Genomic DNA, 72,089 nt, shown 5'->3' with positions numbered 1-72,089 from the left:
ACCACTCTAACTAACATTCAGAGAGTTCCTGCCATTTGTGCTAATACCACAGCTTCAGTAGATACATATCTTGTGTGCATCTCAAAGTAGAGCAGGTTATGTATTTTCTCCCTGTTTTCTCTTCACATGTTCGTATGTTCACATGATGGCTGTATTTGGGATCTTGGCATCAGTCTGCATTCAAGACTAGAATAAGTTGGGAAGGGGCTAGTCACAGAAACAGCTGTTCGTTTAATCAGGAAAGCAAATATTTTTTGGCATCTGTATAAGAGATTACTTATGTGTCACTAGTGAGAATTGTGTGCACTTGGACACCCTGAGAAGCAAGGAAGATGAGAAAAGGTAGCATGATGCATTTCCAGTCTCTGAAGTCAACATGAGCAAGCAAAAGAAAAACTGGAAATGAGTGTTAGGGAAGTAAAATAAGGAAGTATATCACAGATGAATGCTAAATTATTTAATTTATTCTTTATTCTTTTAATAATGAGGATCAAAAGCCATTAATTTGCTCTAAATGTGGCATTGACTGTCCACTAGCTTTAGTATAAAGTGTGGCCATTTAAAAACTTTTCTGTATAATATTTATTTCTTTTTTGAGTTCATTTCAATGATCTGGGGATTGATAATTATTATGTCTGTTAATTTTTAAGGCATTCACATCATCTTTTGATTATTATATTGTAAATAACATGGTATTCAGAAATTTTGCCTTTTAAGATTTTCATGTGGTTGTTATGCTACTGGTGGTGGTGGTGTGCAATATTTTTACAAAAGTAGACACATGAAAAATATATATGTTATATTGGGTAATATACAGTTTTGCTTATATTTACTTACTAAATCAAATGTATTCATTTTATCACTCAATTCCTTTGTGCTCTTACTTTTGTCAACTATACCTGTTAAATTTTTCCTTAATTTCCAATATACCTTGATTTCTATGTTTAAAGACTATACTGTTTGGTATGCATGGGTATATAACCTTTACATTTCTTTGACATTTGCCACTTATTTCATTATATCATCTCTCTTTTTATCTCACTTGATGGTGTTCTTAACCTCCAACAATCTTAACGTGAATATGGCCATTTCTGTTTTCTTTTTATTTGCATTTGCCTATTGTCTCTTTGTGTACTCCTTCATTTAGAAATTCTTGTTTATTTTTAAGAGGCTTATTACTTCTTTATTTTTTTCAATAGCATATAGCAGCATCAGAATTTTTAACTCTGACAAACTTGGTATTTAATGAATGGAAGAATACAATATACATATTCCACTCTAGCAGAATAAATGACATGTTATTATATATCTTGAATCTTACTATGTTTACTTTTCCATATTATTTTTTCTTCTTGTCCTTTTATCTTTGGATCAATACAGTTATATTTATTCATTTTGTTAGTGGAATATACTATGCTTGCACTGTTAGTTAGTTATTTTTTAAAAATTTGAGTATTTTCTATGTACCAGGTCCTATTCTAGAAGAATGGAATAGACAAAACAGAAAAAAAAAATCTTCTCGGAGATTTCATTCTAATCAGACACATTTTATTATCATTATATAGAACCAAGGAACTATATTTTCTGCCAAGATCCCTATTTCCTACTGGTTTCAAATCCTGTAAAGTGAGCCATTTAGATAAAATTCTTACCCCTCTTCTCTTCCTTTTCTTACTCCCATCATGAATAAAAACTTTTGAACATTTTCTTCCCTGTTGTCAACATTTATCTTCAAGTTTAGTATTTAACCAATAAAATTTTCCTTGCAGTAGGATTCTGTTTCAAGATCCCTTATGTCTTTATTTGAAAATTTTAAATTATGCAATACAGACAATCCATTTGTATCCTTGTATGATCATTACACACAACTGTTTCCAGATCTGTAGGCATTTGGTGAGAAGTGCAGGTGACCTGAGGACTATCCACTGATGGCTGGCATCTAAAATAAGGGCAGTCTCATAAAGTACCAAACCCTTAATCTGTGGGATATGTGCTAAATTTGGGGGGTGGGGGTGGTTAGAATCTTCTATGTTTTGAATGTGATCCTTCCAAAACATAGGTGTTGAAACTTGATGACCAATGTGATAATATTAAGAGGTGTTGCCTTTAAGAAATTATTAGGTCAGAGGGTTCTTCCTTCATGAATTAGATTAAGATCCTTATACTAAAGGCTTCATGCAGCCTTCATCCTTCCACACTTCTTCTGTCCCTTCCACACTTCTTCTGTCCTTTCCACCAACACAGTGTTCCTCCACTCTGGAGGATACAGCAACAAAGTGCCATTTCAGAAGCAGAGACTGGACTTTCACCAAACACTTAACCTGCCCATGCTTAGATCTTGGACTCACAGCCTTTGGTACTATGAGAAATAAATTTCTGTTCTTTATAAATTGCCCAGCTTCAGGTATTTTCTTATAGCAGCAGGAACATACTAAGACAGCACAAGAATTGAATTGCAGTACACCATTTCGTGTTAGATGAAACCCCAACACCTTGAACAAGACCAGAAACATAGTATTTATTTATTCAAAGTGTGGATAATTGAATAAAGGAAGGTTGGAATAAGCCAACAAGAAGCTTCTTAGCTCATGGATTTATTTTCACTGTATATCCCTGAATGTCACAGCCCCACTGCAGCCAATAAAGCAATCTAAATGCTTTTTATTTTCTGTGCATAAGTTTCTTCATGCCCTTACGTCAAGAAAGCAATTTTCTGATAACCAGTTATATCTTTTGTTTATCAAGATGCTAGTTCATTGTCTGTTTTTTTACCTGCTTTCTGCTTTCATCACTACGAGTGTCAAACATCTATACTACAGCTTGGATCCTTCTGCTCTCCCCTTCGTAACAATACGAAGCAGTAGTCTCTTGCTCTTTAATTACCAAATTACATATACAGTAGTCCCCTCTTAGTCATGATTTCATTTTTTGCAGTTCTATTTACCAGCAGTCAACAGCAATCTAAAAGTGTATTTTGAGAAAGAGAGGGAGCATGCTTACTTGTTATAATCATTCACCTTTATCATCCATTATTGTTGATAATATTTTGCTGTGCCAAATTTACAAATTAAACTTTATCATAGATATGTATGTGTAGAAAAAAAATAACAGTATATATAGGATTTGATACTGACTGTGTGCGTCTACGCATCCACTGGGGATTTTAGAACCTATCCCCTGCTAATGACTGAGGGTTACTGTACTACTCACAATATAACCTATATTTCCTTGAATCCTAAATGCTTCGAGCATGAGTTAAAACAGCTTAAAGTTGTAATTTGAGGAACTCTTAACACACCCTCTCTCTCTTATTTCTTTCTTTCTCGGGTACCTTCAACAAAAGATAATTTGTTTGAAAAGTACAATTGTCATTCATACTGCACATTCAAAATATCATCATTTGTTGTTTTACAAAAATCTAACAATTGCCAGATAATTTCAAGCTACACAGTAGAAAATACTGAGCTCACCTTTTCCTGTTTGTATAATTACTTAAAACTAAGGAATGTGATAGAAAACACTAATTCTTACAGAGTATTACATGTATTGCTTCTGCAGTGAGGGAACGAAGGAACTCATTTTACTGTGTAAGAATTATAATGTTAGCCTAAATTATATACAAAATATGATACAAAAATGTAGGTGCTTAGAAAAGTAGTGAGTACTGTTCTCTCAAATTGTATCTAAATGGGCCTTTGGGTATGTCTAGCAAAAAATTAATTTCAAAAAACATACATACTATTTTAATGTAAACAACTTTTATTATGCTAGAAATTAAGATCTAAACTAGAACATATTTCTTTCTTGATTGGTGTAATATTCAACCTTTAGGTTCCAACAAAATGTATTGTCAGTTTTCAAGATAACTACAGTTGTTTTGTTGCTCAAAGGTATTTTTATATTTAAAACTACTGAGTAGCTACTTCAGTGACCTAAATAATCTCCCACTGGGACTCAAATAACTCTATTTACATAATAAGCATATAATAGCACATTATCTTTTACTTCATCTAAACAACAACAGTGCCATATGTTTTACCATCTGAAGAGCCTGGAAAAAAAAGTTGGTCTAATTTCAAAATTAATTATAAAGGTCGAAGTAATAAAAAAGGCCAATTTTGTTAAAGCAATCAAGCCTATTTTGACTATCAAAAAGAAAATAATGGTACATATGAATAACTGGGACTCTAAAGAGATCCCAGAATCTCCAAATATATATTCCTGTTTTATTTATAATAATTATTGAAATTTTAGTATTAAACCAGTGTATTAGTTAGGGTTCTCAAGACAGACAGTGATATGGTTTGCCTTTGTGTCCCCATTCAAATCCTATCTCAAATTGTAATTCCCATGTGTTGAAGGAGGGACCTGGTGGGAGGTAATTGTATCTTGGGATGGTTCCCCCATGCTGTTCTCTAATAGTGAGTGAGTTCTCACAAGAGCTGATAGTTCTAAAATGTGGTACTTCCCGTCTCGATCTCTCCTTTTCTACTGCTGCCATGTAAGACATACCTTGTTTTCCTTTCACCCTCTGCCGTGATTTTAAGTTTACTGACGCCTCCCCAGCTGTACGTAATTGAGTCAAGTAAACCTCTTTCCTTTATAAATTACAAAGGCTCAGGTCATTCTTTTTTTTTTTTTTTTTTTTTTTTTTTTTTGAGACGGAGTCTCCCTCTGTGACCCAGGCTGGAGTGCAGTGGCGCGATCTCGGCTCACTGCAAGCTCCGCCTCCCGGGTTCACGCCATTCTCCTGCCTCAGCCTCTCCGAGTAGCTGGGACTACAGGCGCCCACCACCACGCCCGGCTAATTTTTTGTATTTTTAGTAGAGACGGGGTTTCACCGTGGTCTCGATCTCCTGACCTCAGGATCCGCCCGCCTCGGCCTCCCAAAGTGCTGGGATTACAAGCGTGAGCCACCGCGCCTGGCCTAGGTCATTCTTTGTAGCAGTGTGAAAACAGAATAATACAGACATAAAGAACTGATAGGATACATAATAGATAATAAGTAGACAGATAGATAGATGATAGATATAGATAGATAATAAATAGATTAGATGGATAGATAGATAAACAGATAGGATTGATTAGGGGAATTGAGTCAGATGATTATGGGATACTGAGAAGCCTCATGACAGAACTGCAACTTGAAAACCCTGGGATGCCAATAACATACCAGGGTGAAAGTCCAAAAGCCTCAGAACCAGGAAAGCCAATGCTGTATTTCTCAGCCCCAGGCTGAAGACTTGGAAATCCAGGGGGGCTGTTGGTGTAAGTTCCAGAGTCTTAAGGCCAAAGAGTCCGGAGTTCTGATGCCCATCAGCAGGGGAAGAAAGGTGTCCCAGTTACAGGAGGGAGACAGAGAAAATTTACCTTTTTGTTCTCTCTGGGCCCCCATTCAACTGGATGGTGCCCACCTACATTGAAGGCAGATCCCTGGCACTTGGTCCACTGAGTTACATACCAATCTTTTCTTGAAATGCCATCACGGTCACACATAGAAACGATACTTTACCAGTTCTTTGGGTATTCCTTAATCCAGTCAAGTTGTCACTTAAAATTAACTTTCACAACCAGTTTGCCTCAAATTACTCTTTTGTGTCCTTTGAATAATAATAATAGTAAAAAAATTTTTTAATTAGCTTTATTTTTAATAATGTAAATTAAAATGCCTATATTAATCTTAAGTGTTTTAGACATTTTAAATAATTAAAAAGAAGTATTTCCCAGGATCTGATTAGAATGTCATACAGTTTTCTAATATGAATTAAACCTCATAACTAATTTGACTGTGAAGAGATTGGGAAGCACACATGGATTAATCACTTTTGGGGCTGAACTCTGAAGGGTTGAGGTATTTTCTGTAGAATTCTGTATTTTTGGGGAGGAGGAGAGTGAGAAAAGGGAAAGATGGAGAGAATAAAACAAAACAGAGATAATAATGAGACCTGAAATTATCTACCCCTACATACAGCCTGGACAAAGAACCCAAACCACAAGTTGTTGTCTATATTAGCATGAGTTTGTTCTGTTCCTCTCTCTTTATTGGCATGACTTCGCCATTTCTCTGTTTTCATTGGCATGATTTTATTTTTCTAGGAATCTTCTGCTCAGGCAAATGGTTTGATTCTTAATTATAAGAACTTGCAGAAAGTCTTATGAATCCTTCAATGAAAAATGCAAACAAACAGTTTATTTTGTCCTAAAATTTGTTGAATTCCTCATCTCACAATCTCACTCTGCTGTTACTGCCAACCCTGGACTATGGTATCATGATTCTTACCCAATCTTTATCAAACCCCCTCACTTATTTAAAACACCTATGTTAAACCAAACATTCAATTCTAAAAGAATTCTGTCTTTGCCTTCTTTTCCAGACACTGAAATCTTTTTGAGGTGTTTTCTCCCCGTTAAAAGAAAAAGCATAGACAAAATACATGTAACATAATTTATCTGAGCAAAGAATTATTCATAATTGGGAAGCACTCAAAATCAAAAGATTCAGAGAGCTCCATACTGCAGTGTAGGCAGTGAGCTTTTAGGCTGAACGTAGAAATAAAATACAGAAATAGCTTGACTGGTTACAGCTAGGTGTTTGCCTTACTTGGATATGGTCTGATCAATTGGCTGTCTATGACTAGCTGAAGCATGGCTGCTTGTGATTGGCTGAGACCTAGCTATCTGTTACAAAAAATATACATACTCCTGAGTTAGGCTTTGGTTTGTTTATGTGCTAAGTTAGATTGTAGTTAATTACATAGAAACTCAAACTATGGAGACAGTCTTAAACCAATGGCCTCCTGCTTATTTAATGTGTCTGACCATAGTAATCTGTATACTCAGTTTTTTCATATCAATGGGATGTGTTTGGTAATATTTGGGAAGCCAGAATTTAACAATCATTATGAATTTATCCACATTGGTGGAACAGAAAAGTTGTCTATAAACAACAAAAACAAAAAAGAAAGCTGAAGAGAAGAAATAGGAGAAAAACCTATCAGATTAAGCTTAAAATGAAAAGAAGGGGGGGGAAGTAATTATGGAACTGATAGAAAAGGAGGAATGAATGGAAATGTAGCTGTTACCTCAGATAAATGATCAGGGTAGTGAAACAAGAAGATAGAACATTTAGACATTTTCCTTGTACATTGGGAAAAGTCAGCAACTGGATGCATATAACTATAACGATGGTAGTTTCTATCCATTTCATCTAAAATGAAAATATGACCATGTCGGTTTCATTCTTAACCTTTCTGTAGCTTTTAATTGTGCTTATGATAAAACAAATAGAAACTCTTAATGTAAACTGTGTGATCTTATGTATCTTTAAAAAATCTTATCTTTAGCCATTATTTATCTCAATCACTTGTTATTCATCCTCACTACTTTTTTCTCAGTTACTCAGATTTTCTGAGTACCTATCATGGGAAGTAATTTTGTATTAATCTACTATGATATTTAATACAATTATCTTGGTAGAAAGCAAGTTGTACAAAGGCAAATTATAAGCTTTGTTCATAATTGAATAATTGTTTCCAACATGCGGCAGATACTTGATTCTTAAGCAAAACAATGTATATCCAGAAGAGTATTATATAAGGATTGCTTTTAATACTTTCAAGAACTGGCAAAACTAATCAATGATGGTAGACATTAGAAAGCAGTTGCCTTTTTCTGGTGAAGCAATTGAATGGGCATGAGGAAACATTCTGAGTTCATAGAAATATGAGGCTATTGGTTACTTGAAAGTATTCTTTTGCAAAAACATCAAATTTTGTATTTATGGTGTGAATTTCACTGTATAAAAATTGTAGTTAAATATAAGGCAGATATAACCAATATTTTTTGAGCTATATACTTTGGAACCATAGTATTACTTAAGACTATTTTAATCCTTCATATATTTACACATGTATTCGACATATATCTATTGGTTAAGTACCTCACGTGCTCGTCTATGAAGAAGATATAGATAGTCTGTGCCTTTGTCGATAATAGAGATGAAAGGAGCCATTTTATGGGGTCTCATGGAATGTTTCATGGTGATTAACAAGGAAAGCCTATAAAGATAAAGCCCTTAGCCCTTCAAATACAATTCAACTTGATGACACAATTCAGTTAATTATAAATTATATGCTATGTAGTTTTAATATTATGAGTTATATTATAAATTGCATGCTGTCTAACTATAGAAAATATAATTTTGGTTTAAAACATTAGAATCAAAGACTATTATTGAAAAGTGTTAAATGTCTGCTTAAATTTGTTATAATACACTGGTTCCTTTTCCTGTTATTATTAATATATTGTTTCATATCAACTCATTTCATTCCACTCCCTCAAATGTTTGAACACTAAACATAATAGAAGATACAGTATAGGAAAAGGAAGAATGAGTAAAATATTAAACTTAATGTTAGGTGGTATATTGTTTAATAATTTTGTAGGTCCCCCAAAAGACATGTTGTGAAACCAGGCTGAATGAAAGTTAATTGAAAGAAGTTCCCAAATTAAGTTATGTCTCCACAATTCTAAAACATGCATTCTTACATAATTTTTAAACTTATAACATTGGTATAGACTCATGTTAGTAAACATTAGAGAAATTAGCTTGGGATTAAATATATGTTTCTAGGACAAAAAGGGTAGATTAAAAGATAAAAAATGAGAAAAAACATAAGGAAATTTGCAATATTATTTCATTTTTCTAATTTGCAATGTGCTAAACATTTTCACATGTAATTCATGTAGAATTTTGAACAAGGGCTAACATAGCAGACGTGTCAACATAAATTAACTCACACATCTAAATTACTAAACTAGTAAATGAGAAAGTTCATAATCTGAACTATATCTCAACACTGTTTCAAATTCACTGTACTGTTGAGGTAATCAAAAGGTATAAAGGTTTCTTCTATAGTCAAGTAAAAATATTTACCAACAAATGTACTCAAAAAAATCTAGTTTCTACATTTGTCTAAATTGATCTTGAATTATTCAGAAACCACTTAACCTCCAGGTAGGAGTAACTTTAGACTGCTGCAATAATATAAACTGTTCCTCTCTGTAGTACTCAAGTTTTTGGGTAAAAAGGCTTGAGTTTTTAAATTTATCTTTCTTTTCAAAATACACAGTCAGTGGTAAACAAAAGGGGAAAAAAAGAAATAATAGTTTGCTATGGTATTGGAAATAATGAGTTCTCAGATTGCCTAGACATTCTCTAGTTGGCTCTTATGTTTTAATAGAGCCAACTAGAGAATGTCTAGGGAATCTGAGAACTCATATGTCCATCTTATGTTTTAATAGATGTCGATCTCAGCCCTACCAGCCTACATTTGGGATAAAGACAGTGGTTTGTGTCACCTGGGTTATTTCTCTTTCTACTTGTCAGTACCCAGCAGATCTACTTGGCTGCTTTGTCTTTTTCCCCAACTCCTCTTGGCATATATGTAGGGTATTCTCCACACATAGAGTCCAGCTTTTATTTTATTTTATTTATTTTTTAAATATAGCAAGGAGCAGAAAATATGTATTTTGAGAAAATATGTATTTTGAGACATGGTCTTGCTCTGTTGGCCAGGCTGGAGTGCAGTGGCATGATCATATCTCACGGCAACCTTGAACTCCTGGGCTCAAGCGATCATCCTGCCTCTACTTCCCTAGTAGCTAGGATCCCAGGTGTGCACCACCAAGTCCAGCTTTTTTTTTTTTTTTTTTTTGGTTGAGAAGGGGCTCTCACTATGTTGCTCAGGACAGCCCATGTTTTGTTCTGATTTCCATTTGTTCTTGAACTTAACAAGTAGGACCCCGTCTGGCTTCTGAGGAGCCACTGTGGCAAATGTCTCCTGCAAACTCCCTCAGCTGGTCTTTCAGATGCTTGTAAGTCTATTCATGTTAGAATAGCATCAAGAGCCGGTCAGGAAAAATAAACATCATCTTCTTTCTGCCTAATCATAGATAGCATTAAGTTTATTTTGCTGTATTTGGAATCAAAGTATAGAGTGTGGTAAAATGTCCCTATGTTTAAGGCCTCACAAATTGTATTGTTTCTCGAAAGCCATCCCCTTTCTAGGCTCAACCTCAAGGCAGGGGAGTGGGAGGGAGGCTTGTTACTGTTTCCTCTGTCATCTACCACAATCTCTCATGTACTCAAGTTTAGAGAAAGTAAATGTTTCCTCTTCTTACCTGGTTATCCTTTAAGTAGTACTCTGTAATCTAATCCATGATACCTGCTTCTTGATAAGTTAAATGAGATGATAAAAGAAGCCTTTTTAAAACCCACCTTTCTCCCTGTGCTTGCCTTCAGAACTTATAAAAATTCTATTTTGAATTTTCAGAAGCTGAACACTAATTTAGTATTTCTATTTTTACTAATACTGCAAAAGTCATTATCACTACATGTTTCCTCCAAGTTTCTCTTTCTTCTACTCAAAATTATATAGAATCCTTGTGTTAAAGATCATTCCAACAGAAATATAAAGAAGGAATAATATGGCTATCCTTGTCTTGTAGACTTGGATGATTATACAGGTTACATCTGCAGATAACTGTGAATTTCAAGTGGACGGGAAAATACACTAGAGCATATGGTGTATTATAGTGGAGCACAGTAGAGTAAGAAATTTGCAATATATGTATGAAAATATTTAGGGAATAAAGTATGCTTTCTTGAATATTGCTACTTCTTAGTTCTTGTGACAATAATATCTACCTTTTTTCTGTAATTCCTGCTCGATTAAAAGTGTGGTGACTTCCATGAAGGTCAAATTTTCTTTTTGCTAGTGCCATAGCTTTATCAATGTGAGGAAACTTTCACTTAGGTGAATTCTCTCCAATTTAGAATTAATAAATGAGCTTATGGATGAAGTAAAGAATAGAAACAGGAAAAATAGTAAATAATAGAAAGAGGAGAAGATGGAAGAATTAAAGTTCAGCTAATTAATTCTAGTAATAAAATCTAACTTATCTGAAGCCATTCCTTGCAGAACTTGGATGAATGGTTCCACATAAATTTGTATGCTGAATGTAGTGCATGCATTTTCTTCATATTTAATTTCTATTCCAGCTGCTAATTTCGAGAGAAGAAATTCAATGATGAGGGATTCTTTTAAAGTTATTTGCAATTAAAAAATGTATATTTGATAATATGCTGATAAATATCAAAAATTATATTGCAGTTGAATTGAGATAATTTTTCTGCTTATTACTTTGGGACAAAAATGGTTGTACAAACAATTATCATCAGGTGGCACTATTTGAAAAGTCCTGATTTTGGTATTGTATTTTGACCTGCAGTTAAAAAGCATTATTTTCTTAGAGCTTTATATCAATGTAGTATTTTATATCACTACAATATAAACATATAAAATCATAAACTTGAAATTATGTAAGTATGTAAAATGAAGGGTGTCAATTCAACAAATCATAATTAGATACCTAATATATGTCAGGTAGAGTATTGGAAATGAGGAACATAAAAGGATGGATCAAACCTAATCCCTTTGCGCTTCAAAAGCTTAAATATACTGAGGAAAAGAGATATTGGTAATGAATAATATGATAACTGTAATGCGTAGCAGAACAGGGATGCTATAATAGGGATAGAAGAAAATGATACAGGAAGAGAAGGAAGAGATTGATTCACATATTTTGTCCCTGTTTATTTTATGTACCATACATTGGGTGGTAGGAAACATGCAAAAATGTTTGTTTTCATGTGAGATATTAGTATGATATACTAGTTTATAGAGGCAGACTCTAATATATTACAACTGATTACTAGCACAAAACCAGGTTTTGACACTCCAAAAATGAAACTGGAGGAAAAAAAAGAATGTGCGTGGTTCAAATCAAAGTTATTTCCATACAAAGGTCACTGAAGAACTCTAAGATCAATGTATTCTCCTTAAAACTCTGCCCAAGATTTTGAGAGTCGTTTGCTAGCACAACAAAGAAAAAAAAATGAAGGTGTTAGTGGAGAGTAAATAATTTAAATTGATTATTTTACATGGAAAATAAATATGTCCTATCTTCTACTACTTTCTCTTTCAAGTTCAACTCCAATTGCAAACCTTTCACCTTAGGAAATCATAGGTTAAATAGAATCTATTTTGCATATTTTCTATGCATTCAACTGGGGAGTTTTCTCTTGGAATCTCTTTTCTTATCTGAAATACTCTAATAAAATTTTAAAGACCACCTGTGAGACAGTGGTAGTTGGTGCTGGGATGTAAATGGAGGGAAATTTTTTAAAACATAAATATTTATCAGTATAAATCCCATGTTATGAAATAATTTGAGCAAGGAGCAACCAGAGTAATTCTACTTCAAATAGTAGTATCGTCTTGAGGAAATGAAAATGTGGATCTCTTTTACAGAATCAACTAATTCTAGCCTTCCAGAGAGACCTCCTGAGATTGAGAGGTGAAGCCAGCTGGGCTTCTGGGTGGGGTGGGGACTTGGAGAACTTTCGTGTCTAGCTAAAGGATTGCAAATGCACGAATCAGTGCTCTGTGTCTAGCTAAAGGATTGTAAACGCACCAATCAGCACTCTGTAAAATGGACCAATCAGCACTCTGTAAAGTGGACCAATCAGTAGGATGTGGGTGGGGCCAAAAAGAGAATAAAAGCTGGCCACCCAAGCCAGCAGCGGCAAGGCACTTGGGTCCCCTTCTACGTTGTGGAAGCTTTGTTCTTTCACTCTTCACAATAAATGTTGCTGCTGCTCACTCTTTGCACCACCTTTAAGAGCTGTACCACTCACCATGAAGGTCCGTGGCTTCATTCTTGAAGTCAGCAAGACCATGAACCCAGTGGAAGGAAGAAAAACTGGACACATCTGAACACTGGAAGGAACAAACTCTGGACAGACCATCTGTAAGAGCTGTAACACTCACCGTGAGGGTCCATGGCTTCATTCTTGAAGTCAGCGAGACCAATTACCCACAAGAAGGAATAAATTCTGGACACACTTTGACAACCACAAAGGGACTATTGCCAAGTGATGAGTACCATTGGACCCCTTTTGCTTGCTATTCTGTGCTATTTTTCCTTAGAATTTGGGGGCTAAATACTGGGCACCTGTTGGCCAGTTAAAATCAACTAGCATGGCCACTGGACTAAAGACACGGATGCCTGCCTTTCTGGGAAAGGGCTAACAACCCCCGACTCTTCGGAGTTGGGAGGGTTGGTTTGCCTGGAACCAGCTTCCACTTTTCCTGTACTTCCGGGCTGAGCTGAGGGTCAACAGAGAGGAAAGCCATTCAGCTCTGGGGTCCTGACAACAAGTTGGTTGACCTTGCAGCCATGAGCAGAACTCTCAAAGTCACATCACCCAAGCGAGACTTACATATCAATCCTATTTATCCTGACCCATGCCCCCTGGGTCCTAACGCCTGTCAGACAAACTTGCTCTCACCTTTCTCCAAGGCTAGTCCCACTTCTAAAAAACACTCCCTGTCTCTGCTGCTTTTCTAGTTTCTCCTATAAGAATGATTTCTAGCAGCTGGGTGGGGTGGCTCACACCTGTAGTCCCAGCACTTTGGGAGGCCGAGGTGGGTGGATTGCGAGGTCAGGAGATCGAGACCATCATGTCTAACATGGTGAAACCCCATCCCTACTAAAAATACAAAAAATTAGCCAGGCATGGTGGCAGGTGCCTGTGGTCCCAGCTGCTCAGGGGGCTGAGGCAGGAGAATGGTGTCAACCTGGGAAGTGGAGCTTGCAGTGGGTCGAGATCGTGCTACTGTGCTCCAGCCTGGGTGACAGAGCAAGACTCTGTCTCAAAAATAAAAAAAGAAAAACAAAAAAAGAATGATTTCTAGTATAAACTCCAGGACTCTATTCCCTTCTTTAGGCACCCAGGCTCACCAATCAGAAAGACATAATTTTTGCCCAAAGCCCTGTCGAGATGGAGACTACCTGGAATTTTAGGATCCCTCCTCAGACTAGCAGGCCTAACAAAAGCTATTCCTGAAGCTAGGGTATGGGGAGCTTCAGAAATGATATCCTTCATATTCAAGTGAGGACAAAAGGTGTCACTCTTCCAACCCTGGAGATCCCTTCCCTCCCTCAGGGTATAGTGCTGCACTCCATTTTGAGACATAACATCTTTACAGGATGGGAAAGGTCCCAATACTAACAGGAGAACACTTAGGACTCTAATAGGTTTTTGAGAATGCGTCGGTAAGGGCTACTAAATCCAATTTTTCTCAATCCTCTTTGTGGTGTAGGAGGACAGGCAATGGTGCAAGTTTTTGAGAATGCATCAGTAAGGGCCACTAAATCCAACCTTCCTCCGTCCTCTTTGTGGTCTAGGAGGAAAACTAGTGTTTCTGCTGCTGCATTGGTGAGCACAACTATTCCTATCAGCAGGTTCCAGGGACTGTTGCGGGTTCTTGGGCAAGAGGTGTTTTTGCTGCTGCATTGGTGAGCACAACTATTCCAATCATCAAGGTCCAGAGACTGTTGTGGGTTCTTGGGTGAGGGAGAAACAAACAAACCAAAACTGCAGGTGTGTTTGTCTTTCAGATAGGAAACACTCAGGCATCAACAGGCTCACCCTTGAAATGCATTCAGCCTTTGGGAGCAATTTGTGAAAAAAAGGCAGCTCATTTTTTTCTGCACTACAGGTTGGCCCCAATATTCTCTCTCTGATGGGGAAACATGGCCACCTGAGGCAAGTATAAATTACAATACTATCCTGCAGCTTGACCTTTTCTGTAAGAGGGAAGGCAAATGGAGTGAAATACCTTAAGTCCAAGCCTTTTCATTGAAGGGGAATACATAACAATGCAAAGCTTGCAATTTACATTCCACAGGAGGACCTCTCAGCTTACCCCCATATCCTAGCCTCCCTATATCTCCCCTTCCTGTTAATGATAAGACTCCTCTAATCTCTCCTGCCCAGAAGGAAACAAGCAAAGAAATCTCCAAAGGACCACAAAAACCCCTGGGCTATTGGTTATGTCCCCTTCAAGCTATAGGGGGAGGGGAATTTGGCCCAACCCAGGTACATGTCCCCTTCTCCCTCTCTGATTTAAGGCAGATCAAGGCAGACCTGGGGAAGCTTTCAGATGATCCTAACAGGTACAGATGTCCTACAGGGTCTAGGACAAACCTTCAGTCTCACTTGGAAAGATGTCATGTTACTGTTAGATCAAACTCTGGCCTTTAATGAAAAGAATGTGGCTTTAGCTGTAGCCTGAGAGTTTGGAAATACTTGGTATGTTAGTCAAGTAAATGATACAATGATAGCCAAAGAAAGGGACAAATTCCCTATCGGTTAGCAAGCAGTCCCCAGTATGGATCCCCACTGGGACCTTGACTCAGATCTTGGGGACTGGAATCACAAACATCTGTTGACCCATGTTCTGGAAGGACTAAGGAGAATTAGGAAAAACCCCATGAATTATTCAATGATGTCCACCATAACTCAGGGAAAGGAAGAAAATCCTTCTGCCTTCCTTGAGTGGCTATGGGAGGCCTTAAGAAAATATACTCCCCTGTCAGCTGACTCACTAGAGGGTCAATTGATTCTAAAAGATAAGTTTATTACCCAATCAGCTGCAGGTATCAGGAGAAAGCTCCAAAAGCGAGCCCTGGGCCCTGAACAAAATCTAGAGGCATTATTAAACCTGGCAACCTTGGTGTTCTATAATAGGGACCAAGAGGAACAAGTCCAAAAGGAAAAGCAAGATCAGAGAAAGTCCACAGCCTTAGTCATGGCCCTCAGGCAAATAAACCCTGGTGGTTCAGAGAGGACAGAAAATGGAGCAAGCCAATCACCCGGTGGGGCTTGTTATCAGTGTCATTTGCAAGGACACTTTAAAAAAGATTGTCCAATGAGAAACAAGCCACTCCGTCACCCATGTCCAATATGCTGAGGCAATCACTGGAAGGCGCACTACCCCAGAGTGAAAAGATTCTCTGGGCCAGAAGTCCCCAGCAAGATGATCCAACAACAGGACTGAAGGTGCCCAGGGCAAGCACTGGCTCATGTCATCACCTTCACTGAGCCCCGGGTATGTATAACCATTGAGGGCCAGGAAATTGACTTCCTCCTGGACACTGGTGCAGCTTTCTTAGAGTTAACCTCCTGTCCCGGACGGCTGTCCTCAAGGTCTGTTACCATCTGAGGAATACTGGGACTGCCTGTAAGCAGGTATTTTTCCCACCTCCTCAGTTGTAATTGGAAGACTTTGCTACAGATAGTAAGTATGCTTATCTAATCCTATATGCCCACACTGCAATATGAAAAGAAAGGGAGTTTCTAACCTCTGGGGGAACCCCCATTAAATACCACAAGGAAATCATGGAGTTATTGTATGCAGTGCAAAAACCCAAGGAGCTGGCAGTCTTACCCTGCCAAAGCCATCAAAAATGGGAAGGAGAGGGGAGAACAGCAGCATAAGCAGCTGGCAGAGGCAGGGAGACACCAGTGAAAAGGAAAGAGAGAAAGAAACAGAAAGAGAGAGAGACAGAGGAAGAGACAGAGAGACAGAAAGTCAAAGACAAAAGGAAAGAAAGAGAGGAAGAGACAAAGAAAAATTCGAAGAGAAAAAAGGAGAGATAGAAGTAGTAAAGAAAAAACAGTGTACCCTATTCCTTTAAAAGTCAGAATAAATTTAAAACCTATAATTGATAATTGAAGGTCTTCTTCATGACCCTATAACACTCCAATACTGCCTTCTTGTCAGTGTAAACAAGGGTGTAGCCCGAAAGCACTGAGGCCACTGACAACCAGTAGCCTTCCTATCAAAAATCCTTAACCCAGCAGGTTTCCTAACAGGAAATCTTAATTAATTACCATACAAAGGTCTGACCAGCTCTAGGAGGAACTCCCTTCAGGACAGGATGATAGATGGTTGCTCCTGGGCGATTAAGGGAAAAAGACACAATAGGTATTCAGTAAGTTATCAGGAAACTCTCATAGAAGCAAAATTAGGAAAATTGCCCAATAATTGGTCTGCTCAAACTTGCGAGTGTTTGCACTCAGCCAAACCTTGAAGTACTTACAGAATCAGGAAGGAGCCATCTATACCAATTCTAAGTTAATATGGACTGAACAAAGTCTTACTAACAGCAAAGAATAATTGAAATCCCAAACTTACAAGGTTTTCAACAAAAGTAGAATTTGCTAAAAGTTAACAGTATCACATGGATTATCCTAACTTCTGATCTTATGGAAACCAGACCCTATCAGTGCCCTCAAAGCTCAAGTCCATCAGCACAGAGCCACACAACTGATACCCCTACTTATAGGATTAGGAATGGTCACTGCTACAGGACCTGGAATAGCAGATTTTTCTACTTCATTATCCTACTACCACACACTCTCAAAGGATTTCTCAGACAGTTTGCAAGAAATAACAAAATCTATCCTTACTCTAAAATTCCCAAATAGACTCTTTGGCAGCAGTGACTCTCCAAAACCGCCGAGGCCTTGACCTCCTCAATGCTGAGAAAGGAGGACTCTGCACCTTCTTAGGGGAAGAGTGTTGTTGTTACACTAACAGGTCACGGATAGCACAAGATGCTGCTCAACATTTACAGGAAAAGGCTTCTGAAATCAGACAATGCCTTTCAAACTCTTATACCAATCTCTGGAGTTGGGCAACATGGCTTCTCCCCTTTCTAGGTCCCATGACAGCCATGTTACTATTACTCATCTTCAGGCCCTGTATTTTTAACCTCCTCGTCAAACTTGATTCCTCTAGAATCAAGGCCATCAAGCTACAGATGGTCTTACAAATGGAACCCCAAATGAGCTGAACTAACAACTTCTACAGAGGACCCCTGGACTGACCTCCTGCCCCTTTCACTGTCCTAAAGAGTTCCCCTCTGGAGGGCACTACAACTGTAGGGCCCCTTCTTCTCCCCTATCCAGCAGGAAGTATCTAGAGCGGTCATTGCCCAATTCCCAGTGGCAGTTGAGGTGTCCTGTTTAGAGAGGGGATTGAGAGATGAAGCCAGCTGGGCTTCTGGGTGAGGTGGGGACTTGGAGAACTTTTATGTCTAGCTAAAGGATGGTAAATGCACCAATCAGCATTCTGGGTCTAGCTAAAGGATTATAAACACACCAATCAGCACTCTGTAAAAATGCACCAATCAGCACTCTGTAAAATGGACCAATCAGTGCTCTGTAAAATGGACCAATCAGCACTCTGTAAAATGGACCAATCAGGGCTCTGTAAAATGGACTAATCAGAAGGATGTGGGCGGGGCCAAATAAGGGAATAAAAGCTGGCCACCTGAGCCAGCAGTGGCAATGTGCTGGGGTCCCCTTCCATGCTGTGGAAACTTTGTTCTTTTGCTCTTCACAATAAATGTTGCTGCTGCTCACTCTTTGGCTTCTCACCACCTTTAAGAGCTGTAACACTCACCATGAAGGTCTGTGGCTTCATTCTTGAAGTCAGCAAGACAACGAACCCAGCAGAAGGAAGAAACTCCAGACACATCTGAACATCAGAAGGAACAAACTCTGGACACACCATCTTTAAGAGCTATAACACTCACTGCAAGGATCCATGGCTTCATTCATGAAGTCAGTGAGACCAAGAACCCACAAGAAAGAATAAATGTTGGACACAGGATCATGGAGGATAGAAGGTAGAACTAGATTATAGCTCTGGACGGAGCAGCATGTGGAGGCTTGCATTGTGAATTTTAGCTCCAAATCAACTGCAAGAACAAACCAGCAATCCAGAGAGGATTACCCTCCACAGACCCTCCAAAGGAACCAGACTGCTCCTGTAGGACCTGGGAGCCCCCCAAATACTGTGAGTGCCCCAACTGTGGAAGAGGGAAAGGGAGACCGTCCTCTTCCAAACACACACTCCCAGTGGAGAAGCTGAAGCTCTATTCGCGGGAGCAGTTTCTGACTTTACCTGAAGCTGAGTCAGGTTAGAGAGCTGTGTGAAATACAGGGGTAGAGAGAGAAGCAGAAAGGCCCTGGGAGCTCGCTGGGCCCCCGAGCAGCCCATTCCTGCCTGGCACCACAGGGACCCATCAGGAGGGTGGCCAGAGGAGCAGGGGGTAAAACTCCACAGGGTGAAGGAATTCTCTAGCCAAAGTTTGTAGCAATTTGAACAGGGGAAGCAGCCTCTTGGCGAGAATTCAGGTGAGGGCATGAAACCAGCATGCAGGCTTCACAGATTGGGGAAGAATAAAGTCCTTTTCTTTTGCAGCTGGGAGGTGGATAGCCTTGGGCAAGTTTTCAAGCCCATCTCACCTTCCACCTGGAAACAGACTTGGGCTGTTGGGGGAACACAGTGGCGAGTGAGACTGGCCCTTTGGTTTGCATGGGAGCTGGGTGAGACCTGTGACTGCCCTCTTTCCCTATTCCCTGAAAACCAGCATGACTCAGCAGAGGCTGCCATAATCCTCCTAGGTACACAACTCCAGTGACATGGGAATCTCACCCTCATCTTCCACAGCAGTGGCAGCAAGACCCACCCAAATAGAGTCTGAGCTCAGACACACCTAGCCCTGCCCCCACCTGATGGTCCTTCCCTACCCACCCTGGTAGCAGAAAACAAAGGGCATATAATCTTGGGAGTTCTAAGGCCCCACCCACTGCCAGTTCCTCTCCATACTACCACAGCTGATGCACTCTGGAAAGTGTCACCTCCCAGCAGGAGACCAACCAGCACAAAAATAAAGCATTAAACCACCAAAGCTAAGAACCCTCATGGAGTCCATTGCACCCTCCTACCACCTCCATGGGAACAGGCACTGTTATCCATGGCTGAGAGACCCATAGATGGTTCACCTCACACGACTGTGCAGAGAACCCCCACTACCAGCCCCGAGCGGGGCAGACTTGCTGGGTGGCTAGACTCAGAAGAGAGACAACAATCACTGCAGTTTGGCTCACAGGAAGCCACATCCATAGGAAAAGGAGGAGAGTACAACATCAAGGAAATGGCCCCTGAGACAAAATAATTTGAACAACAACTTTCAGCCCTAGACATTCCCTCTGACAGAGCTTACCCAAATGAGAGAAATCAGAAATCCAACTCAGGTAATATGACAGAACAAGGCTCTTTAACACCCCCAAAATCACCGTTGTTCACCAGCAATAGATCCAAACGAAGAGGAAATTCCTGATTTACCTGAAAAAGAATTTAGGAGGTTAGTTATTAACCTAATTAGGGAGGGACCAGAGAAAGGTAAAGCCCAGTGCAAGGAAATAAAAAAAAAATGCAAGGAAATAAAAAAAAAATTATAGAAAGAAGTGAAGGGAGAAATATTCAAGGAATAGATAGCTTAAAGAAAAAACAATCAAATAGTCACAAAACTTTGGACACACTTTTAGAAATGCAAAATGCTCTGGAAAGTCTCAGCAATAGAATTGAAAGAGTAGAAGAAAGAAATTCAGAGCTCAAAGTTAAGGTCTTAGAATCAACCCAATCCAACAAAGACAATGAAAAAAAAAAAAGAAAATATGAACAAAGCCTCAAAGAAGTCTGGTATTATGTTAAACAACCAATGGTCTACTCTCAACCCCAGCCTTTGGTTGTTTAACCATAGTATACTGTGTATAAACAAAAAATAATATATATATATATGTATATATATAATCGGCAGCTCATTTAAGGTGTACGTCACATCCAGTAATACAGAATTTCACAATTGCAAGATATTGATCCCAGCTGATGCTTTAACTGAGCCCTCAGCAAAGGCAATTCACTATTCTTTTAAGCCACCACAGTGAATTCTATGGGTATGAGCGTATTCTGTGTGTGTGTGTGTGTGTGTGTGTGTGCCGTGTCTTAAATGTTTGTGTCCCTCTAAAATTCATGGTGAAATGTAATCCTCTATGCAATAGTATTAACAGGAGAGGCCCTTAGGAGATGATTAAGTCAGAAGGGTTCCATCCTCGTAAATGAGATTAATCCCCTTAATAAGGAGGCTTCATGCAGCATTTGCCCAATTTCACCTTCCTGCCTTTTCCATCTTTTACACCATGTGACGACTTAGCATTCATCCCCTTCAGAGGATGCAGCATTTAAGGTGGCACTTGGACACAGGAACTAGGACTTCACCAGACGCTGAAACTGCCAGTGTCTTGATCTTAGACTTCCCAGCTTGCATAACTTCCAAATAAATGTCTATTCATTATAATTTACCCAGTTTGTAATATTCTGTTGTAGCAGCACAAACAGGCTAAGACAATTTTCTTTAGCATAAAATGTAGTTTGTGGTCGGACCTGAGGTTTTTTAGGAAGACAGAAAATAGAAAAGGAATTTATAAAGTCTTTGAATGAGAGGATAGCAGAAGATTTTTACAGAAAAGGGAAATATTTATGTGGAACATGCATCTATTCACATAGGATAAGCAATGGTCTTCTCCATGATAAAAAGTTTCCCTAATATAATTAACTTGTCAGGGGCTGGCTGGACATTGGCCTCTAATGCTGACAGTCATAATAATTGGTCAGATCAGCTTTAATTAAGTGAAATTCGTGTTATTGAGCCAATATACAGTTTTTATCCCTGCTACCATGGAGAGCTTGTAAATAAAGCTATCAAGCAAACAGCAAGATGGCTAGATAATTAGATTTATCAAGATCCACAGGACAAGTGATCTTTTTCACCTTATTATTGAACATCTGCTCCTTTTGAATTGCCCTGCTACAGACATTTACACGGCATACAAATATCTTATATTTTTTGACGATTCTGAAAAATACACATAAATAGTTTTCCCACAGCCAATTCCTCAGACTATCTCTTCTTCCAAGTTAAGTAGGAAGCTAGAGGTAAGGACCAAAATCCTGTCCTTTATAGCTACTGTCTTTCATAGTTATTCCTGAACTGGGCTACAATGCAGTAGCCATCTACTTTAAACTGGTACCAGCATGTCATGCAGACCCAATTATAAACCACACCCATGTTTTTCTTCCTGTATCAAGTGGTCAAAAGGAATCCTTCATGAGATCTGTTGGTTTAAAAGTGGACAGCAAAGAAATGGGAGCAGATATAATAGATATCTGAGTCAACTGTATTTTATATTTACTTTTGCCTCTGGATCTACTCAAATACCATCTCAGATATACAATTTACATTTACGCTGGGCTGTTGCTGTGTAAGTGTGATTTTGATTCACTGGATCCATTTATGCTGCATAGTTCTGGTCACATGGTTCCCCACAGCCAGGAATTCAGCAACTACCATGGCCCATTAGCACGCCAGAGACCATTTTCAAATGGACAGTAGTTATCAGCAAACGAGGTCGTGGCTTTACTAAATAACTTAGAAGTCTGCACTGTGATTGTCCTACTGGGGTTTGTTGGACACCTTATAGATAATTCCTATCTGCCACAGGCATTTCCAATACCATTTTGTCTGCAAGATTATAAAGTTTGTGATGGTTTTGCATAGTGTCAACATAGCCATGCTAAAACTGTTTTCCAAAAGTTCTTTTCTTATATGGTTTTCACTTATAATTGGCCCCGAGAGAAATGTTCATGAGATTTGGTATATAGAATTTAAGCAGCAGCAAAATTCTCTGAATGAGGATATAGTAGTGTGCCAGGCAGCACTGTAGCTCATGTACGTTGTCACTAATCTGCTGGTTCATGTTGTTGGTATGGGGCAACAGTCAAGCCCACAGCTTCTCCAGCTCCTATCAGGTGTTTTTCTTTAGTTTCACTGAGCCCTTAGTCGGGTGCATGTGCAGCTTCATGACAAAAGGTGTTAGCGTCGTTTGCAAGTTACCTTTATCGTCAAGGTTGGCAGCAATGAGAAACAGACAGGAGTTATCTTCATAGGTCCTAGCTTGTCCTTATAAATGCTTATATTGTCATCACTTCTGCTTCAATACCAGAGTTTTTCTCACTTGTCTTCCCTGTAGATGTACAGCAACTTAAGCTCCTGGTCAGTTGCAGAGGCAACAGTTTTTTATAGACTGATTAAATCTGCTCCAGTAATTGCATACTATCCAATCCATCAACCTAATATATTCTATGTTCTGTGGGATAAAAAGATGATGGCAATCATTCCAAACTACATGATCACATTGACCAGGAGGCTAGGCATAGTTCTAATAAAGGAGAGCAAAGGAGGAATACTATTTCTACCAGGTAAAGACAAGTTATTCCTGATAATTTTTGTTTATTAAAATTTCAAAAAAAAAGTAGATTGGCCAATAGCTACATACCACATGCCAGGAGTTGTGTTAGTTTGCTTCAATACAGATACCACATACAGAAGTGGATGTGCCATTGTTATCACCATCTAATTGTCAATATGGTCATTTTTCACTTTTTCAGGGACAGTTGGAAGGGCTCTGCTTGGCACTTCTTACCAAAGTAGCTCTCACTCTAAGGGTCAGAAAGCAATATGCCCATTTTTACCAGTTACTTGTATTTTTACTATGAACTCTAGGATAGAGAAACAAATACCAGATGGATCTGCAGTCTCATGGGATTTACTGCGAGACCTATTTGGGCAAAGGCTTACATCAAACATCTTTACTTCATAAACCTTGACTTTGACTGCTAGATCACTGTAGAGTTATGGATCCCCAGGAGTTAGTGTTTCAGTTCAGAGACAATTTCTGATAACCCAGTATAATTTTTCTTTCCTAAATGTGGTGTTACTCTGCAAGAGGTCTGCAGTTCACCTTTTAGAATAACAGAGGAAAGACTCACATTATTCTGTTGTGGGCAAAGAACATGGTTCTTCCTCAGGAGAACTGGGTTTCCTATCAATGATAATTGGTTGTGGATTGGCTTAGACTTGGGAACTGAGTAAGAAGTTCTGGATCCCTGTCAGTGTTACTGAAGTTAGGTCTCTGCTTTCCGTGCCTAGAGGTTTTCCACTTATATATTTACAGCAGTACCTCAGTGGGATGTCCATCTCTTTCATTAATAAGGATCTTATATTCAATTAAATATCGCCACAAACCTCCAAAACATTGTGATTAAAACCTTGTCTCTGAAGTTTATTATTGAAATGGCATTCAAATTGTTACTCAGGTTAAAGAGCCATCTACTGCTTTTAACATTCCAAAATGTGTTATTCTTAATCCCACTGAGGTATTTTCTATTGTCATTGTTAATTTACAGAGAAGACACCAATAGTTATTTGTTGATGCTGGTGGATTCCTGATCAAATCATGTTGCTTGCCAGGAGTGTCCACCTGGAAGATATGCTTAGGGAGTGGCTGAGAAGATTGCACATAATACAGTCACTCCAAAAATTCCACTTCTGTATGCTTTCATGCTCCTTCCTCCTAAGAATATCTGGGGAGTTCTGCCTTTCAAGTGATGGTAGGCCACAGCTGAATTTATGTTTCAGCTGAACTTAGAGAATGTTAATGCCATGCAAATGTGCATGAGCCAATTATTTAAATTAAACATTTACTAAGGAGAATCAACATGTACTTGTGATGTAACTACCCACTTCACATGCAATACTTTTAAGCAGAAAAAAAGATGATTCCTTCACAGAAGGAGAAATTGCTTTTGCTAACAAGAAAGTTTCAGAAGAATTTCGGCGTAAATATTCTCAGCCTCATCTCATCTGGTCTATGCTTGCTTAGATTTTTTTCACTGTGTATTTCAGTTTCACTTTTTTCCTCCAAGCGTACTTATCCTAGCATAAGAAAATGTAGTTGGGTTATATACTGGCATTTTAACTTTAATTTTTACAATTAAGCCCCGGGCTTGATTCTAAGCTATGTCTTCCCTGAAACTATAAGAGATAAGAAACTTTTTTCAGAATTGCCACTGAGGCGTTCTACTTTTTCATCCTTGTTCTGTATAAACTCTAAAATTTTCAAAGGTAGCTGCTTCAAGCCATAATGTTAGTAATCATGATTGTTGCCTTTGTAACTAAGTGACAGCTGGGTGACTGCCATTGCCTTGCCCTCCATTTGCAACCCATTCCACCCATAATTAAAAGATTGAAAAGAGTTACTTCAAGCCAGTTTACCCATATGTAATTTCCCTTCAACAAGGACATCATAGTATATATTAAAAATTTGATAGCAATCCAATGTCAGGTTTCATTTAAAAAATCTGTTTTCTTTAGTCATTCCTAGTTCCAACAATCTCATAAATCCTGAGAGGAAATTATTGGCATATTCAAAAGGGGAATGAATGAGTTTAATGAAAAGATAATTTACAAAGGTGACTACAGAATTAAGGAAAACCAACTAGGATAATGCAGGGCTCCTGTAGGTAAAACCCACAAAAGGGTGAGGCCACTCTTATGACTGGGTCTCCCTAAGATTTTAACTCTCAGAATTCTCCACACTGAACTTGTAGCATTTCACCAATTAAAGTTTAGGCTTTTCTAACCGGGCACTCATTCCTGCAGAGGTTTCCGCTCCAGTAAGATGTGATTCTCTATACCTGCCTGTCTGTCTCTCCAATTTGGGGAGGAGTGGTTTGCCCTGTGACTTCACTTTGCTAAGGATCTAAGAAGAGCTGTTGAATTTTCAGTTTGTTCAACTTTTTATTTGCTGTTAGTACAGCAAGTAAACTTCTACACTTCATACAGACCAGACTGGAAACCAAAAGCTTCTGTGTACTGTTAACTGTTAAATGAGTAAAAGAAATTAGAAGAAACTGGACCAACCAGTTTTATTATAAGAACAATAATAACTCATATTTTTGTTTCAAGGCCTAAGCTTAGCTATAAATTCAATACTGACTTTATCTATGCTTCTTGGATGTCTCCACTTGAATATCTTATAGGCATGCCCAAAACTATACTCATCGTCAACTTAATTATCTCTGTGTACTTCAGTGAAGCAATATCTATCCACCAGTTTGAATCAGAAGACAGTCACTATTATTTATCCCTCTCTTCTCTTACACTCATATTGAAATACAGTAGAGTGTGATTCTTTTATGATTCTCAAGTGTATTCATCTGTCATCTCTACTGTCGTGATTCCTAATCATGCTATATCCCCAGAGACAATTCTGAAATCTAAATGTCCTTTAAAATTTGAGTCCTGTGTACTTACTAAATCCCAGATAACACAGTGCTTTAATGCTATTAAGGGTACTGTTGTGGTAGATTGAAAATACTTACATTTCCATTAATTTGTTTTTCTTAGGTCATTGCCAATTATTTTTTTTTTTGTTTTTAGAATGTTTTGTTCATTTAAATAAAGTCAAAATAATTATAATTTTACTATTGAATATTAATGCATTAGTTGAAATGTGAACTGAGAAAATCCAGAGATACCTACCAATTCCGTTCATTTTACAATTTTAAAACTTTTCAATGTGATGTACTTATTTAGCAATTATTTTCAAGAAAGAAGTAAATTTTGTAGATATAATTTTGGTTATACTACAGTATTTTTCTCCATTTACATATTTTAAATAGGAATTGGAAAAAAATGAGTAGCTACAGACATTTGAAGTTTTATACATGTCTTTGCGGCTTCACAAATACAAACAGCTGTAAACAGGTTGTAGAGGTGCATTGAGGCCCAGGTAGATAATAAAATTAATACAAAATTATAAACTTTTCCTGGTAAGTTTAATAATAAAATATAAATAAAACATAACTGACAGTTTATTTTTAAAAAACTATAACCTTAAATAAATATGCTTTTATTAAGATTTGAAGAAATATAGTCCAGGTGGTTATGACAGTGCTCAGTTGCAACTGAATTTACATGTTTTATGTGCCGATTGCCTTTATTTTAGCTGAGATCTTCTTCCCACTTCAAATCTAGTAAAACTCTTCAGCTCCAATAGTGCACATAAGTTGTGCTAAACTCCTCAAAGATATTCCTGGTACTGTAGAGTTAATGTTATCATGTCATCTCTGACATCAATTGTTGTTCTATAAAATATTGGCATCTTCCTTGAATTTCACCCAAACAAACAAAATCAGTAATAAACATAAACCTCATCTATAGAATACATCAATCTAGTAGAATTAATGGAAGATTTGGAGTTTAGAGAAGGACATTTCATCATAGCAACTCTATAATAAAGAGTCCAACTGTTTTTCTGATGTTTGGCTACTGACATTGTTTTAAACTTCATCTTTCTTTCCCCTTTGGTTCTACATATGGACAGACTTATTACAAGGTGTACATTGGCACCCTTGGGGAATATGAGCCTTGTACAACCCCAACCAGCATGGGAACTTTTCCCCAATCCCACCCCCTAGCGTCTGTGAAAGAGCTAACTCCCTCTGCTTCCGGCAAGGCAGTCTGGATCTGCTTGTGCAAGCTGTGCTCTCCCCTGTAGTACCTTGCATGAATAATAAACTATTCCTATGGAGGGGGTTTGCAGTCTGCACATCTGAATCAAAGTTTGGGCAAAAGTCCACCCTTCTTCTACTTCATGCTGACAAAGCAAACTCAAACACATTCAGTATGCAACGTGGACATACATGCTGTTAATTGGCTGGGCGCGGTGGCTCACACCTGTAATCCCAGCACTTTGGGAGGCCGAGGCGGGCAGATTATGAGGTCAGGAGATCGAGACCATCCTGGTTACCACGGTGAAACCCGGTCTCTACTAAAAACACAAAAAAATTAGCCGGGTGTGGTGGCGGGCACCTGTAGTCCCAGCTACTCAGTAGGCTGAGGCAGGAGAATGGCGTGAACCCGGGAGGCGGAGCTTGTGGTGAGCCCAGATCGTACCACTGCACTCCAGCCTGAGGGACAGAGTGAGACTCCATCTCAAAAAAAGATTTTAAAAAAGCTGGTAATTGTTCTTTTCAAATCTTATTTCTTGGGATACTTTGTATTACCTCTTTCCTCCACGTTCAATACTAGCTTCACGTCATCTTGCTGCATATCTTCCTTTTCCTCCTATCATCTCTCTCTTACTCTACAGACTCTTCTTTCTTTATCACATAGAAAATTGTAGCTAGTTCTTTTATAGACTTGCTACCTAATGACTGCCCCTAGGGTCTCACCTTTCCCCACAGGACAGTTATAAATGTATTTACTAAACAAAATCCACTTCTCTGCTAGAGGGAGTTATGGTGACATTTTCTTACATCTATGAATGTGTACATCTATATTTTCACTCCTTCAAAAATCCTGACAAACATCAGAATGAAGGTGCAGCACCTTCAATCATCTTTTTTCTTCTGGTGGAACAACAGTTTTTAGAGGTATAAGCTATTTTTATGAAACTTTAGTCTTCTTGTAAAATCAAGAAATAATGTCTTACCTATGATTATTATTAATTTATTTTACTTTTTTGATCCTATCTTACATAGTTTAATAGACTGATGCTTTTGTATTTACCAATCTGTACACTTTTTCTAACGTGAATTTTAAAGAGAACAAATCTGTTTTCCTTTCTATTAATAATTTAAATACACTTAAAAAATAATTTGAAAAGTTTCCTCATCCCCTCAGCTTGAAATGATACTATCACAACAAGAAAAAGAAAAACATCAGAGCAGCATCAGATGACATAAATTGATGAAACATTCTCTCCTTTCTCAGAAACACCCTATGCCTGTTAGTAATTTATTTTCTCTCATCTCTAAACTTGCCCTTCTCTACAATCCTTTTTGATTTTGGGACTGGGACTGTGAAAAGCACATTTCTGCTGTTCCAGATGGCTCCCTGTTAGCCCATTTATGCTGCAGGTTGCAAATGTTTCTTGTGAAAAATCAGACCTTGGGTGATGATCTTGGGCAGTAGTATATACATGACTCCCACAAGCTTAGTGTTCCAATAATGGAACACCTGACATAAATGGGTTAAGGTCTGAAAATAGATGGCACCAGGAGACTATAAGCTTGGAGGAGGAGGAAGGGATTTCTTAATTCCTGGGGCATTCTTGTGGGCTTTTTGTCTGTTTCTCTACTTGTGAGTATCACCTTAACACACTTTTTCACGCTGGCAGTGAAAATTTCTTCCTGTAGCAACAGCTGGGTGCAGCTGGCACTTTTGCCAATATTAGAAACACTAATTTTATTCTGTATTCTTTCAGCAGCACTAATTTTATTCTGTATTCTTTCAGCAGCACTGACGTTAGCCAGCTGGTGCCCAGTGCTGAGTTTTCAACATTCGTCATTATTAACTTTATCTTGAATAAACAGTTGAAGGTTCTGAATAAGAGACAAATTTTTATTAATTACCTATCTCAATCTGTATGACCTGCTGTAACAAACTACCATAGACTGGGTGGCTTATAAGCAGGAGAAATGTATTTTTCACATATCTGGAGGCTGGAAAGTCCTAAATCAAAACACCATCAGATTTGGTGTCTGATGAAGGCCTGCTTCCTAGTTCATAGACAGCCTTCCCCTGGCCGTGCCCTCATATGGTAGCAAGGTTGAGAGAGCACCCCAGAGCCTCTTTTCTAAGGGAACTAATGTCACTCATAAGGGCTCCAACCTCATGACCTACACACCTGCCAAAGTCCCCACCTCTTAATACCATCTCATTGATAATTAAGACTTCAAAATGTTATTTTGTGGATAACAGAAATATTCAGTTTATAGCATTACTTTACAGAAAAGTATGTTGACCTGCCTTTGCCATAGACCTTACCAATGGGACAGATCAATGAATGCCAGATGGAAAATAAAATATACCAGAGTAACCAGTCACTTCACAGGCAAGGAAGAGGGATAACATTTATATACAGGACAGAGAAAGTTGTCCCTAGTTCTTCCTGAAAAAAAAAATGTTATTTTTATAAAAAATAAATAATGGACACATATACATTTATACGTATATTTATACAGGCATACATGCAAATACATAGAGAAAGATAGAGAGCATTTGCTCCTTGGATATGAGTTGGAATAATCTTGGGTCCTGACTCTAACACCTTACAATGTAGGCACATCTTTCTAAGGGTCAGATAATAAACCCTGGGGCTTCTGACTTTTATGACCTAGAGATGTCTTCAAAGTCTGGACTTTGTATTTCTGCAAATATAAATATACATGGACACAGCACTTTAATCTTTATGGGACTTTGGGAGTTAACCTAGGGTCTTAGTCTATACTGTAATGATTTGGTCCTCTCAGTTCAGAGCACTTGACTAGAAAAATGGCCAAAGGTCAAATTCTCATATTATACCAAGAGAAAATGCTTCTATAGTATGTCAAATCAGCATTAGCTCCTTATATGTTGCTTACATTTCTGTATCTCAGTGGCTTAAGACCATTTAACAGCACTGAGAAATCTGGATAATTTTTTTTTTCCTACTCCTGGGTCCATCATTCTTTCCTTGCTGTGTACATTTGCCATTACTGAGCAGTAGTCTCATCCCTAAAGTAAGTGTTTTGTTTTGTTTTATCTAAGTCTCCTTCCCTAAACTCTTAATTTTTAAATTTTTAATATTTATGGATACAGTTAGTGTATATAGTTGCAGGATACAGGATATAGTTTGATACAGGCATACAATGTGTAATAAACGCATCAGAGTAAATGGGGCGTCCATCACCTCAACCATTTATCCTTGCTTTGTGTTATAAACTATACAATTATACTCTTTTAGTTATGTTAAAATGTACACTAAATTATTGTTGACTGTAGTCACCCTGTTGTGCTATCAAATACTAGATCTTATTCATTCTAATTATAGTTTTGGACCCATTAACTATACCCACTTCTCTCCACCCTCGCTACCCTTCCCAGCCTTTGGAACCATCATTCTATTCTCTCTCCATGAGTTTGTTTGTTTTCAGTTTTAGCTTTCCCAAATAAGTGAGAACATGCAAAGTTTGTCTTTCTGTGCCTGGCTTTTTTTGCTTAATATAATGATCTCCAGTTCCATCCATGTTTTTGCAAATAACAAGATCTCATTATTTTTTATGGCTGAATAGTACTCCATTGTATACATGTACTACATTTTCTTTATCCATTCATCTGTTGATGGACACTTAGGTTGCGTCCAAATTTTGGTTATTATGAATAATGCTGCAACAAACACAAAAGCGCAGATACCTCTTCAATATCCCAATTTTCTTTATTTTAGGTATATACTTAGCAGTGGGCTTGCTGCATCATATGGAAGTACTATTTTTAGTGTTCTGAGGAACTTCTGTTCTGTTCTCCATAGTTTTTGTACTAATTTATATTCCCAGGGACAGCATAGGAGGGTTCCCTTTCTCCACACCTTCACGTATTCTCATTATTGCCTGTCTTTTGGATTTAAGCCATTTTTTGGCATCAGATGATATCTCATTATAATTTTAATTTGCATTTCTCTGATGATCATTAATATTGAGTGCCTTTTCATATACCTGTTTGCCATTTCTGTTTCTTTTTTAGAGAAATGTCTACTCAGATCTTTTGTCCAATTTTAATTGGATTATTAGATTTTTTTTTCTGATTTTTTTGAGCTCCATATATATTCTGGTTATTACTCTCTTGTCAAATGGATAGTTTGCAAATAATTTCTCCAATTCTGTGGATTGCCTCTTCACCTGTAAATTCTTAAATTTTAACAATTCCAAACGTTTTCTTTTATTCCCGCAGTCCCAGGTTGCTGCTTCCTTTTCTTGCTATATACACTGGAGTTTTCTTTACCTTTACAGTTAAATGTTTATGATGAAATCACAATCCCTTATATTAATGTGTATCTGTTCAAAAAACAGATGGTGATTTTCACCTGCCAAGGCCTTCACTATTGCACTTTCAATTCCTTCCTGAAAAAGAATTATAGGAATTAGAAATTTGGTATTTTATAATCACTAAAATGCTTGAATTTAAAATAAAGAATGCATTAATTAAAATTGTTAAGCAGGGGAATCTACTTTTCTAAAAATGTGAAATTTGATGTTAATATGTATGATTTTAATATAAATTATATACAATTTTTAATATTAATTTTCATATTGGGAATCTGCTGGTAACATATTATCTCAAGTTTTATTTGTCTGAAATGTTTCTATTTTCCTTTCATTTCTGAAGTAGATTAGATATTTTTCACTTTCTTCAACTCTAGGTTGACAAGTTTGGTGGTTTTCTTTTTTTGCAAAGTTATTTTTTCTACTCATTACACTGTTTTTTGAGAAGTAAACGAATTCATATGGTTGTTGTGATGTGTCTTTCTTTCTTCCTCTAGCTTTGTTATGATATTCTCTTTATCTTTAGTTTTCAGTAATTTGACTGTATGTGTCTAAGTGTATTTCTTCAGTATATTTGTCCTGTTTGGGAGTTATAGAGTTTTTGAATGTGTTGATAAGGGTTTTATTATTTTTGAAAAGCTTTTTGCCATTATCTTTTCAAATGTTTATTTTCCATCGTGTCTCTCCTTTTCTTCTGAGACTCTAACTATATATACTGTGGATTATTTGATATCATCCAACATGTCTCTCATATTCTTGTTCATTTCCAGTCTTTTATTTCTCCTCTGTGCATCAGTTTAAATGTTTCTATAGACCTTTCTATGTATCTTCCTTCTGATATATCTAGTCTGGTATTAAGTCCAGTATTGAAACCTTTATTCTAGATAGCATTTTCTATTTGGTTGGTTGGTTTTTAGAGATACTTTTTTTTGTACTAAAATTCTCAACCTTTTCGTCTTTTCCTTTAGGCTTGTTAAAATATTAATTAAAATTCTTTTAAAACCCCTGCATGATATTTCAAATGGCTAGCTAATCTGCTTCAAATTACTAATGACTTTATTAAAGATTACATTTTCCTGTAGGTCACCTAATTTGTAATTGTTTACCAGATGCTGTGTTTTAAAACACTATCCAAATTGAAGTAAATGTTATTTATACCCCAAAATGCTCATGCTTATTCTGTCAGGCAGCTATGGTAAGAGACTGATTACACTGATTCAATGAAGACTTGAGATGACCAAGGCTTTGTTATGAAGGTAGTTCACAACGCAGATGTTTATTTCTTTCCAGGCTTGTATGAATACAGATCTATAATCTTCCCTTGTATAATCGGCTGGAGAAAAATCCCTGTTTTTAACAGGCTTATGTGATTAGGCCAGGCCCAGCCGATCGTCTGAAGTTCAATTGATTTGAGACCTTGATTACATCTGCAAAGTATCTTCACAGAAGTATGCCTAATTGAGTAGAAAGGATAAAGTTTATACGGTTGACCCTTGCACAATGTGGGGCTTAGGAGCACCAACCCCATCCAGTCAAAAACCCAGATATAACTGTTGATTCCCCTAAAACTGAACTACTAATAGCCTATTGTTGACTGAAAGCCTTACTGATAAAATAAACATTAGTTAATACATATTTTGTATGTAATACACATTATATACTGTATTACTGAAGTAAGCTAGAGAATATAAAATGGTATTAAGAAAATTATAAGAAAGAGAAAATATATTTACCATTTATTGAGAGTGGATCATCATAAAAGTCTTCATACTCATTGTCTTCATGCTGAATAGACTGAGGAGGAGGAGCAGAAAAGGGGGTTGTTCTTGCTGTCTCAGAAGTGACAGAAGTAAAAGAATATCCATGTATAAGTGTACCAGTGCAGTACAAACCTGTGTTGTCCATGGGCCAAGTGCATTGTTATCATCTAGCTCTTTGTTATTCATTTATCTATAAAAACGTTATCAATTAGATGTCTGAAAAGGCTGATATATCCAATTTGTCTAAAGCTTGATATTCCTGATTCAATGGAGAACCAAATTTAATCTTTCTCACAAATATGTTTATAATTGCTTGTACACAATATTGCATGCCCAAACCCTGACAGAAGGGATTATTTAAATTATCAATTACTGGGTGCAAAACACCGTGAACACAGATAATCTGACAGATAGTGACATCATGTACAAAATGAATCAGTTTAAGAAATTTTACTTAGGTTAGCGAGGGGATATTTCTGTATACACAGACACTGAGGAGAGTGGGAAAATGAAATGTACTTTGGATAATTTAGACAGTGTGTACCACCTTTAAGAGGAAATTTAGAGACGAGGTTTGCTATAGGATATACATATATGTATTATATATACATATATATAATATGTATGCCTAGGTATGTGTGCATGTATATATATATGTGTTATAATTGTGCATATGGAGACATTTGCCTATGTTTAATATTAAACTTGCTCTCGAATTCACCTTTTCTCTATATTTTTTGTACTTGTTTGCATATTTATTTGCAATTAATTCCATTTTAATTAGGTTGGTTATGTTTAGAAGTCACTGAAAATCATTTTGGAACAACATGGATAAAATAACATAAGTAATACATTGATTAATTCTAATCTTTACTAAAACGCTAGTAGGTATTATTATTATTTCTGTTTTACAGATGAAAAACAATATAACCAATAAATAAATATTATAATTATTATGTACATGTGGACACATTTATACAACTTTTTCATGAATGACTTTTGGGTAAACTATGGAATTAAGGCAGAAATAAAAATGTTCTTGGAAATAAATGAAAACAGATACAACATGCCAAAATCTCTGGGATGCAGCAAAAGCAGTGTTAAGAGGAAAGTTTATAGCACTAAATGCCTACCTCAATAAGTTAAGGAAATCTCAAATTAATGATACAACATCACATCTAGAAGAACTAGAAAAACAAGGACAAGCCAGGCGCGGTGGCTCATGCCTGTAATCCCAGCACTTTGGAAGGCCGAGGCGGGTGGATCATGAGGTCAGGAGACAGAGACCATCTTGGCCAACATGGTGAAACCCTGTCTCTACTAAAATACAAAAAAATTGGCTGGACGTGGTGGCACATGACTGTAATCCCAGCTACTTGTGGGGCTGAGGCAGAGGAATCGCTTGATCCTGGGAGGCAGAGGTTGCAGTGAGCTGAGATCGTGCCACTGCACTCTAGCCTGGCGACAGAGCAAGACTCCGTCTCAAAAAAAAAAAAAAAAAAAAAAAGAAAAACAAGGACAAACCAATTTCAAAGCTAGCAGAAGAAAATAAATAACTAAAATTAAGGTAGAACTGAATAAATTGAGATCCAAAAATTCATACAAAGAATCAACAAAACCAAAAATCGTTTTCAAAAGAAGAAACCCCTTATGCATGGCTGGCAGGAAGTAAATTAGATCAGCCACTGTGGAAAGCTATTTGAAGATTTCCCAGAGAACTTAAACTAGAACTACCATTCAATCCATCAATCCCATCACTAGTTGTGCATCCAAAAGAAAATAAATTCTTCTACCAAAAAGATACATGCACTCACATGTCCATCACAGTACTATTCACAATAGCAAAGACATGGAACAAACCTACGTGCCCATCCATGGTGGACTGGATCAAGAAAATATGGTGCATATACACCATGGAATACTACGCATCCATAAAAAAATATCATTTCCTTTGCAGCAACATGGATGCAGCCGGGGGCCATTATCTTAAGCAAATTAACACAGGAAAAGAAAACTAAATACCACATTTTCTCACCTATAATTGGGACCTAAACATTGCGTACTCACAGAAATAAAGATGGCAGTAATAGAAATGAGGAACTCCTAGAGGTGAAAAGGAGAGAGGCGGACAAGGGTTGAAATACTAACTATTGGGTACTTTGCTCAGTACCTGGGCGATGGAATCATTCATACCCAAAACCTCAGCATCACACAATATACCCAGGTAACAAACCTGCACCTGTGATCCTTGAATCTAAAAAAAAAAATATGAAACCAATAAATATATATTATAATTACTATTACGTATTTATGGACACATTTAAATATATGAACCTATGTACACATATGCATATGCACCTACATGATATAGATTCCACACATCTATTTATTTAGGTGTACAAATGTGCATCTGAGTCATCCTGAAGTTCAGCGTAAGGGTTTATTTCTCTATTAATGGATATTTCTATACCGGCATACCACATCTTATTGGACTTTGCTTTACTGTGCTGCTTCAGAGATTTTGTGTTTGTTAGAAACCAAAAGTTTGTGGAAACCCTGCATCAAGCAATTATATTAGTGCAATTTTTCCAAAAGCATGAGCTCTTTTCTTGTCTCTGTATCACATTTTGGTAATTCTAGAAATATTTTAAATTTATTATTATATCTGTTACGGCTATTTGTGATCAGTGATCTTTGATGCTACTATTGTGTTCGATGCCACTAACTACACCCCAAAAAAAGAGCAAACTTAATTGATAAATGCTGTGTGTTTCCTAGCTGCTCCACAGACCAACCATTCCCCCATTTTTCTCCCTCTCCTCAGGCCTCTCTATTCCCTGAGACACATCATTATTGAAATTAGGCCAATTACATCATGAAATATATAACATTTATAATCAGAGGAAAATTTACTGTAATTAATTATATGGGTTTGATTTGGTATGCTGAAAATTATCTCCTGTTTTATAACCTGACTATGATTGGAGTATGTTGTTAAAAAGCTAACTAAGCTGTTAAACTCATGCTGAAGGACTGAATCTCTCAGATGCTGGTGGAGAATAATGCAGACTGCAGGACTGGCGTTACCTCATGTGAAAGTTAAACGTTTTGAAACTTTTGTGATAAAAATTTTTCTCCGTTCTCCATGTGGGATAAAATGTTGTATTATCAAAAAAAAAAAGTCAATAGCCTAAAACTTATAAAGCTTTTGTGAATAGCTACAGTTTGGAAAGTTAAAAGAAAGTAAATGTGACGGTTTTAATTCAGAATTATCCTAGAAAAAAAATTAGGCCTATTAATAACCTTGCAATGGCATCTAAGCATTCAAATGAAAGGAGTTACATGTACCACACTTTAAATCAAAAGCTAGAAATGATTAACCTTAGTGAGGAACACATGTTGCAAGCCAAAATAGTGTAAAACTTGGCATCTTTCGGCATTTAGCCAAATGGTGAATGCAAAGAAAACGTTCCTGAGAGAAATTAAAAGTTCTACTTCAGTCAACACACAAATGATAAGAAATCAAAAGACCCTGGCTTCATAGCTTCAAAAGACAGGTTGACTCTCTTCTTAGGAAGTAATGCTGTTGGTGACTACAAGTTAAAACCAATACTCATTAACAGTTCAAAAATCCTAGGGCCCTCAATAATTATGCTGAATCTACTCTGCCTATGCTCTGTAAGTCAAATAACAAAGCCTGGATGACCACACATCCATTTATAGAATTTATGAAAAATTTTTTTGAAACTTTTATTTTAGATTCAAGGGTACATGTGAAGCCTTCTTACATAGGTGAATTCATGTCACAGGGGTTTGCTGTAAGGATTATTTCTTCACCCAGGTATTAAGCCCACTACCCAATAGTTATCCTTTCTGCTCCTCTCCCTCCTCCCACCCTCTACCCTCAGGTAGACCCCAGTGTCTGCCGTTTCCTTCTTTGTATTCGTGAGTGCAATTTTTAGCTCCCACTTATAAGTGAGAATATGTGGTGTTTGGTTTTCTGTTCCTGCATTAGTTTGCTAAGGATAATAGTATCCAGCTCCATCCATGTTTCCACAAAAAAGACATGATCTCATTCTTTTTTATGGCTGCATAGTATTCCATGGTGTAAAAGTACCACATTTTATTTATCCAATCTGTCACTGATGGGTGTTTATGTTAATTCCATGTCTTTGCTATTGTGAATTGTGCTTCAGTGAACATTTGCATGCATGTGTCTTTATCATAGAATGATTTTATTCCTCTGGGTACGTACCCAGTAACGGGATTGCTGAGTCAAATGGTAGTTCTGTTTTTAGCCCTTTGGGGAATTGCCATACTGCTTTCCACACTGGTTGAACTAATTTACAGTAGTTGAATAATGCAACAGTGTATAAGTGTTCCCTTTTCTCCACAATCTCGCCAGCATCTGTTATTTTTTGACTTTTTAATGATAGCCATTCTGGCTGCTTTGAGATGGTATCTCATCGCGGTTTTCATCTGCATTTCTCTAATGGTTAGTGATGCTTAGCTTTTTTTCATATGCTTCTTGTAAGCATGTATATCTTCTTTTGAAAAGTGTTTGTTCAGCTCCTTATTAATGAGGTTGTTAGTTTTTTTCTCCTACATTTGTTTAAATTCCTTATAGATGCTGGGTATTAGTCCTTTGTCAGATGAATAGTTTGCAAATACTTTCTCCCATTCTGTAGATTGTTTGTTTACTCTATTGATAGTTTGTCTTGCTGATTCATAGAAGAAGGTAAAAATATCAACATTAACAGTAGTTTGGAAGAAAGTAGATTCAACTGTCATGGATGAATTTCAGGAGTTCGTGATTCCAGCAGAGAAAGTAACTGTAGATGTTGCAGAAATAGCAAGAGAAATATAATTAAAAGTGGAGACTGAAGATGTGACTGAGTTGCTGCAATCTCATAATAAAACTTTGACTAATAAGGACTTGCTTCTTATGGACGGGCAAATAATGTAGTTTTTGAGATGGAAACTACTCCTGGTAAAGATGTGAATATTGTTTAATAACAAAATATTTAAATATTACACAAATTATTTGATAAAGCAGCAGCAGAGTTTGCAAGTGTTGACTCCAATTTTAAATGTTCCATTTTGGGTAAAATACTATCAAATGGCATTGCACGTTACAGAGAAATGTTTTGTAAAAAGAAAATCAATGCATTCAGTTTTGTTGCCTTATTTTAAGAAATAAGCAGAACCACCTCAAACTTGAACAACAACTCATCTGTCAATGGCCATCAGCATCTAGGCAAGACCCTACACCAGCAGAACAATTACAACTCACTGAAGTCTCAGATGATCATTAGCACTTTTAGTGATAAATGTATTTTAAATTCAGACATGTACATTATTTTACAGACAATGCTTTTGCATACTTAATGAACAGTATAGAGTAAACAACTTTTATGTCTGCTAGAAAACCAAAAAAACCAACTTTATATCTACTGGAAAACCAAAAAATTTGTGTGACTCACTTTATTGTGATATTCACTTTATTGCTGTGGTCTGGAACCAAACCCACAATATCTCACAGGTGTGCCTTCACATAAAATGTAAGTGTTTTGCATAGGATGGAGATATTTAAATCTCTCTCCCTTTTTCTCTCATCATATATATATATATTATATTATATATTATAATATATATTATTATATATTATATATAATCTATTGAAAGCATTTTTACTGATTTTCTTTTTTATTATATTACAAACCATTTTAATTTTTAAAGGTACTAAAGTAATAATGAAGAAAATGACTTGCCTTAAATTATCTTCCATTATATAACAGGGAAATTCATAATATAAACACTTATCATTGTCAATCTGCTGCTGAAGAACTCAGAAGGAAAGGTTAATGTAAGTTAATCAGTTTATCCTGTTTTGGTTTTGGCTCTGTTTCTAAAGGTATGATTATAAAGAGCAAAATAATCAGAGATGTTTCTTTTGAGTTCAGAGCAACATACAATGCTAAACTGCTAAAGCAGAATTTGAAAAATTGCGAAGTGCCAACATCCAGACACTTGTCCATTGCTGATGTTACTAAAGAATCATAATAATCATTCTGACTGAATCTGCATGAGTCTCCAAACACTTCTTGACATAGGATTATAGGCAACCACTACTAATTATTTTGCATTTTCATTAAAATGAATCCTGGTGTTTCTAAACCAGTCTGAAATTATGAGTCCTACTCTCTGATATGTCCATATAACAAACAAATGATTTCAACATCAGAACTTAAATGTGCCTTACATTTATAATTTGGGTTAACCCCATTTTCTGTTCAGGTGCCCCACTTGTATTTTAAGAGCTCTCCTGTGAATAATCAATACTAAAGTGAGCAAACCGGTGTATCAATGGAGAACTGTTTTTATCATTGGTAGAAGTAAAAATGGTATGAGTCAAACACTTGAGCAACATTAATGAAAATAATAGCTAATGCTTATTTGTAATTTGCTATGTGCTAGGTACTATTCTACGTGCTTTCCTTGCATTAAGTCATCTGTTTATCATGTCAATGTTATAAGGCCGGTATCCTCATCATCTTCACTTCATGAATAAGTAAACAGAGGCACAGACTTGCCCAAACTTGGCACTAAGGTATTTAACCCATAGTGTGTCGAGTGCCGGATTTTGAACTTAGGAATTATAATAGTATAGCATATCAATTATCACTTGATATATCAAGGATCATGTCTTTGAGATTACTATTAAAAATATGTGGCTCAAGAAGATCAGCTAAAGGAAAGCACTAAAGAAACTGCAATCCACCATATGTGAAGGTTAAACCCACCTTGAAAACAAGTTTTAGGGACACTTAATACAGTCTCATGACAACACTTTCCAACTCTCTATTACAGCATTTGTATTTTAAAAAGAAAAACGGAAACATCAAAGGGACAATCTAAGAATTCTGAATGCCTGTAAGATATACACATTTACTGGAATTTGAATTAATTCCAGTAAATTAATGCCCATTGATAATATTTTATATGAGAATACCATTAACACGAAGAGGGGCAAGATAGAGGGTCGTTCCTAATAGGAAAAAAGAACAACTTATTGCCTCAAGCTGATTGAGGAGTAATACTTAAAGCAAGAAAGGCATAAAATGAAAATCTGTAGCATAGGTTTTTTGGACCTCCATCTTTGCTTACTCCCACCAAAATACTAATATTTCATCTAGCAAAGTAAATAGTGAGATTAAAGCATATCAAATTTCCTCTTTTTAAACCTGATCATGAAACATGAAACTACATAATTTCAAAGAGTTTCTCTCTCTCTCTCTAGATATGTAGAGATGTCTTATATGTTGTGTATTTATATTTTATATATATAGATAAATATCGTATATTTGTAAAAACATAAAACAATACCAGTATTCCCACTAAGTATTTTTGCATTGGAAAATGTATTTTTCTTAGAATATTTATATTAACATATGATAGATATTTTCTTTTTTAAACTAAACTAATCCATATTTTATTTTTTCATTTTATTTTTAATATTGTAAATATTTGTAGTTAAATCTCACATAAAATAATTTGAGATCATCAATTAAGTTTAAGATTGTAAGGAGCTCTTGGGTTTAAAAAGTTTAAGATTCACTGATTGGAGTTTGCATTTTGTATTTTCTCTCTCCATTTTACTTTCAACATTTCTTTATACTGATAGTTTTATCTTTCATAAGCAGCATATGGTTGTCATTTTTTGTACACCACTCCTATGTGTTTTTAATGGGGACATTTAGTACGTTTACATTTATCCTACTTACTCATCTTCTTCCATTTAAATGTCTGTTATGTCATATGATTCATTTTACATCTTAAGATAACAACATTTTTCTCTTTTTATTGTATAGTTTTTCCTTATGATTTTCAGTCAAAAAATTATTTCTCTTCATACTCAGTTATATTGTTAAATGTCAGATATTGTAGATTAAACTTGTAGAAATAAATTGAGTCTTTATGATAGTGTCATCCTCCAAAGAGGTTTTACTTTGATTTGGTCAGCCAGCTGGGTTAGGATAGAGGATCTTATTTTAATCAGAGATTGAACTAATATTGAACTGGGACCATGAGAGCTGGCCAATTCTGGAATCGCAATTACCTTTAAGGTGTGGACATTTGAGGTCCTGACTGAAAGTTTGTGTCATTTGCCAGTCTTTCTACATTACAGGACTCTAAAATCCAATCTATGTTTCTCTTACCCATGGGTAACTTGCTGCAAGATCATTTCAGCTTCTCAGCTTTATGACTAATACCTTCTAATCTGAAAACCCCATGAGGAGAGAAGTGGCAACAATTATACCTTTCTTTGCTTCCCTTTTTTCTGGGGTCTTGACCCTGAAAATTCTTATTGATATCTCCCTCCTTCTTCTTCGTAATTGTCTTATCTTTCCAATTCCTCTCAATAGGAAGATTGTTAAGGATCCAGCTTATTCAACATTGCTGGAAACGGAATTTCATATGAATGTATCATAATTTCTAGTATGGAAAGTTGCAGTACCTTAAGCTAGTATTTATCTTTTTCTGCAGTTATTTGTTGATGTTTTTGTTGTTATTTCTACTGTTGCTTACTAATACTGCCTTGGCTTCTTTATTTCATTGTGGACACTGCTTCTGAAACATGATTATTTTTTCCTTCTGATACGACTTGCATATTTTTTCTATATATTATTGTCTTAAAGTTTAAATAAATAGTATGTACTTTCAATGTGATTACGATGAAATATATTTTCCATTGTAAACATTTTAGATATTTCTGAGGGTATTATAACACTCAGACTAGTAAATCATGGACCAAGTGGCAAGACTGGGAAAGTGAAAAAAAAAAAAGTTAGTGATTTGGGCAAGTAACACACTGTTAATATAAGCCATACTGGCCAAATGTCCAGTCTTTTCCAGGGAAATGCTGCTTACGACACAATAGATGATAATCATTTAGCCCAGGCATGAGCCACAGGCTGGTTTTTATGGTAAGAGACTTTAAACAAGATTTTAATACCTTTGTCTTATTTCTCTGTCAAGTTTTTTATTGCTTTTATAACTTTTGAGGAGTATTCAGAAATCTGATGGTCAAATAAGCAGAAGAACAAAAATAAAGTGTGTTGAGGCATGAGAGAAAAGGAAATTATATTTTGATGTTTATCTGCAAAGCAATACAAAATGAAAAAAGGGAAATTAAAAAAAGCAAAAATAGCATGCTAGGATTTTATCTTGTAGACTAATCAGTTTTCATTGCAGTGTAGAATTATGCACATATTTTCTATCAACAAGATATTTGTTTTGTTAGTTTTGAGAAATAGACACATCATTGTTATCAGTAAAGATGAAAAAACACAGCTTTTGAGAAATCAAATAACAATTTATTAATCCAAATATCATACCAGTAGAAAACATCACTATTGATGCAAAAAAATGAAATAAAATGAAACCGAAAAGGCAAATGGGAAATAACCCAGGACTTCTGTTCAGGCAGCAGTCATAATTTTAATATGACAAATATTTCTAAAAAGATAAATCCTTCTGGTATATCTTCAGATTTTACCAGAGATCCTATGTACACAAACATACCTATTTTTTCTTACAGATTTTGTGTTGTTGGCAACATAAAATAGTCTAATATAAAATATATTTTAAGGATACTAAATATCTTGCATATTAAAGTCAACTTTGATAAGCTGGGTGTGGACATTAATAGATTGTTTTAAGTAATATCTAAAAACAAGATTAAAATATTTTATTTGGAATCTTTTATTAAATATTTCTGTATATTAATTGACAACACAAAGGTTGAAGAATGAGTCCAGTAAAATGTGCTAAAATTATAAATGAAAAAATAAAAGGACATAAAGCTTGTTAACTGTGGTAACTTAAATTATCTGGCTCAATTACATATCTATCATTTTATTCATATCATTTGTCATATGATTTTGCAATTTCTACTACCAAAAGCAGATTTGGATCTAGCAATGTGACTTTCTTTGGTTAATGGCATATGGGCTAAACTAAAAGTGTGCCAGAACCATACCTAGGTATCTAGGGGCATTGCATGTTCTTTCTTTCTTTAACCTCTGACCTCACCATAAGGCAAGTTTTCCCCATGTAGTTGTCACTTCTTTAGCCTAGATTCCAATTTAGTACACAGGGAGCAGACCAGAGACAAAGCTGCAACAATAAGCCTAGCCCAACTAGATTTGCTGTTTAAAGCAGAAATGCCTAGCTGAACTTAGGCTAGATGAGCTGATCCCCAACTAATATGGTTTGGATTTGTGTCCCCACCCAAATCTCATGTTAAATTTTAATCCCTTGTTGGAAGAGAGGCCTAGAGGGAGGTGATTAGCTTACAGGTGTGGATTTTCCTTTTGCTGTTCTTGTGGTAGTGAGTGAGTCATCATGAGATCTGGTTGTTTTAAAGTGTGTAGCACCTCCTCCTTCCCTCTCTTTTTCCTGCTGCAGCCATGTGGAAGGACATGACTCCTTTCTCTTAACCTTCCCCCATGATTGTAAGTTTCCTGAGACCTCCCAGCCATGCTTTCTATACAGCTGGTGGAACTGTGAGCCAATTAAACATATTTTCTTTGACTTAGGCAATTTTTTATAGCAGTGCGAGAAAAGACTAGTACACCAAGCTCAGAGCTATGAGAAAAAAGTGCTTATTGTTGAATGGCACTGAGATTTTTGTTTGTTTGCTTCACAGTAATAGCTGACCAATACAATTTTGAAATAGGTGTAAAGGGAAGCATCTAGAGTGCAACAATTGCATCTGAAATCTTTACCTCAAGGATTACATTGTTTTTCTGTAGGAAATTAAACTCTATTTATTTACACACACCTGCAAATGTGTATAAATAAATAGAATTTAAAGGCCTTATTACGCTTAAAAATGATAAAAAGCCTTGTTATGCCTAAGGATTATAGAAGTCATTATAATCATTTTACTGTGCTGTATACTTTAATCTTACCTTTGTGATACAATAATAATAAACTCATGTATATAATTATATAATATTGTGATTTGTCTTATTTGGTGTAGTAAGTGCAAGTAGATAATTTAAAAAAAATTGCTACCTTACGTATGTGCATAAACATTATTCATTAAGAGTGTTTTTTGATATTATTATTGAAAAAGTATGTTTTTAAGCATTTCAGAACTGACATAAATTACGAAAATACAGAAACCAAAATAAAATATCTGAATAATACTATATTCTGGTGCATAGGAAATCATGGATCATATGACATTAATTAACGAATACTCCCCACATGTCAAAATCAATTATTTAAATAATTTTAAATGATTTTTAAAATTCGCAAGAGCTTATTCACCGAAAATGAAAGAAAAAATTAGTCATTTCCGTTTTCTGCTCAAATTTGTTTTCTAAAACTAATGATTTTTTTTAAAAAAGTTTAGTTATTAGGAAAATTTTCTAATTTAAAAAGCAAATATTTAACCTCTTTAAAAAATACATCTTGGCCGGGCACGGTGGCTCATGCCTGTAATCCCAGCACTTTGGGAGGCTGAGGCAGGGGAATCACGAGCTCAAGAGATGGAGACCATCCTGGCCAACATGTTGAAACCCAGTTTCTACTAAAAATACAAAAATTAACTGGGCAGGAGGTGGAGGTTGCAGTGGGCCAAGATCGTGCCACTGCACTCCAGCCTGGTGACAGAGTGAGACTTCGTCTCAAAAAAAAAAAAAAAAAAAAAAACACATACTCTTAAGCTATTGCACTAATTGTTTATCACAACCTCCAGAAACATTTTTAGATTTCTTTTTTATAAACTTCTGTCGCATTTTAAATATCTACAGTCCTACAATGGTTAAATATTTTATATTTAACTTAACAGGGATTTCTTTAAAATAACATTTTAAGGAAGAATTAATATCTAAAGAGCATCTATGAATACACAAGAAAGTCAAAGGGCCAAAAGGACAGTGAAAAAGATGAGTGATGCAAAATCGATTGCAAGAATCTAAGCACGTAATTAATTAACTATAAATTGAGAAAGGCAATTGCAACGTAACCATGACTTAACTTCAGAGAAACAAAGAAATTCATCCACTTAAAAATGGATAAAACTGGCTGGGCCCATTGGCTCATGCCTGTAATCCCAGCACTTTGGGAGTCTGAGGCGGGCAGATCACCTGAGGTCAGGAGTTCAAGACCAACCTGGCCAACATGGTGAAACCTCCTCTCTACTAAAAAAATACAAAAATTAGCCGGGTGTGGTGGTGGGTGCCTGTAATCCCATCTACTTAGGAGGCTGAGGCAGGGAGAATGGCTTCAACCCGGGAGGCTGAGGTTGCAGTGAGCCGAGGTCGTGCCATTGCACTCCAGCCTGGGTGATAGAGTGAGACTCCGTCTCAAAAAAAAAAAAAAAAAAAAAAAGCATAAAACTATGGTCTATCATTTGAATTAAAAGTCTATGACATGATAAAACAATGCTATTACAATTTTAGATATCTCTGAGGAATGTACTTTCCAATCCCTTCTAATACATGGTGAATTTCTTTATCAATTTAGTTTCAGCAACAGACAGAAAAATAGCCAGATGTGATACATTAATACAAAGGATTTTCAACACAAACTAAGATGATGTAGATTTGTAGAGATTAAGATAGAGACAGAGACAGAGACAGAAACAGAGGGACAGACATGCACACACACACGCACACACACACACGCACACACACACGCACACACATACACACAATATTGGGAGCTCCTACTTTGTTCTAGTTGGCTACAATGTTTGAACACCTAATTCACAAGAGGTTTTGTGTTAGCAGTTATAGTATCAAGTTGAATTATTGGGTAAAAAGGTGGATTTACCTGCCTACCTACCTACTTTAATCTAACAAGAGAATAATGTACAAGTCATGACCACAAACTGGTAAAACTTCAGTGTATTCATTTATTAGAATAAAACAAAATGGTGGAAGAGGAAGCTCCAAGCTCCTGTCCCTCCACAGAAACACAGTAAAGCAAGCCAATTCTGTCAGAAGCAACTTTGTCAGAAATCTGGCAAAAAAAGGTTGATAGCAACCAAGCAAATGCTAAGTCAAGGAAAAAAATATATTAAAATAATAGGAAATCTTCGGGGTATTTTTCCTTGCACTTCTTCCACTAATTTTCCAACTTGGTGACAGTATTGAAGACAGCAGTCCAAGTTACCATTGTGCTACCTTGGTCCCTGGTCCTAGAGAGAGAAGACTAGGCCCTATTCATCTTATTTACGAAGTATTATGAATGCCTGTACTAACTGGCCTTGAAGGCCACCTGAAGGGCTGAGGCAAGGCACCTATCTCAATTGCTCCTATCACAGAACTCACTAAAGGCAGAAAATCAGTGGGTATTGTTTGAAAATATTGTATGGCAAATAGAAAAAAAAAAATCCAGAGCTGCATAGGCAAAATATTATGATAGATTATGGTTGAGAAAAAACATAGGATGCCTAGACAGCAGGAGAAAAAGATTGGGAGATAATTTGCTTGGGAAATTAATGTTTTAAAAGGCACCCATATATACAGGAGAAATTTTAAAGCCATGTGCATATGCAAGGCAAGTGGCATGTTCAAGAAAGACCCGAGACAACCCTAAGCTTTCCCCTCTGACTAATAGTCTGAGTGAATATTGAAGGAGTGACTGAGACTAAGCTAAGAGCAATCTGCAAAGGCTTATAGAAATTTTCTCCACTTTTTGTAGTTGCTGTTGTTTGTTTTGTTTTTAATCTTTAGTTCTTGGCATTGAAAGAAATTATTTCAAAACACTAGCTGAACATAAGATAAAGAACCAAAAATATCAGTGACCATACATAAAAAGAACAGTAGACAAATGACTACATCTTCTAAGATACAAAATCAGCAAACTCTGCAGAAGGAGTAGAATCGTATTTATAAAGATACCACTGTATCTTTGTCCAGTTTCAACAAAAAAGTCACGAGGCATACCAAAAGTAGGAAAGTATAGCCTGTTCACAGAAACAAATAAATTGATAGAAAGAAAATATCCCTCAGGATGGCCAGATACTGGAATTACTAAAAAATCCTTTAGAGCAATTATTTTCAATGTGCTTAAAGAGCAAAAAAATTAATAGAAATAACTCAAAAATAATAAAATGTATGAAAAAATATAATATTAAGAAGAGCTGGAAATATTCAAAACTAAACAAATTTTGAAGCTGAAAAGTAAAAAGACTAAAATTTAAAACTCACTAAATTAAAAAGCAGATTTGAGCAGACAGAAGAAATAATTAGTAAACCTGAAGATAAGACAATTAAAATTACCCGGTCTGAATAGCGGAGAGAAAAAGGAATGACAAAGGTGAAAAAAGCCTATGTGACATGTGAAATATCATTATGCAAAACAAGGCACATTTTGGGAGTCTCTGACAAAGAAGAAAGAATAAGGGAAAGGAAAAATATGTGAAGAAATAATAGCTTTACATTTCTCCAATTTAATGAACGACATTAATCTACATACTGAAGAAGCTCAAGGAACTCTATGCTCAAAGAACTCCAGGGATAAACTCAAAGGCATCAACACTGCGACACATCATAAACAAACTATCAGAAGCAAAAGACAAAGAGAGAATCTTGAAAGAAAGCAACAGAGAAATGGCTTATCATGTGGAAGTAATATTCAATAAGATTAACAGCCAATTTTTCATCAGAATCCATGAAGAACATAAGGCAGTGGGATAACATATTTAAAGTGATAAAATAATTAAAAACTCAACCAATAATTCTATATCCAGTAAAACTGCCCTTCATATTTGAGGGGAGATTTAAGACATTCCCATATAACAAAAGCTGAGGGAGATAATTCCCACTAGAACTAACTTACAAGGAATGATCAATAGAATTATTCATGTTGAAATGAAAGGATATTAGAAAGTAACATAAAGCTGTATTAAGAAATAAATCTGCTAACAGTAATTACATAGACAGATATAAGTCATTATTTTTGTGTTGTGGATTTGCGCTCCACTTACATAATATCAAAGACAAATGCATAAAATAATAATTATAAATATATGTTATTAATCATTCCACGTGAAAATATGTAATTTGTGACAACCACTGTGTAATGGTGTGGGGCCAGTGAAGTTTTATTAGAGCTGAGACTGTGCATATTATTGAAGTATATTGGTAAGAATTAAAACTAAATTGTTATATATTCAATAATTAAATGCAATCCCCATGGTAATCACAAAGAACATCTGTACAAAGTATACACAGAAGGAAAAGAGGACAAAATCAAAATGGGTTATCATAAAAAATCACTAATCATAAAAGAAGTCAGTAATGGATGAATGAGGGATAAAAACACTTAAGATATACAGAAAATAAGTAGCAAAATGGCAGAAGTACATTCTTCCTTATCAGTAATTACTTCAAATGGAAATGGATTAAACATTCCAATAAAAAAACAAGAGATTAACAGATTGAATTTGAAAAATCATGATCTCACTATATGCTTACTATAGTCTGAATGTGGGTGCTTCCTCTCCAAATTCATATATTGGTACCTAGTCCAGGTTGAGTATCCCTAATATGAAAATCTGAAGTCTGAAAAGCTCCAAAATCTGAAACTTTTTTTCCCCAAAACCATCCATGGCCTCGTGCCTCCTCCAATCCTGTGCCTATCAAAATCCCAGGCTCAGCCGGCAGAGAGGAGAAGTGGCTGGAAGTCGTGACTATGTCTGGATGTTGGAGAGAGGCGCTTGATCTCAGAGAGACATCTTGACAGCATAACTTCGGAGAAGAATTCAGCCTGAGATGGCCAGACTTCAAAGGAAGATTACCTTCCCACCCCATCCCCTTTGCAGCTCCCCTTCCTGCTGAGAGCCACTTTCACTGGTAATAAAATCCCCTGCATTTGCCACCCTTCAATTCATTCATAGGACCTCATTTCTCCTGGATATCAGACAAGAGCTCAGGAGCCACAAGTGTGGATACAAAATGCTGTCACACTTGCCATTTGCCCTCGCTGGCAGAAGGCAGCTGCCTCATGTCAAAAGGCACTGTTAAGCCGTCCGCAGGTGGCAGAGCTGAAAGAGCACTATAACATGCCCTCTGGGGCGTCAGGGGTTGCCAGAAGCTGCTGTGGGGCCTGCATGGAGTTCGCTCCTGCCAGCACCCAAAAGCCCTCCCCCTGGCTCCTGTACTCGCTCACTTGGGTGATCCCTCCCGTGAGAGGTGGAGCGCAGTGGGTCCGACTGAATGGAGTTCTCCAATGCCAGCACTGAAGTGGCCAGCAGGTTCCAGAGCTCGTGCACTTCACTTCCCACTTTGTTCACTTGTGTGCTCCCTCCCACAAGAGGATGAGAGCTGCAGGCTAAGTCAATGAAGCACCCCCTTCACTGATTTCTCTGAGTCCCAGGAAGAGGTCAAAAAAAATATTCTGCTTCATTGATATGCAGAATAAGTAAAGCACTCCTTCAACTCAACAATGACAAAAACAAAGAAACAAACAGACAAAATTTAAAATGGGCAAAGGGCTTGAATAGACATTTCTTGAAAGAAGATACACAACTGACCAATAAACACATAAAAACATGCTCAAAATCATTACTCATTAAGAAACTGTAAATGAAAAACACAGTGAAATATGGCTTCACACCAACTACGATGGCTGTAACTTTTTAAAATGAAAAAATACAAATGTTGGTGGAAAAATTAGAACCCTCCTACACTGCTAGTAGGAATGCAAATTGTCTCAGACTCTGGAAAACAGTTTGGCAATTCTTCACAAAATTGACTCTTAAATTACCATATAACTCAACACTTGTACTCCTAGTTATACACCCAATTACTTGAAAACAGGAACTCAAACAGACACTTGCACCTAAATATTCATAAGAGCATTATTCACAAGAGCATTATTCACAACAATCAACTGATGAATGGATAAACAAAACATATGTATTCAATGGAATATATTCAGCCAATTAAAAAATGAGGTTCTGGCACAAGCTACAGTATGGATGAGCCTTGGAAACGTAATGCTAAGTAAAATAAGCCAGACAAAGAAGGAAACATATTGTATTATTCCATTTATATGAAATAACTATAATGGATAATTTTCATAGAAAAAAATGTAGATTTGATTTTACCAGGGCTGGGGGAAGTGGCAATGGCAAGATATGTTTAATTGCTACATAGTTAATGGTTAGGGTCTTGAAAAACTGTGGAATTAAATAGCAGTGATTAGCGTACAACATTGTGAACTAGTTAGTGTCACTGGATTGTATACTTAAAATGTTAACATGATAAATTTAATGTTATGTATATTTTATGACAATAAAAAGAGATTATAATAAACTTTATCTGCATTAAAGAAACAAGCAAGCAAATAAATAAAAACAACCAGCAAAGACTTTTTTCTTTATTGAATTGTGGATGAGTGGAGAGCAAAAATTTACTCTGAGAATAGGTAACCTCAAATCAGCTCTCTCATGAGTTTGCAACATATTTCAATATGTATCTGATCACAATAAAAGATAATCTAATATGGAAAATTTAAACAATAAGTGATTATAAGATCTTCTTTGGAAGAACTTGATTTCAACTAATGTCTCAATGATGTTTATCAATAAAGTTCCAAAGTTTTCTTTCAAAAATTATAAACTTGCAAGTAAAGAAGGCACCAGATGAGAGAGTGAATAAAAATAATATAAAGCAATACAAAATATTTTATCTATACATATTCAGCTACTGCAAGCATCAGAAAGAGTATACACGGAACTATTAGAAAATAATTTAAAATGAATATGTTTAATATGTTTCAAGGAATAAGATAGCTTTAAAACTATGAGATAAAATAAGTTAAAAATAAATAAAATTTTAAAAAATAGTGAGAAGAAAAATGTTTATTTGGTGTTTATGGAGTTCATGAGCATGTCACCCCAAAATATACTTCTTTGGCATATTGATTATTTTGAGTTAAAGGCACTTGAAAAACAGCAGATACAAGAAGTGAACTCTGATCTTCGTTTCTTTCCCTGAAAGCAGGAGATACAGCTCCTATGTTAAAGGAGCCCTTATTGGAGGAAGGAAGACATTCCTTTTTTTTCTTTTTTTTTTTTTTTTTGAGTGGGAGTCTCGCTCTGTCGCCCAGGCTGGAGTGCAGTGGCGCGATCTCGGCTCACTGCAAGCTCCGCCTCCCGGGTTCACGCCATTCTCCTGCCTCAGCCTCTCCGAGTAGCTGGGACTACAGGCGCCTGCCACCACGCCCGGCTTATTTTTTTTGTATTTTTAGTAGAGACAGGGTTTCACCGTGGTCTCGATCTCCTGACCTCGTGATCCGCCCACCTCGGCCTCCCAAAGTACCGGGATTACAAGCGTGAGCCACCGCGCCCGGCCGAAGGAAGACATTCTTATCACCAGAGACCAGGAGTTGATGCCAGGAGAAATCTGTACAAATAAACCTTTTTAAACTAACCCTTATCTTTCTAGTCGCTTTCCACATTTAACTGTCCTAGCCAAAACCTCTTTGTCTTATCATGTTTTTCACAATTCGCTACTCTTTGTCCAACCTAGTATATAAGCTTTCAGCCCTGACTGCTTTTTGGGGTATCCAATTTTCTTGTGTAGGCTCCCATGTATGTATAAAAATAACTAAATAAAGCATATATACTTTTCACCTGTTAATCTGTTTTATGTCAGTTTAATTCCTAGTCCCAGCAGGAGTGCCTAGGAAGTTAAAGGAGAATTTTACCTATTTACAGTATATAAATCGAGAATTTATGCCCAACTAAAGGAAGGATTAATGAAATTTAAGAACACTCCAAATAATTCACATACTGAGGTCAAACATAATTAGATAAGTAATTTTTGAATAAAAAAATAGGAAACATGAAGAGTTTGAGAATGTCTGTCACATATTGAACCAGAGGTTCAGAACAAGATAACTGTATGATGGAAGATATTTGAAAACATAATGCCGAAAATGTTCCCCTAATTATGAAAGCCAACTAAAGTTCATTCCATAATCTCAGTAATTAAAAGCAAAATAAATTTAAATTGAGAGAGAGTAGCACTTCTTGTCACCCAGGCTGGAATGCAGTGGCACAATCTCAGCTCACTATAACCTCCGCCTTGCCACTTCAAGGGATTCTCCTGCCTCAGCCTCTGGAGTAGTTAGGATTACAGGTCCCTGCCACCAGGCCTGGCTAATTTTTGTATTTTTAGTAGAGATGGAGTTTCACCATATTGGCCAGGCTGGACTTGAACTCCTAATCTTAGGTGATCCACCCGCCTCGGCCTCCAAAAGTGCTGGGATTACAGGCGTGATCTACTGTGCCCAGCCTTAATTTTCTATTTCTTAAGTTGCATATTGTGTGCAAGTTTTTTTTCTGATGTGTTATTTATTTAATATACTTTATTTCTTTAATGTTGTACATTTACAATAACATATTTACTTCAAAAATACACAACTGGAAAAAAAATCTCAGAAAAAAATCCAGAAGTTATACAATAATATTTATAGTTTTCATAAAACAATTTGCATAAATCCCATGCTTCCATTAATAAGCCAAATATGTGCCAATGCATGCAGAAAACAAAAATTGTCGATAATTGAGACCTCAGAAATTAATTTATCTGTATTTTATTCTTAAGTGACTTAATAAATTAGCAAAATTCAAATGTTTAGGTTGGAGAAGTCAAGAAAAATTTTAAAAACGTCTAGTAATATTAAAAAGTTAAGCATGATATTTAAATAACTATTTTCAATATATATGCCCACATATTTTTTAGGAACAGTTATATGACATAAATATAAGTTATTTTGTTTAATAAAGTCTTAACAACCAATCTGTCTATTAGGGACCTGAAATTAAGAATTGAAAAGAATCAGTCCTTAAAAAAAAAAAAAAAATCCTCAATTAGAGAAGGAAGTGTTCCTAATTTTGACTCTCTACTAAAACAGCAATACATATTAGTGTTTTGAGATTTGTATTTACTTCTTACCAGTTAAATAAACATGAAAAATTGATGTTCTCTTGTCTATTACATTTACATTTTATGTTACATTACCGTTACATTTACAGATTGATATGATGATCAAGATGACTTTAAAAAAAATCTTTGAACTCTGAAGTTCACATTATTTTGCCATTCAGAACTAAGAAATTAAAATTTTGTAATAAGTAACAGCTAAAATTAGAAGGCTACATAAAATTAGAAGGCTACATTATTTAGAAGTATATAATCTTACATTTTAGAGTTAAAAATAATTTCATAAATTAGCTAATCAATCCCTTAGTTTACTCCAGGTAAAATGAGGACCCAAAAGGTTGTGACTTGCCAAGGTCACAGCTGAAAATCTAGTAAATTAGAGTGACGATAGAAACCTAAATTTCTGTTGTTACTTTCATTGACTAATTCACAAGAAAGATTCGAGAATTAAAATCTCATTATCAGAGTTATATTATGTAGCCTTGTTATATGCAATTACCAAGTCAATTTGTTGCTGTAGCTTGAGTCCTAAGTATTGTATTTTTTACATACCATTGACGATTTACACAAAGGAATAACTTAGAATTCATTTATGTTTACCATTAATGGCATTCAGAAGAAAGCAGTTTTTCTTCAATAAACATGCTTTCTTTAAACATAGAAAATCTTTATAGTAAAACCAGGAAATCTCATCACAGTTCTTCATTTAATGTTTGAAAGAAAAAATTCTGTTGACAGTATTAATTAAATTATTCTGTACACTGTATTGCCCAATATTCAGTATTGTAGTAAGACAAAATTGGGAAGAAATTGCAAACTTATAGATAGACACCAAGAGGAAATTATAGTATATGCCAAAAATTATATGTAACTGAAAACATACACATATTTATATGGTGAAGAAATTATATTATTTTACAGTATTGTAAATCTTTGGTCTAGTATTAGTTTTCAATGTCTAATAGTGATGTCTTAGAATTAATACATATAAAGCACTTAGAACAGTGCCTGGCATAGACAGTTTTCAATTAATGCTGTTACTATGAGTAGTACAATTATTTTTATTACTATTGCTGTTATTAAAATTCTATGGAGTCATATGGATGATATCAAGAAGGTGGTTGAATAATGAGAAAGAGCAAAGGAATTCAAAGTAAGATGCCAGTGGTGGTGTGTTTTGGAAGGAGAAATGAAGATAAAAAAGGCGCATTTGGTACCCTGGTGAGAAACCCAGCCAACTGCTGTCCTAGATGAAAAGTTCTATACAGGTGCCTCATATCCTCTTCCAGAAGTAATAGGGAGGCGGCTGGGGGAGTGGGAAGCTCAAGTGACTCACTGCTTCTACACTCGTGTTACAACTCTACTTTTACCTCTTTCGTATAATGAGATATTTTGAAACACTGTCATTTAAAAAAATTATTTTGACTTGCAAAATAATTATGTAATAACTCATGTTTTTGGATTCCCTGTGTGGGTAGAAATTACGTGTTCTGTACAAAGACATATGTTAATTCTTGACTTTTTGTATAATGTACTTTGTCTATTGTCTTGCTTCTGTATTAGTTTACTAAGCCTGCCATAACAACGCATCAAAAACCGATGGCTTAAACAGAAATTCATTGTTTCACAGTTCTGGAGGCCGGAAGTCCCAGATCAAGGTTTCTGCAGAGTTTGTTTCTTCTGAGAGTGTGAGGAAAAACCTGTTGTGTGCCTCTTCCTCGGGCTCCTGGTGGTTTGCTGGCATTGGCATTTCTTTGTTTGTAAAAGCATCACCTCATCTCTGTCTTCATTTTCACATTCTGTCTCCTCGTAGATGTGTGTATATCTCTGTTCAAATTTTCCTTTTTTTTTTTTTTTTGAGATCCAGTCTCACTCTGTTGCCCAGGCTGGAGTGCAGTGTTGCGATCTCGGCTCACTGCAACCTCCGCCTCCTGGATTCAAGCGATTCTTCTCCTTCAGCCTCCTGAGTAGCTGGGATTACAGGCGTTTGCCACCACGCCTGGCTAATTTTTGTATTTTTTAGTAGGGACGGGGTTTCACCACGTTGGTCAAGCTGTATTTTTTAGTAGAGACGGGGTTTCACCACGTTGGTCAAGCTGGTCTCAAACTCCTGACTTCGTGATCAACCCACCTTGGCCTGCCAAAGTGCTGGGATTACAGGTGTGAGCCACTGCGCCCAGCCTCTTTTGTTATAAGGACCCCAGAATAACATAAACTAACCCCAGAATAACACAAGTTAACAGTAATACAGAAGTAGGGGCCAGTATCCTCATCTTAACTAATTACATCTGTAACATCCATATGTCTAAGTAAGGTTACATTTTGTGGCACTGGGAATGAGGACTTCAAGTTATGAATTTGGTGGCGGGGCACAATTCAACCAGTAACACTCCCCAGTGTTTCAAGGATGCTCTTCCTTAACTCTTTCGATTTACCCATTGTTTCTCCATTTCCTGAAATATGCATACTTGAGAAAAAACAGGCCCAGGTGCAGTGGGCCCACATCCAATCAGGTTCATCAGTGTTAAAATTGCCCTTGAGGGTTATTAGTTTAAATGTCCTATTTCACAGATAAATTGTTCTAAGAGCCAAGAAGGTTGTGACCTACTAGGGTGCAAAGGTTTTAAATACAACAGTATAGAAATTCTTAAACACATGCTCTGGTTCCAGATTCCCTCTTCAAATCTTATTAAACCAATGTTTTCTAAATTTATCTGACCATTAACATTAATCCCTACTTCTTTTCTCTCCACACCTGTTATAATGAAGAGAAAAACAACAACAACAGCAAAAAATATCACACACTTGCATTCCCAAAGTTATATAATAGTGGAACTATGTTTCATAAGGCAACATGGTTATCTGTATTCAAATATATTTGAGAAATACATATAAATATCCCTTTTGCAAATGTACAAAATATCATAAAATATCAGAGTCTGAAATGTCCAAACTGTGTTACCTTTTTTAAACCAATTTTCCTAGATTTATCTAGTTACTGATTTCCTTTTAAAGGCCACTCACATTAACATTCTGAGGGACAGGCCTTGAGAATGTCTGCCTAAGTACATTTTCCTAATTGAAGCTACTTACAGAACTTCTACAAAAGCCAATCTTCACTGTACTAAATCATTGTCACATGCAATAGAGTAGAATAACAAATCCGGATGAAAATATCATTAGTCATCTTATTCAGTTTTAACTATCACTGCAAACAATTCTTGAAGACATGCCCCATGTACATATGTGTAAATACGGTTGCTTATTCTGTCTATATTGAAATTACTCTTTACATTCCCCAAATTTTACATCTCAAAATGTCAAATTACCTGCGTGTTAAAAATGCATTTAACAATAAGTTAATTGATGGGCTGCTGTTCTCTGAAGCACAGATTTAAAAACTGAATCTTGCTGTGTTGCACAGGATAGATCATTTGAGACTAAACTTGGATATTCTGAAGTGCTTGGAACAACTTTGTCTTTTAGAGGAAATGGTGACAAATTCATTCAACATCCACAGGTGTTTTATCAAATATTACCTTTTTCTTGAAGGTCTCTTATAAGCAGCTTACATTATTTTGACTTTTCTCTATGTTTTAAAAATGTATATTCTAAATAGCACAAACTAGCAAAAACTCACATTAGGTACATAATAGACATTCTCTTTGTTAACATTTACTACTTTAAGAATATTTATTGCATGGTTTTAAAAAGAAGTGTTTAATATGAAATGTGCCATATAAGACCCATATTCCTCCTATTTTCAACATTAATTTCCTGTTAAGAATCACTGAAGCAAAGACACGGAGAGGAAGGTTGACATTGATAGCTTCCTTTAATAAAAGTTGGGGTGAAAAATTATCCCGACTTTGCCATTCTATGCCACAGTCTATTTTCTGAGGAGGAGATAGAATAAAAATGAGGACAGAGAGTTTGAGTTTTGAGACGATAAATTTGTCCTATATAGAAGACAATGATATATGAGAAAAGTGAACTTTGAATAAAAAAAATGTTGGTTAGATATGTCACTTAGTATTATCTGGGTAGACTACTGTAAAAGGGGAAGTATGGAAATTTAGAGAATGGATTCAGGGGTGGTGTTGGGAACTGAGCCCACACAGTCGCACCTCCTTGCCTCTGAATCTTTTGCCTTCCTGTATATTAATAACTCCTCTTTCCTGCCTCAAGAGAGCAAGAATCAGAGGATACAGACAAGTGGTCTCCTAACTAAACCTAGTATATCTCTTAGCACGTCTCTCCTTTCTGACTAAAATCCCTCCAGTGGAACTTGAATTATAGTGCTTTTAACACAGGACTTAACTAGTGTTTCTGCAGTAGTCCCCTTTTATCCATGGGGGATATGTTCCCAAATCCCCAGTGAATATCTGAAACCATGGATAGTACAGAACCCTTCGTATGCTGTTTTTTCATATACATACATATCTATAATAAAGCTTGATTTATAAATTAGTCACAGTAAGAGCTTAACAATAACTGATAATAAAATAGAACAATAACAATACTGTAATAAAACTTATGTAAATGTTTACATCCAAAATTTTCCATTTAATATTTTTGAAACATGATTGCCCACAGAAAACTAACTGAAACCACAGAAAGTAAAACTGTACATAAGGGGGAACTACTTGTATTTGTTCCTTCCAAATTTCATGTTAAAATTTGACCCCCAGTGTTGAAGATGGGGCTTAGTGGGAGGTATTTGGGTCATGGGAGCAGATCCCTCACAAATGGCTTGGTGCCATCCCCACAGCAAAGAGTGGGTTATTGCTCTATTGGTTACAGTGAGATTTAATATTTGAAAAGGGCCTGGCACCTTCCTCCCTCTCTTTCTTCCTCCCTCTCTCACTATGTGGCTCGCCTGTACCCTTTTCACCTTCTTCCATGATTGAAAACTTCCTGAGGTCCTTACCAGATGAAGATGCTGACACCATGCTTCTTATACAGCCTGCAGAACCATGCATCAAATAAACCTCTTTTTTTAATATAAATTATCCAGCCTCACATATTCCTTTATAACAATGTAAAATGAATGGAGACACTACTGTACCTTTTTTTTTTTTTTTTTTTTTTTGAGACGTAGTCTCACTCTGTCACCCAGGCTGGAGTGCAATGGCGTGGTCTCAGCTCACTGAAACCTCTGCCTTCTGGGTTCAAATGATTCTCCTGCCTCAGTCTCCCAGGTAGCTGGGACTACTACCACCACACCTGGCTAATTTTTTTATTTTTAGTAGAGATGGGGTTTCACTATGTTGGCCAGGCTGGTCTCGAACTCCTGGCCTCGTGATCCGCCCACCTCGGCCTCGTACCTAAATATTTATGTTTTGTATACTTGATGTATTTTAAAATACCAATCAAAAATACGTATTAAATATTTACTACATGCCTCCTATTACAATGAAACACTATTTCTCCTATTATGAAAGTACAATCACTCTAGAGTTGGAAGTGCTACCATTGCACCGTGAGATCTTGGAGGAAATCATTCTAAAGGTGCCCTGTCTCCTATCCTTGGCACCTAAATCTAATGATTCTCTGCCTTCCACAGCTTCCCCTACACCTCATCTCCAAGGCATTAATCTCACCATCATTGCACTGACCTTTATTTTCGTCTGTCTTCACTTCCCTCATTAAACTTCATTAGTATTATACTATTTTTATACATTTCAAGCAAAATCACAACTGAATAAATTCATCTTAGGACTTATTCACCAAATTTAGTGTTGCTGAAGGGCAGGAAAATTAACTTTTTGCCATCTGATATTATTGACTTTAAGTGGGTCCTTGGTGATGTCCAGCAGTTCTGCTATGCTTCCCTTGTTTATCCAACACTATCTACCCAACTGTCAGAGGTGACTATCTTGTAACTTTATATGTCCTTTCCATGCTTCTATTTCACTGAGAAATAATTATGCAACAATGAATATATGTCCCTACCACCACATCCACCCACCTACCTGCATCTATACTTCTAAGGATGAACACCTCCCTCTTCCTGCCAGGTAAAGAAAATTTCTCCAGTTATGCCTTCTTAGACCTCATGCACTATTATATGTGCAAGGTTGTTGTCTGAGCAATTGTTCTTACATTTGCTAACATTATCTGTTACGTTCCCTTTTTTCTTTATTTTTTCCTGTTCCCTCTCCTGAGACATAATTTTCCCTTTTTATTGAATCATTCTCACTAGCATGCAAAAATTGTCTAATAACTCCCATTTCAAAGAAATAAAATTATCCCTATGTATAGTCTCCTCTAGCTAAATTCTAATTAATCTGCCTCTTTTACACTAATTTTCCTGTATTATCTTCTATCAATTCCTCTCTGTACAATTTGTCTTGAACCCACTTCAGTAAGTAGCTTTATCACTTCGTCAAACGCACCCTCGGCAAAGTCAACAGTGATCTGCACGTTGATAAATCCTGTAGTTAATCGTTATTCAAATTAGACTTCTGTCCTCCTTTGAAACATTTCTTTTTCTATATTTCTTTTACTTCCTTTGAGTTTTTGTACACGTATCCTCTTGCCTGTCTTCTTATAACTTCCATAGTTTCTCTGATAGGTATTTTCAACTCCTAAAGCTTTAAATATTAAGGTGATCTATTTCTATTATAATTGTCTGTTCATATTATCTGTGATCCCAGAATAACGTAAGCTAATTAAGGGTAGAAATTATATTTTTTCACCTTTTTATCCACAGGCCCTCGAACTGTTGAACAGGTAAATTATCTCTCTTAAGGCTCTTCTGATGAAGATAAAGCAGGCTTCAGAAAAAGTGAGTTATTCTTTCCTCTAATTGCTACCTTGTAGTCCCAAACAAATTGTCTGACATAAGTATCAAGTAGCTTCTTCTGATTTTCCATAAGAGAGAATTCATTTTAATGTAATTGATTATAATGGCATAAAACAATGAATTATTTTAGTTGTTAGTCCTATAATATATACTATCACAGAATTTAGATAATTCTTAAACAAAAATATAGAATATAACTTATTCATCCAAATTTATGTACCTCTTACCTGAGGGTTACTATTTTGAGAATCTTGCCTTTGAACAGAGGACAAAAATACCCTGCTACTCGTAAACTACGTAATCACTGGAAGTAAATCATGCTTGCTTATTGGTAATATAATGTTGGCACTTTGTTAAATGTACTTCACTAAATAATAGGACTTTGTTCAGGGCAGGTATCCCTCTTGTTCTCAGGCATTCTCCACACTCCATAAAATAAAATTATTTTATGTCTCCGATATTCCTCAAGCAAAAATATCATAAATATTAATCAGAATTAAGTAACAGTATTCAAAAATCTGAGTAACTACTATATCATTCATGGGGGAAAATGAAGAACATCATTTAAGTAGAATATATGTGTGGGTGTATATACATATGTATAGAATATATCAGATATATATATATACACACACACCGAAAGTAAGACATATATTTATACCTCATAAAAGAAAAAAAAGCAAGAAGGAATTTCTCTATGAGCATTGGAATGAATAATCCCCTACTAAAATGAAGACGAGAGTAGAGAAACACTTGAAAAAGCCTAAAATAGAACTTGATTTACCTATTTAATCTCCTTATATTAGCAGTACAATTATTTTCTTTTTTCAGATCAATTTAATATAAAGTGCTTCAGTGTTGTATTTAACACATTCATGTAGGAATTTACAATATTTAGGAAAAAATTGTTTAGTGCAACCCACACAATGCTTTTATAAGACATAAATACCAGTTTTGATTTAAATAATTATTGTATATTATATGAAAATGGAGAAAGATCGTGTTCGGAATCATGTGGATACTGTTGCACATTATTTTGCTGAGGCTTTTTTAAATGATCTTGATACTTTTGAAAAGCACTGCATAAGTGTTTTCTAAAATGTCATTTAATTTGGGTTTTTGTGATATTTTCTCATAATTATACTAGGATTATGGATTTTGGAGGAAGAATACCACTAAGGTGAAATACAATTTTTATTGTATTTATCAAAGAATACATGATATCAGCACTACTCATTACTGGTGATGTTAACTTTGATCATTGGGACAAGGTAGTGAAACTGTCAAGTTATCCATTGTAAAGATTATTACAGGCAAAGAGAGCAAAATAATTCAAAAGCCTCAAAACAGGATGTGACATGTGTGCAAGAAACTTCAAGGAGTCCAGTGTTGCTGCAAAAAAAAGTGAGAGAAAGGATTACAGGTAGTTTTTTTTTTCTTTTTTTTAACTTTTATTTTAGGTTCAGGGGTACAGGTACAGGTTTGTTATATAGGTAAATTGCATGTCACAGGGGTTTGGTATATAGATTATTTCGTCACCCAGGCAATAAGTGTAATACCTGATCAGTAATATTTTGGTCCTCATCCACCTCCCACCTTCCACCCTCAAGTAGGCCCCTGTGTCAGTTCCCTTCTTTGTGTCCATATGTACTCAATATTTGGGCTTCACTTTACAAGAACATGAAGTATTTGGTTTTCCATTCCTGTGTCAGTTTGCTTAGGATAATGGCTTCCAGCACCATTCATGTTGCTGCAAAGGACATGATCTTGTTCTTTTTATGGTTGCGTATTTCATGGTGTAAAGTTGGCGAAGGACATAAAGAGACACTTCTCTCTTTTTTTTTGAGACAGAGTCTCCATCTATTGCCCAGGATGGAGTGCAGTGGCACAATCTCGGCTCACTGCAACTTCCACATTGGGTTCAAGCGATTCTCCTGCCTCAGCCTCCCGAATAGCTGGGACTACAGGTGCGCACTACCATGCCCAGCTAGTTTTTTTGTATTTTTAGTAGAGACAGGGTTTCACCATATTGGTCAGTCTGGTCTCAAACTCCTGACCTTGTGATCTGCTCACTCTGGCCTCCCAAAGCGCTGGGATTATAGATGTGAGTCAAGTGCCAAGTGTCCCTGCACCTGGCAAACAGACACTTTTCAAAAGAAGACATACATGTACCCAACAAGCATATGAAAAATGTTCAACATCACTGATCATGAGAGAAGTGCAAATCAAAACCACAGTGAGATGCCACCTCACACGAGTCAGAATGGCTATTACTGAAAAGAAAAAAATAACAGATGCCAGCCAGGTAGCATAGAAAAGAGAACACTTATACACTGCTGGTGGGAATGTAAATTAATTTAGCCACTGTGGAAAGCAGCTTGGCGATTTCTCAAAGAACTCAACCCAGCAATCATGTTATTGTATATATACCCAAAGGAATACAAATCATTCTACCATAAAGACACATGCATGTTTATGTTCATCACAGCACTATTCACAATAGCAAAGACATGGAGTCAACCTAAATGCTCATAGACTGGTAAATGCCCATGGGCCATTGGTCCGTACCAATGGTAGACTGGATAAAAAATACAAGTAGATTTTTAAAAGGACAAGAGATTGGTTTACAACTCATAGGGATATCTTATGAGAAATTTTAAGGTCTTTGAGGTCTTTAGCTTTTCCTTTGAGTATAATATGAAAACATTACTATGTTTCCCAAAAATCACTTTAGCTATAATTGAGGAGAAAGTAGTTTGGACCAGGTTGACCATTTACTTAATAGAAGCTAGTAAGTAATGACATTTTTAATATATTTTAAAGATAGACTCAATAGTACTTGATGATGAATTGGATATGGAGTATAAGAAACAATGAAAGAGAGGGAGGAATCCAAGATCTTTTTGGCCTGAATAACGGACTTAGAAGATTATAGGATGAGCAAGTGTAATAGGATAGGTCAGAAGTTTGGTTTTATGAATGTTAAAACTCATATGCTTATTAGACACAGAAGTAAAGATCTTATATAGGTATTTGAATATAAGAGTTACACATGAAGGGACACGGTGGCTCATGCCTGTAATCTCAGCCCTTTGGGAGGCCAAGGTGGGTGGATAGCCTGAGCTCAGGAGTTCGAGACCACCCAGGGCAACATAGTGAAACCCCATCTCTACTAAAAATACAAAAAAAAAAAAAATTAACTGGGTGTGGTGGCACACACCTCTAGTCCCAGCTACTTGGGAGGCTGAGGCAGGAGAATCGCTTGAATGCAAGGGTGAAGGTTGCAATGAGCCGAGATCACACCACTGCACTCCAGCTTGGGCTACAGAGTGAGACTCTGTCTCAAAACAAACAAACAAACAAACGAAGAGTTACATGTAAAAGTCAAGGCTAAAGATACAAATTCATAAGTTATTACTACTTATCTGGACATGGTAAGCATTACTAATATTTACCAATATTTCCAGTTCTCTTCGCCTCCCTAAACATAAGGAATAATACGACTTGCTGACTTCAAATTAGATAATGTCCACATGACTTCTGTTAGCCAACAATATTTGAATGGAACTTATATGTGTCACCTTTGGTTAGAAGCATTCCAAGTCAGAACATAATTCTTCATGTTATATTCCCATGCTTTGACACACCCTTAAAGCCTCATTCTGAGATGATGGTTTTGAGTTAGTGAAGAAACCTACACTTCAATAGGCAGTATCTTCAAGAAGCAGACACAATCTGTTAACCTGTATTGCATGCATTAGATGAGAAAGGAGAGTAAGAGTGTGCTGTGTTAGGACGTTAGAACCAGGGTTTAATAATTTGATTAACTAATACAAAGGGCACTTAAAGCTGTAGATTTAATGAGATCATATAAGGGTTAAGTGAAGACAAAAATAAGAAGTGGTATAAGTACTGAATCCTGAGACATGCCAAGGTTAAGAGGATAGAAAGATGAGGGTATATTAGCAAATAGACTTAAGTGGAATAGCCTGACAACAAGTTGTGAAAAAGGTAACTACAACATTAATACAGGGTGATATATTATAGATCGTGAAGCTACACATTTTCCTTTGCCTACTGAGGTTCTATCAAAATCAGTGATTCTTTATAAAATATTAAGAATTGTTGCTGAAATTTTATTATTCTTTCTCTTCTTCTGGCAACAATAAAGACAAGTCACTGGGTTTAACAAAAGATCATTACCAAAAGTGACAATCCTTTTGTTTCCCATATATAATTTGGCAAGATTCATCAGTTGGACTTCAGACAGGCCTAACAGCAGTACTAATACCCCTAAAAAGCTGATGCTTCAAGATATTATTAACAAAAGATGAGAAAGTAAAACAATATAAAAATAGGTAATATAACAACCTATAGTTTAAAAGTTATGTTCTGCCTCTATTAGCTGTGTGATTTGGGCATGTTTTTTAACCTACTCATGTCATCTTATTCATGTAAAATTAAGAGAAATAATCTTGTCAACCTAATGGGTTGCTTTGAAGATTAAAGGATTTATTTAGGTAAAGTTTTTGGAAAAAGTTACTTGGTAAGTACAATTTTTTAAAGCTATGATTATTAAATTTTTAGGCATCAGCACAGATTATAGATATCTGAAAGTCTAACAGTATCCACTTCATTTCTTCCTTCATGTCTATACACATACAGAGCAATGTGGCTAGAGAAAAATACGGATCTCTGCTGGCTATTCTCATTTTAAATTCTTGGTTCTAACCCTTGATGAGATTATAATGCTGTCCAAATGTCACATCATATTTGCTTAATCCATTCATCTCCCCACAATCTTTGACTATTTCTCTTCTTTCCTCAAACATCTAATATTTCTTCCACAACATTTCTCCTAGTAGATCATCACATTCTATTTCTGTGAAAAAATGTGAACAATCAAATAAGAACTCCACACATTGCCACCACAAGTACTGCAAAAGCACTTTCATTTGGGACCAGTACTTTCATGCTGTGCTCTTTCTTTTGTTGAGAATAAACTGGCAGTGCATCTAGCTATGGTCAACCTTTTATTTCATGCAGTTAAAACCCTGCATCTCTTGTCTAGTCAAAAATACGTTTCAGCAATTATGCCTTGTTAGTTTTACACCATTAATTTTCATCTCTTTATTAGATTGTGCCAATCAACGTACATATATACTGTCATTAAAACAAATAATCTTTTTCAATTACACTTTACCCTCCAGAAACCAAGTTTGATTTCTTCATATTGCAGCTCAGTCCCTTAGATGTGGTGTTTTGTTTTGTTTTGTTTTGTTTTTCTGTTGTCTCTGATTCCTCTCTTCTAATTTGCTCTTGAACTCACTCTGTTTATGGTCTGTCTCCAATGGTCAACCAAATTAGCTTTTATCAATATTGTCAATGGTCTCCAAACTACTAGATCCAAAGATTAGTTGTCTCACCATCTCACTTGAGTCACCAGCTGCGCTAAACAAGTTGGACATGTTCCTCTTTCTACTATTTGTGATGGCATAAATGAGTAGAATATTTCTATAAGGTTTCTTCTGGATGATATTTGTAACTATTGAAAATTGTAATGATTGTTAAGGTTATCAATGGTTTTGAGATAAATCACAGCACCTTGTTTTTCAGCAGAAGTCACAACCCTGATATAGAAAGGGCAAAGACATTTATCATAAGTAAATAAGGTAGATTAGATGAGAAAAATTCATACTTCATTGAAGATATGCAAATTTAGAGTGTAGCCAATATTCACAGAAAAAAACTCCGGTGATGTTTTATAATGAATAACTAGAAAGAGAAAAATAGTTTAGTTATATTAACCAAAGATATATATCGATGATATTAAAGGCTGCAGAGAAAGTAATTAAGTATGCAGACTTAGGAGCCAAACTACATGAATTGATATCAGACACCTTGCTGCTTGAAAGATGTCTCTATATTTCATTATAGATACCCATAATAGCGATAATAATTAGATGCACATCATAGGGTTTTTAAGGTAAAATATTTTAATTAATGTAAAATCTGGCCAGGTGCGTTGCTCACACCTGTAATCCCAGAACTTTGGGAGGCCAAAGCAGGCAGATCACGAGGTCAGGATGGTGAAACCCCGTCTCTACTAAAAGTACAGAAGCCGGGCATGGTGGCATGCGCCTGTAATCCCAGCTACTCGGGAGGCTGAGGCAGGAGAATCGCTTGAACTCGGGAATTACCCTGCTTAGACATTTTTGTTTTGATATATGCGCCCATTTCTAAATCCAACTATCCTAATGAACAATAACAACATACTATTTAATCCTGGACATCTTGGTCACTCCTGTGAAACACCATGGGAGATACGCCTTCAGAGATAAGAAGTGTCCAAAATTATAAAATTCATGAAAAAAAAGAAATTTACATTTAAATTCTCTCTTAAAGTAAATTGTACTTTAGATAGTTGAAAGTAAAATAAAATGAGAGTCAACAGTTCTTTGATGAGATTGAAGGCTAAGGTAGATTGCAGATATTATCAGATGGTAGTATAAATTTTGTGCACTGTTAAATGTGGTGACCTGAGAGATGAACGAAGGCAGTATACTTCATTTGAAAAGCCCAGGGACCAAAAGAAATTAGACTTTGATAAAATATAAACACAAAGTACAACTAAAGAGAAAATATCTGGCTAGTTAGAAGGAAAAAAAAACTTTTATAGCTAAAATACAATCTTTTTTTGTAGAGATTTTGGTATGTGTTTATGGAATGTGCAAGCAAATGGTTGTCCCAGTGACTTACTGTTTTTTTTTTATGAAAGACTTCCTACTTTCTCAAACACTCCTCCACAGATCTCTTATTATCTTACCCCTTTACATCATGCAATTGTCTGTTAAATCATTAGCTCTTCTAAGTAGCCTGTCTTCAAAATTTCTCTGTCACCCAAAAGCTATTTTAAAATCTTACTAATATGAAGCATTTAACATAAAGAAATATATATTTTTTTGTTATTACATATTTTATGTAATGTTTATGTAATATATATAAATTAGTAAATGTTAATGGATGTTAGAAAGGTATCATCTAATTTAATTTTATAATTTTTTAATTTTACAATAATTTTATAATTGTAATAACTTGAATCTTCTTTCATGTTCAATAAACTATTTTTATTAATTGTAGCATATTTTTCTTGATAAAATGAATAAATTAAATTGGCTTTTCAATATTAACCATGTTTAGACAGCTTTAAATAAATACAAGGTTAAAAAATAATAACAACACATTTCTATTTCTGTTTTCTTCATGACCCTTAGAGACTAACCTGGGTAACATGAGGAGACCCTGTCTCTAAAAAAAATGCAAAAATTCACCTGGTGTGGTGGCACGTGCCTGTAGAACCAGCTACTCAGGAGGCAGAGGTGGGAGGATCACCTGAGCCTGAGGAGGGCAAGGATGCAGTGAGTCATGATCGTACCACTGCACTCCAGCCTGGGTGACAAATTGAGACCCCATCTCAAATAATAATAATAATGATTTAAAGTGTTTATCATTGCCATAAATTTGGACATTTATGAATATAAACCATAGATCTCCCAAATTTCAAATATTATGGAGTAATAAACAACTGATATGATTGAAGTCCTTGGCAGTGGCTAGGACCCAGTATTTTCTAAACTGGTTTAGTTTAGAAAAGCTAAACTTAGCTAGGCAGAAAGTTAATTAAACCACAATTTATTTAAACTCGCATCATGTGATTGGTATTCAAGGTGCTATATACACACTGTTGATGGCAAGCGCTGCCTTCAAAATATGTAAATAGTACTCATTCTGTATAAACTGATAGTCTATTTAAAAAATAAATACAGATACGAATTATTGTTTCATAAAGTCTGTATTTTCCCAAATGAGATGAGATTATGTTCAAAGTAATTATGTTAGTCTAATTACTTTTTCAACTTTCCAATTTTTACTACAATTATATTTCAGTGTTATTTTTAAGAAATACATAATCCCATAATGTCTGCTCAATAGACCCTAGAGACTATATTCTTCACAGTGTCTAAATCATATCTTTGGAGGAAATTGGGAATTTACAAAAATAAATTACAACATATCAATATACTTTTATATATCAGAGGCTGTCCTCCAGGCAAATTTAGGAGCCAAGATGCTTTATTCTAACACCTAATTTTTTCTCTATATAACTATTTATTTCACCATCAAAGTATTATTTACATGGGAATTACAAGTATTTTGATTATTGTAAATTAACTCAATTCCACAATACGCCTCCCTAATATCTGCAAGAGATAAGACTAGATACAGTGATTCTCAAATATTAAAATTTAAAAATGCCCACTATTACTAACATTGGGTAGCTTAAACACGTGCTAGAAAAAAGAAAGCGATCTGATAGTTTTGATAGTGATAAATGTTGTAAAAATGGCCCAGACTTAGTGCGATGGGAGAGAAACTTTAAGCAGAGATTGCTTTTGAACATATGTTAGAGGATTAGGGGAGAGCACAAGCAATAATTCATATGCCACATGCAAGACATTAGAATTATTTTCTTGTTTCTGGAATGCAAAGTTGGAGGCAGAATGTAGTCAGTGGTGACACTGGAGAGAGACTGACCAGCCACACCAAATGGTAATTGGGTGATACTTATGAAGCTTAGAATTCATCCATAGTTAATATGCTGTCAATTATTATTTGCAATTTATATTATTGGATTTTAAAAGCACCTATTTAATAAAATAATGTGTTTATTGTAAAAAGTTAAGTAGTAAAAAGATATGTATATACATTGTCCATGTGTACAATATTAACTAATTTATTTTCTTTTCCAAGTGCCCACAACTATAATAATATAGTTTATTTCTTACACATTTGTAAAATGTTCATTCAATTATACACAGTGTTTTCCTAGGTTTAATGAGGTTGTGAAAGGTAAATCTGGTTAACAATTCCAGAGGATGGGAAGTTAGTTTGAAAACAGAGAAAAGAACTGCTTTCAGGTGAAACGGAATAGCTAAAGGAAGATCAAGGGTAAGAGTTAAAAAAAAGAAGTAAAATATTTACATAAAATTCAGGCATTTGAAGCCAAAGAACTATGGAGGCAATAGAACTTAAAGAATTAAGAAATTAGAGAAAGAAAAATGTCTAAGAGTTTATGTGCCTTCTGAAGCCTCTTTGACTCGGTGAATATGTCAATTAAAATGCTGGTAGAAGGCTGGGACCTTGGGACTGTAAGACTCATGAAGCACAGCTGCTAAAACAATCAAACCAACGAGCTGCAGGCAGGTACTGGAGAACCCAGGCCACAGCCAAATTTTCATCTGTGAAGGAGTAATTGTATGGGACTTGCCCTCACACATTAAACAACTATAAAACTGGAGAAAATAGATAAGACCATTGCTTTTAGGTATTTGACAACTGGCAGGGCAGGAGTGATCTCTGAGAGGAGGACAACTATGAGATAAGCCCTCCCGTCACCCTGGCTTTCTGCCTGGAGATAATTGCATGGTCATGGCAAGAGGAGGAGAACTCAAGAGAGATGAATAATTTTGGCAAGGTAAAGAGACCTAAATTTCATTTAAAGGAGGGTGTGGCAACTGGAATTGTTGGGGCAGAGTACTGGAGAGATCAATGCAGGGAAATAACTTGAATCTGCTTAAAAGCCTCCTCTATCTTTGTCTGAATGTCAATCTCTACATTCATTAAGTTTAACTTTAGGAGGCCAGACAAAGCACAACTACAATGAAAAAGACAACGTCTGGGAAGCCGTAAGCTGGAAAATTCCCTGAGCACCCCAGGGCTGTGAATCATTTTGATTTATTATCCAGAAGAGGAAAACATTGTGGCGTATTTGGGGTGCTTAGTAGATGCTTCCAAAGGGCCTCATCATGTTACAGGGATTAAACTAACTCTAAAGGAAAGACTACTCTTGATCCACTGTAAAAAGACTAGTCTAGACCCACTCTAGACTAAACTAACTCTAAAGGAAGAAATACTCTAGACCCACTGCAAAAAAAGCCTTAAAAAAGCACGGAAAAGATCAAGCTGATCCACACATAGCACACCAACGTATGTGAAATAGGGTAAGTAAGAGGTTTTCTCATTATAATTATTAAAATATAATATTTGTTGGTTCATGTTCTTACTTGGTCCTGTAGTAGGACAGGCAAACAAACCTAGTAAAGATTTTTAAGTTAGGATAGAATTGGTTCACCTTAAGGGCTTGTTTAATTTAACTGCATCCGTATTTTATCCATTATTCACATTTTTCTTCTTTCAATCTAAGCAAAATCTATTTTTTTCTAAAGATGAAAAACCCACTGTTGAAAAATAAATTCACCACAGTTACATCTCTGTGCTTTTTTGTAAGCTTTTCTGTTATTTTCAGAATCACAAATACCAATTATAGTAGGGGTAGTAACAGCTGGCGATCTTACTGCTGTTGTCTCTATTGCTACTATTGTGGGTTCTCTGGCCCTATTTTTCTAATCTCTAATCATGCAGTACTTTTGATGAATAATAATTAACAGATTGATGAATATATCAAAAGAGGTTAAACTTAGGGCAGTAGCAGGCAGTGTTTACTTCCACATTAGTTAATTTTCTCTTGAAATGAGACTCAGAGTGTACAATAAATGTAACTGAAATTATAGTTCTGTTATTTTTCAAATATAGTGTGACAAATTTGATTTCTGAAAGGTTAGAATAAATGAGTTGATATTTTAAAAGGTCAAAATATATATTTAGTTGTTTTTCATGGCAGCAAATAAATGGTGATTACTTATTACTAAGTTTTGCAAATCAAAGTTTGTTTTGGAGGGAAAGTGAAGGAGGAAGAATTGATTTTTAAAGAATACCTACAATATATTAAAGGTTTCTAACCTATTTCCTTATAAATAAGATTCGAAGTTTTACTGGATATGAATGTTAAAAACTCTGGATAATAAGGTAGTGTACTTGCATAGTTTTTCTTAAGGAATCAAAGAGTTTAATCAATTACTCATCCTGTTTTTGCTAGCTTAGATGTTGCCTGTAATAAAAAATCCATTTAATTCACTATCTTCTCTCAATGAAATATTTTATTTGGGAAGTTAACATATATATATTTGTACTTCATGCAGGAATACAAATAGTGAGTCACACACTATGTGTGAGCCACTTAAATGAAGGCAATATTATTAATTATAAAAAAGTGAAAGGAATATAAGTAAAAGGCCTAATTTATGGTGAACATTTTATAAACATGCATTACATTTTTATCATCATCTTACAAGTCTGAAAATAATTATTTTATAGTTGCAACCCAATAAGCTATATGTGCTGCAAACTTTAATCACTTTCAAACTGTGTTAGAGATATAAAATATTGATATGTTTAAGGATGTAAATATGGATATAAAGATAAACTGATTTCAGAAGAATACACAAATATATGTGCATACTGTATACATTTCCTATTGAAAATAGGACATCACATTTCTTTTTCTGTGTCAAAGCAGTTCTTGGCTAAAAACACATCCCATTTACCACCAAAACGCAATTTAGAAAAAAAAATGAATACTGTTTTTGATTGTTTAGGTGGTGAAAAGGCAACATACATAGCCTGCCTTAATAATGATTCCGCCGTCTACTTTTTCATGTATCTTATTCTATAACTTTATAAAACATTCTCAGAATCAATTCTGTCCGAGCTCTAGCATTAATGCCATCCTTCTCTTTCAAATTAACCTCTTATCCTACTGCCGAGACATCAAAAAAGTCCAAATTACTAGCCAAGAAATGGAAGAATGCTTCTTGAGTGACTGTGGAGGAAAATAAATTAGATGGGTCAAGTCAGTACTCTGTAGAGGAAAGGTTGTTGAGAAGGGCTGAAAAAAAAATGATTAACACATTTGTTGTATGTATAAACTTCAGAATATTTGTTGAAAACTGAGACTCCTTCCAGGCAAAACATAACGTTTGTAAATATCTAACAGCATTGTAATGTCCACTGAGGCTATGGAAAATGGTTTCGTTACCTGATGTCTCTGCCA

The sequence above is a fragment of the Symphalangus syndactylus genome, chromosome 11 (assembly GCF_028878055.3).
Source record: "Symphalangus syndactylus isolate Jambi chromosome 11, NHGRI_mSymSyn1-v2.1_pri, whole genome shotgun sequence".
Classification (NCBI taxonomy): Eukaryota; Metazoa; Chordata; class Mammalia; order Primates; family Hylobatidae; genus Symphalangus; species Symphalangus syndactylus.
The sequence above is the reverse complement of the archived record's forward strand: the minus strand, read 5'-3'. Positions refer to the sequence as shown.